We start from the raw sequence: 68,850 nt of genomic DNA on the forward strand, positions 1-68,850 counted from the left end.
GTTAGTAGGGGCATACTACTAGATCCCACAATTACTGCAGTGGGATCTAGTAAAACTGAAACTGATCCAGCCCAACCACATAAGAGGAGTCACTGGACACCTCCGATTCAGACACTGCAGTAATTGTGGGGTCTAAATTACCATTTAGACCCCACAATTACTGCAGTGTCTGAATTGGAGGTGTCCAGCAACTCCTCTTATGTGGTTAGGCTGGATCAGTTTCAATTTTTAAGTTTTAGAATGTGAGCCTTTGGGGACAGGGAGCCATCTTATTTATTTATTCTCTGTGTAAACCGCCCTGAGCCATTTTTGGAAGGGCGGTATAGAAATCGAAATAAATTAATAATAATAATAATAATAATAATAATAATTATTATTATTATTATTATTATTATTATTATTTGTGACTTGTGAAGATGAAGATGTAAAAATATTATGGGACTTCCGACTACAAACAGACAAACATCTGCCACACAATACACCAGATATAACTGTAGTCAAGAAGAAAGAAAAACAAGTCAAAATAATCGACATAGCAATACCAGGGGATAGCAGAATAGAAGAAAAAGAAATAGAAAAAATAAAAAAATACAAAAATCTACAAATTGAAATTGAAAGGCTGTGGCAGAAAAAGACCCAAATAATCCCAGTGGTAATTGGCGCCCTGGGTGCAGTTCCAAAAGACCTTGAAGAGCACCTCAACACCATAGGGGCCACAGAAATCATCTTCAGCCAATTACAAAAAGCAGCTTTACTGGGAACAGCCTATATACTGCGACGATATCTATAACAACAACAACAACATTGACAATAAAATTCAGCCATCCTAGGTCCTTGGGAAGGACTTGATGTCTGGATAAAACAAACCAGTCAATAACACCTGTCTGACTGTGTAAACAAGAGAATAATAATTTGTGACTTGTGAGAATGTGGATAAGCTGATTGGAGCGATGTGGCCTACCATCTGTTCTCTTGACCCTTGCCCAACGTGGCTAATACTATCTGGCAGGAAGGTTGTTGTAGAAAGCCTAGTAGAGATCACAAATGCTTCTCTGAGGGAGGGCAGGATGCCTCCTTGTCTTAAGGAGGCAATTATTAGATCACTTCTGAAGAAGCCTGCATTAGATTCCTCAGAGTTGAGCAAATATAGGCCTGTCTCCAACCTCCCCTCGCTGGGGAAGGTAATTGAGAGGGTGGTGGCCTCCCAACTCCAGGCAGTCTTGGATCAAACAGATTATCTAGACCCATTTCAGACTGGCTTTGGGGTGGGCTATGGGGTGGAGACTGCCTTGGTCAGCCTGATGGATGATTTCCAATTGGGAATTGATAGAGGAAGTGTGACTCCGTTGGTCCTTTTGGATCTCTCAGCAGCTTTCGATACTAGCGACCATAGTATCCTTCTTGAGTGTCTGAGGGGGTTTGGGGTGGGAGGCAGTGCTTTGCAGTGGTTCCACTCTTACCTCTTGGTCAGATTTCGGATGGTGTCTCTCGGGGACTGTTGTTCTTGAAAAACTGAACTTCGGTATGGTGGCCCTCAGGGCTACATATAGTCTCCGATATTGTTTAAACATCTACATGAAACCGTTGGGAGAGATCATCAGGAGATTTGGTGCAGGGTGTTATCAGTATGCTGATGACACCCAAATCTATTTCTCCATGTCAACATCATCAGGAGAAGGCATAACTTCCCTAAATGCCTGCCTGGAGGCAGTGTTGGGCTGGATGAGAGGTAACAAGCTGAGACTGGATCCAGATAAGACGGAGGTACTTATTGTGCGGGGTCGGAACTCAGGAGATGATTTTGATCTGCCTGTTCTGGATGGGGTCACACTTCTCCAGAAGGAACAGGTATGCTGTCTGGGGGTGCTTTTGGACACAAAATTCTCCCTGGTGTCCCAGGTTGAGGCAGTGGCCAGAGGTGCCTTTTGTCAGCTTTGGTTGATATGCCAGCTTCATCCATTTCTTGAAATAAATGACCTCAGAACAGTAGTACTTCTGCTAGTCACCTTCAGACCTGACTACTGCAATGCGCTTTATGTGGGGCTGCCTTTGTATGTAATCCGGAAACTGCAGTTAGTCCAGAATACAGCAGCCAGGTTGGTCTCTGGGTCATTTCGGAGAGACCATATCACTCCTATCTTAAAAGATCTACACTGGCTGCCAATATGTTTCTGGGCAAAGTACAAGGTTTTGGTTATAACCTATAAAGCCCTAAACTGCTTGGGCCCTGGCTATTTAAGAGAACGTCTTCTTTGCTATGAACCACACCACCCATTGAGATCTGGAGAGGTCCGTCTGCAGTTGCCACTGGCTCATCTGGTGGCTACTCAGGGATGGGCCTTCTCCATTGCTGCCCTGAGGCTTGGGAACACACTTTCTGCTGAAATAAGAGCTTCCCCATCTCTTACAACTTTTAAAAGGGCAGTCAGGACGCATTTGTTCACCCAGGCTTTTAATTAGATACTGTTTTAATTGTGTTTTAATTGTGTTTTAATAGTTTTAACTTTTACATTGTTGAAATGTTTTAATCTTTTCATTGGTTGTTTTTGTTCTCTTGTTCTCCCAGAGAACTTCCCTTTTTGGGTGGTATAAAAATATGTAAAATAAAATAAATAATTTATAAAAATTCACATTATATATTTTCCTTTATATCTTATTATGGTTGATAATTTTCTTACCTTAAATGAAAAACACTGCTAATGAATAAGAGATAAATGATGAAAAATCTAACCCTATTGCTGGGCTTTTAGCTGTGACCTGATTCACATCTATTAGCAGGTGATGATCAGGGGCACCTCTCTGACCCCCATCACCCACCCTCCACTGCTTCCAACCACCATCTGTTGCCCCCATCACCTGCCCTTCATCACCCGCCTCCGCTGCCTCCAGCTGCCAAAAACGGTGAAAATGGGAGGGTGGGTGGGTGATGGAGAGCACCCACCCTTCTCCTTGCTACCACTTCCTCCACCTGCCACTTTCGTAGTGAGCTACAATGATATCATTTAAGCTTGCCATGAAAGCGGCAGGTGGAGGAGGTGGTGTTCCCCATCACTCACCCACCCTCCTTGCCACCAGCTCCACACCTGCTGCTTTTGCGGTGAGTTATAATGATAGGGTTGCCAACATTCCATTGCCTGAATACGGGACACAAGTGTGGAGGGTGTCTTGGGGGCAGGGTCATCTGTGGGTGGGGTCATCCTAGAAGCCTGAGTAGCAATACATTTATAAAATCAACAACAAAACAAGCCCCATGATTTCACAAAGCTACTTGTTCACACAGACCATCTCATGAAGACATAGAGGAAGTGCCAGGTGAAAAATTAAAAGAATCCCCCAGGTTTACACACACACACACACACACACACACACACACACACACACACACACACACACTACATCCCCCACACCTTTCCTACTGAAAGCCTCACTGAAAGGCATTTTTTATCTGCCAGAAGTGTGAGTTGGTTAGCAGGAGTCTGTAGGTCTATTTACATTTGATAAGTAAACAAACTTGCAAGATGTAAATAAAACAAGGCAATTGCTCCTGCGAGTTTGCAGAGCAACTGGAGCTTCTTTTTGAACTTTGTTGTTTCTTTTACATTATCATATGGACTTCACCCAGACTTCAAAGGGCTCAATGCAAATGCATTGAGGGATGCGAGAGACTCCCAGCTCTGTCAATAATATGGGAAAAACAGCATCCCATTCGGGACAACTGATTTTTGCCTCAAATACAGGACTTCCCATATAATATGGGACTATTGGGAACACTAAATGACATTGTCGCATGATGAGGCATCATTATAGCTCACTGCAAATGCATGGGTGGACTACCAATTTCCCGACTACATACAAATGCAGCCCCACATAGAGCGCATTGAAGTAAGTCTGGAGGTTACCAGCATATGTACCACTGTCTGGAGGTCATTTATCTCAAGAAACAGATGCAACTCCTTTTTGTGACACATACACTTTCCCTTGTTCAGTACATCCTTTGTACTGGAGAGCAGTGAAGTATCCAGGTCCCCAATAGGGGAGCCTCCACTCCATATCCCCATGGGTGGATGTTTGAAAGCTGCAGGTGCAGGCCTGATGTAGTAAGGAGTTTCTTGCGAAGAAGATGGGAAATGATAGTGTACCGGAATCAGCCATCATCTTCATCATCTGCATTCAATTTCACTTGACAATGTGGAGAAGAAGGCTCTCAGTCTGTCACACTTAAAATGCTGTCAGGAATTGGTTCATCTGTCTCATCCTTATCATATAGTGAATCAGTGATGGAGTGGACAGCAGACTTGCAAACCTTAGCAAAATGTCCCCTTTTCACGCACCTGTTGCAATTAACCCTCTGTGCAGGGCAGTGAGCAAAATAGGCTTTGTGGGCAGAGACTCCACATTGGTAGCATTGGTAGCTCCTCTTTTCTTGTAATGCCACTTTCTGGGAAAGTGCCAAGTGAGAAGATTGGGTTTGGAAGGATTTAGATTGATCAGCCTGGATTTCAGAAAGTTGGTTTTGGGGTACCAAAGAGAGCAATTTGGCACAGTCATTTCCCACTCTCCTAGCCATCTCTATAACTTTTTCCAAGGTAGGTTTCTGCTCCAGTAGCAGTTTTTCACATAGTTTGGAACAGTTTGTCTTTCTGATAATTTCATCAATAAAGTTGACCAACTAACAGGTTATACTTAAGGCACACAATACTGTGACATAGTGATTGATTGATTCACCAGGCTGTTGGGATCTAGAATAGAACTTGCAACATTCAGCAATCACATTCAAAGTAGGCTTGAAATGATCATCTAAGGCTTGAACAGCAGCTTCATAAGAATCGGCATCCCCTTCCAAGTTGGTGGGAAAGGGCAAATGGCTATATATTCTTTGGGTTTCAGGGCCCAGGCAATGAAGCAATAGAGCCTTCTGCTTTGCTGGAATAAAATCGGGGGTCTGTATGGTGAGGAGGTAATTGCAGAAATATCACCTCCATAATGGCTTCCATGGAAGAGCAGGTTCTCCTAGGGTGGACAAGAAAAATGGTGGTGGTGGGATCTGAGCCATGCTGTAATGGGCATCCAGTAAACAACAGAGTCCCAAGACTGAGAAGGAAAAAGTATGTTTAGGGGCTGTGCAGGTCAGGAGGTTGGAGGAACAATCAGCAGCATCAATAGTAGAGAGCAGTTCAGGAATGTAGGCCCAGTAATGCAAGGAAATGAGGTGGCAGAAACATTCACAAGCTTTGCAGGCTCACACTCTTAGCTGGGTCAAAATCTCATTGCCAAATGTTTTATAGCTGCTTCCCTCGTACAAACAAAGAAAACTTAAGTAGATTTAATGAATTCAGCAACAACTCCATTTTCTCCTTCTCCTTCTCCCAAAACATTTTTCCTTCTCCCAGAACTTTTGGCTCCATCAAAAATGCAAGGAATTCAGGATGTGCACCAGCTCAGTTTGCATGATGCAGCTGTTTGATCCAAATGGAGGCTGCTTCCTTCTTGGCACCAAATGCTTGTATTTATGTGGGTTCACTCAGGCTTGCTCAGGTCAGAAGCCAACATTTCCAAGATGCATGGGAGGCTTTGTCTAGTGACAGTCTCCTTTCCTCTCCTTTCTTCTGGTTTTCGGATATGCTTTGTTTTTACTACCTTGAGCTTTCAGAACACATTTGCACCCATAATCTCCATTGCATTATAGGGGGCTGCCAGTACTAGTTGTAGATGTTCTTGTCCCTACCTCCAAGGGTATTAGGGTATTTCCAGACAAAAAAACTTTTCCATGTAAGTTTCTGTGGGCTTGCCCAAAGAACTGCATGAGGAGTCATAGCTGAGTCTGTCTGTCTCTCTCCTTGTGCTAATTTATCCCACTATTTTCAGTGTGCGGAAGCATTTCCCTTGACCAAAGACTGGAAGTGGTTGCCTTGAGCTCATTTGTATGGTCACAGAGATCTCCTGAGAGCAGATACATGATGAATGGGGAAGTATTTCTTCAGATTATACAAACTTTGAAATTGAATAGAATTCCAGGATTAGATGGCTTTCAGGTTTGATGACAATTTTCTGACTTGCTATCAATCCATTAATATATCTATTTCATCAATTCCTTCCTTCCTTTGAATTGCTAGATAACCTGGAATTGCCTGCATTTCTTTAATACATACAGTATATAAAAAGGAAAGGCTCCAGCACTGACATCATCATTGCATCCAATATTTATGGAATCAAGACTACCAAAAACTCTTTCTAGCCCTACTTGTGGTGATGTTAAATATATTCATTGAAAAAATATATTTACCTTGATTAGGGCCAGAAAATTCATAACAAGATCTAAAGCAATTCACTTCAGGTGTGGGTGTTTGTGTTGGGCACTTTTGAAACACTTTGGTGCTTCACTTTAGGTGTTTTAGGCTGGCACTGAATTAGGAACAGGAACCTAGGAAGCTGCCTTATACTGAATAAGACCATTGGTCCATCTAGCTCTGTATTGTCTACACCAGGGTTTCTCAACATGTGGGTCCCCAGATGTTATTGGACTTCAACTCCCATAATCCCCAGCCCCAGTGGTCTTTGGTTGGGAATTATGGGAGCTGAAGTCCAATTACAGGTACATCTGGGGACCCACACGTTGAGAAACCCTGGTCTACACAGACTGGCAGTGGCTTAAACATAAACATGTAAGAAAAGCCCTGCTGAATCAGGCCTAAGGGCTATCTAGTCCAGCACCCTGTTTCACACAGTGGCCCACCAGATATCTCTGGGAAAGGCCTGCTTAAAGATAAACTTTTATTGAAATATTGTGATGACATCAGGAGAGGTATTCACTGTACAGGTGGAGATACCAGAATGGCAAGGACTTTACTTTGTCAAATCTAATTAAGTGACTCCAGGGTTGCTTCAATTGCAATTATGGGTTTGGTTATGAGGTCTGCTGCAATGTTCCTTTGTCTCAAGACCTGTTGCTCCAAAATGGAAATTTAGCTTAGTTAAGTATTCAAGGACCTAAGATGTGTGATCTGCCTTCTCAGGCATGTCTAAGCTCTTGTGGTCCAAACAGGGGCTTGTCTCCGTCTTGGCACCAAGTGATTGTCTCTGCAACAATTTTGCTGAAAGCTAAGGCTAATTTCTAAAATGGATGGGAGGTTGTCTGATCAAAAATCCCCCAATGGGTGTTGGGGTATTTTTTTTCAGTGTGAAGGACTCGTCACATTTTTTTCTGTAGCTGCAAATACCAATGTTCCTCCAGTGCGTGGAGTCTTCCAACTAGCTACTTTGTCTAGCCCACCAGTGCAGTCAACCCAAGTACCAATCACACTTGAAAATCAAGGAGCACCACTAGGGATTGGAGCATAATACTCAAAACACTATTGGTGGTGAGACTTCACCCAAGTAGCATGTCCAACCAGCATAGTCCCCCGCTCACATTATAGTGGCTGAAATCTAGGTTATTTTCTGGTTGCTATGCTGAACTGTGAGAGTGATGCTTTTCACCCATGGACCTTAAAGAGTTCTTGTCACAGAGAAGGGTGAGACAGAAGCCATTTCAGAACAGGAAGACAGAAACTGAGAGACAGAAACTGGTACAGGGAAGGGAATGCCTTTGGTCTAGACAGGAATACAGAATTGGAAATCACAACCAACAATAACAGCTACATTGCAAAAGCATTGGTTAATTGGCATTGGTTGAAAAGCATTGATTAATTGGCATTGGTTGAATTGTCTTTCGTTTAACTACCCCCCCCATGAATAGTTTGTACATGCACACAACCTTTCCCTATATACAATACAGTTGAACTAATGTCTCTGAGGGAAGGTAGGATGCCTCCTTGTCTTATGGAGGCAATTATTAGACCGCTTCTGAAGAAGCCTACCTTGGATCCCTTGGAATTGAGAAACTACAGGCCTGTTTCCAACCTTCCGTGGCTGAGCAAGGTAATTGAGAGGGTGGTGGCCTCCCAGCTCCAGACAGTCTTGGAGGAAACTGATTATCTTGACCCATTTCAAACTGGCTTTCGAGCTGGCTATGGGGTGGAGACTGCCTTGGTCAGCCTGATGGATGATCTCCAACTGGGAATGGACAGAGGAAGTGTGAGTCTGTTGGTCCTTTTGGACCTCTCAGCAGCTTTCGATACTAGCGACCATAGTATCTTTCTGGAGCGTCTGAGGGAGTTGGAGGCACTGCTTTGTGGTGGTTCAGCTCCTACCTCTTGGGAAGGTTCCAGATGGTGTCCCTTGGAGACTGCTGTTCTTCAAAATCTGAACTCTTGTATGGTGTGCCTCAGGGCTTCATATTGTCTCCAATGTTATTTGGCATCTACATGAAACTGCTGGGAGAGATCATCAGGAGATTTGGTGCAGGGTGCTATCAGTATGCTGATGACACCCAAATCTATTTCTCCATGTCAATATCATTGGGAGAAGGCATAACCTCCCTAAATGCCTGCCTTGAGTCAGTGATGGGCTGGATGAAGGATAACAAACTGAGAATGAATCCAGATAAGATGGAGGTACTCATTGTGCGGGGTCGGAACTCGAGAGACAATTTTGATCTGCCTGTTCTAGATGGGGTCACACTACCCCAGAAGGAACAGGTATGCAGGCTAGGGGTGCTCCTGGATCCGAGCCTCTCCCTGGTCTCCCAGGTTGAGGCGGTGGCCAGAAGTGCCTTCTATCAGCTTCGGCTGATACACCAACTGCGTCCGTTTCTTGAGGTGAACGGCCTCAAAACAATGGTATATCTGCTGGTAACTTCCAGACTGGATTACTGCAATGCACTCTGCGTGGGGCTGCCCTTGTATGTAGTCCGGAAACTACAGTTAGTCTGGAATGCGGCAGCCAGGTTGGTCTCTGGGTCATCTCGGAGAGACCATATAACTCTCGTATTGAAGGAGCTACACTGGCTGCTGATATGTTTCCAGGCAAAATACAAGGTGTTCGTTATAACCTATAAAGCCCTAAACAGCTTGAGCCCTAGGTATTTAAGAGAATGCCTTCTTCGTTATGACCCCACTGCGATCAGCTGGAGAGGTCCGTCTGCAGTTGCCAACGGTCTGGTGGCCACTCAGGGACAGGCCTTCTCTGCTGCTGCCCTGAGACTTTGGAATGAGCTCCCTGTTGAGATAAGAGCCTCCCCATCTCTGACAGCCTTTTAAAAGTCTTTAAAGACACATCTCTTCACCCAAGCTTTTAATTAATATTGTTTTAATGGTTTTAATGCTGCTTTAAAATATTCTTTTAAAAATTTTAAATTGTTGTAATGTTTTAAACTTTTCATTTTTGTTTTAACTGATGTTTTGCTTTCTGTTTTTATTTTGTTGTAAACTGCCTAGAGACATAGGTTTTGGGCAGTATAAAAATATGTTAATAATAATGTTAATAATAGTTAATAATAATAGTAAATGAGCAATATGACTTTCCCCCACACATTTTGGAGACAGTCTTGTGACTTTTGACGTCAACCACAAAACCCAAACATTGGTATTGAATCCCTCTTCCCGGGGCTTGTTGTATGGGTTGCAGGTGGGGTGGTAACTGAATTTGAGGGAGCAGTGGCTCACTCCCTTGGTCAGGCGCCACAACAGTAAACTTAGGATAATAACAAAAATCTGTGGCTGAATCCATTTTCTGTCCCAACCACCACCCTTTAAGATTGTTCAGCAGTATGGAGATCCATCCAGGAAGCACCAGTCTAGCAGGGAGATATGGCCTGCTCCCTCGGTAAGCTCGGTAAGCCCAGGCGGTGCTCTGAAGTTCAGCCCACCAAGCTGACTGAGGGAGCAGGCCACGTCTCCCTGCTGCCTGGATGGATCTCCATGCTGATGAACACTCTTCAAGAGTGGTGGCTGTTGGAGCAGAATGTTGGTAGCTGGTGAGGTGGGCAGCGGCAGCCAGCGTGAGCTCTACTTCCATGGAGCTGTTTCCCTGCTGGCTTACAAGCTTCTGCTGCTGTTGAGCTGCTCCAGCCATGGGCAATCAGCTGTTTGGTGGGTGGGAGGAGCTTGCACAGGTGCCTGCATGGGACTGTTTATTCTCCCTGTTTTTGAGAAGAAGGTATTGTGGTCTGGGCTGGTGGGGTTGGGGAGGAAAGAAAAAGGCAAAAGGAGGAAGCAGGTGGCGGGGGGGGGGGCTGGCTTGGGGACACTTTGCTGTTCTCTGGAGGCAGGACAGCTCTTTCTTTACTTTTCCCATGCTCTGGGCTGCATAAGCCTGGCAGATTTTATTAACACTGTCTGTAATTACCAGATGTTTACAATATTGCATGCAGACAGCACAGAGGTCAAAGATTCTCAGCAAAAGTTAATTTTGCTTTCCTACATGCAGTCTGGAATAAGAAACCAAAAGTTTCACTTCTCAGTTGTCTGACAGGTAAATGGAATAGACCTCTAGCTGCAGCTGTAGATTATATCACATTTGCAAATCAAGATGCTGATAACAGGAAAAAAGCAAGAGGTTTGTTTTGCTCAAGAAAGGTAGCAGCTGCACCTAGATGTCTATTCCAAACCTTAAAAGACACGCGAGTGAGTCAGAGTGTATGGAATTTCTTTGTATGTGTGCTAAAAATGATGAGATGGGAGAGACAAAAGAGCTAGTATTTTATAATAATATTTTATTTAGCATGTGTGGCAGAAACAGGTAGAGAATGTGTGTGTAGAGCTGTGTAAAGAATACCAACGGTATTCCAATGGAACACCAATGGGCAAAGCTTTCTGCAATTATTTGTCTTTGCTCTAGATGTCCACAATGAGCCATAATGTCCCATCAGCCATTCTCTCCCCCATCCACTTCTTTCCTTTTCATATATGGTTTATGTTATTGTTTACTTGCATTTACCTTGCTGTGGTGTGGCATCAACCCCATTCTGCAGTTTGGTTGTTTTTTAAAAAAACCTTTTGTGTGTGACTGTGTAGTTCCTCCATCCCTAGGAATTTTGCAGACTGGATGAATGTTTCTTTGTTTTAATTTCAGAGAGAAAATAGTGTATGTATAGAGGGAATTTATTCTAAAATAGCTTTAAATAGTTTTGTTGGTGAAATATTTTTTGGGGTGTATGAAGACCACTTCATACATGTGTTTTATCATAGTTGTTGGTGTTTATGTCTGAATGTGAGGTTCTGGTTTTGTTTGAGGTTTTTTCCCCTGTTTGTTAAGAGCCTTCTTCCTTCCAGCCTTCAATAACATGAAGGAAATTATTCAGATTTGTCTCATTGAAATCAAAAGACACGATAGGCATTGGGACTACTTTGAATGACTTTTCTCGTGTCAGCCAGTGTCTGCACTCTGCAAATGTGAGAAAATAATACAGGGCTGTTTAGAATGGAATATAAAAGCAGAAGCAGTTCAGATTATTTTTTAGGTTGCGGTTAAAATGTTCAGTTTAAATAGGTCACAGGCATTTCATTATTTGTTATTACCCAAATGTATATATTGCCTTTTACAAACATTTCCAAAGAGCTCCATAATCTCTTCTTAAAATGTTAGCATGTTTGTGTGTCTGCCAAGAGCATCGCAGACAGTTTTGACTTGCAACCGAACCTAAATGCTGTTGTTGGCCAAAAGCAAAGATTCCTTAGGAGAAGTTGGTTGTTTTAATGAGTGGCTTTAAGTGTTGAAAATTATGTATTATTTGGTAAAATTAACAATAATTGTATAATGGATGGAACCTAATATATTATCCACCTTTTAAATTGGTTTGTGGGTGGTTTTCTGAGCACTGCTATACCCACAGAAAACTGAAGCAGAGCTGATGAAATCAAAGCTCCATGATCAGCCTTGTTAGTCTGTAACTTGGCTTCTGACTACCCTTTTAATAGTTCCATTGCTTGAACCCAGTGATAAACTCTAGCCCAAAGTGAGAGGTAGCTATCCCTCTGTACAGACAGTTGTGGGCTTCTTCTTAAGTGCAGGACAGGTGATGTGTTTTACTCCTTGTGCTGATCTGCAGATAACTGGAATTATCTTTATCATGTTCCTTTCAGATATTTGTACCCCTAGAGGCCTTCCCTTAGAGGCCAACATGGTCAGCAGACACATTTTGCTTTTGATACGCCTGCCTTCTGGATCTTAGGAAGTGTGAGCAATGCTAGTTGCTTTTGTTTTGCCTTGTATGTTTTTTTTAAAAAATTGGGGGTAGTGGTGGTGGTGGTTTGAGTTAAGGAGACTGTAAACCCCTGCTTTAGAGCTGTGGAAGAACTTCTGTGTTCTGTGAACGTGGCTCACTAGGTATGGTGGACTTGGAATCAAGGTTCCTGTGTTCTTTTCTGGTGGCAGTGTAGATAGAACAAAAACTACTCTTAAATCAGGATTTTTGGCTTGTTTTATTCTCCCTCTACCATATGTATCTTCAGCCAAGTTACTTAATACCAATGTACCTTGTTTACCGATCACAATGAATGAATGCTATATCCCCATTAAGTTCAGTATCAACTGCCCTACTGCAAGTGCATTATTATTATTATTATTATTATTATTATTATTGGTAATTAGCAAACTTCTATCTGATCCAGGTGTATTTAAACACAGTAGAGTAGGTGGCTGTATACTCTTCACTGAGTGAGAAGCTAAAACATCAGAACTGTTACACACTAAAAGATTAGCACACATTTTAAATATTAATTTTTAAATGTATGCTTAAGGGTTAAGAGCCTTGATATTTCTGATCTGTGGAGGAGCTGTTATATTCAACAGACCAGTGTTAGTTGATCTGGCAGTCAGTACAAAGTCAGAAATTGGTGGTATGTTCCTGCCCTGCTCAGCTTTCTGAATACTGACTTTTAGAAATGGTGGTGTTTCTGCTTTGCATGCAGAAGGTCTCGGGTTCAATCCGTGGCATCTCTAGATAGAGCTGGGAAAGATCCCTGTCTGAAATTTTGGAGAAGCTGCTGCCAGTCAGTGTAGGCAATATTGAGCTAGATGGACCAATGGTCTGACTTTGTATAAGGCAGCTTCCTGTGTTCCTAATTAACTGCTGGGAAGACTGTTTTCTATTGTGGGGGGAAACATACTGATGTAACGTCCTTTATCCTACAACATGTCTGATTCAAATGAAGAGTTGTTTTTAAATCCCACACAGTTTCATAACTTTAGCCATGACAATATTACAACTTGGCATTTATATAGCACTTTGGCAATGTTTGAAGTGCTTATTGGCATATACTATCAAAGTAATTCATATCCTCCTAAGGGTAATATTAATTATCCCTATTTCAAAGATGGGGGCTGCTGTGAGAAATTAGCTTTCCAGTAGGCACCCAATGAGTTCATGACTGAGGTGAAATTTGAACCAGGGACCAGTGTTCTCTCTAATTTTTTTCATCTGTGTGTGGAATGAGTTTTGAGGTAGGAGTATCAAGGCAGTGTGTGCACACATGGATTCAAAATGGGACCTTCCTGATTCAACCTGAGCAGGATCTAAAATTAATTGAGCGGACATCAAAAAAGTATGAGTGCGCGCACATTCGCACACCTTAGAGGGAACACTGCCAGGGACTTCTTGGCACATAAGAACAGTTCTGCTGGATGAGGCCTAAGGCCCATCCAGTCCTGCAACTGGTATTCGGAGGCATTTTGCCGCTGAGGATGGCTTATAGCCACCACATTAGTGGGCATTGATATACCATGAATTTGTCTAAGCCCCTTTTAAAGCCATTCAATGCCTTGCAGCTCCACTCCAATGTAGACGCCACCCTCTCTGGTTCCGACATGTCCTGTGCACTTTGGCTCTACCCACCCCTGCCCTGCCTGGCACCTACCCAGTCCCAGGAGTCACCAGCCACCACTGCCTAGACGTACATGACTATGTTTGAAACAACTTGAAATCCTAGGAGGACAACTTGGTACTGTAAACTGGAATAAGCTGGGGATAGTCCACTGTGATTAGAAATAATCACAATATATTCTAGGTAGAATTGTGAGGGGCATTAACCAACTGACACCTGTCTCTCAAGGCTACTGCACTGCACTCTCTGAAAAGTTGGCGTGAATCATATTTTCAAGTTCCATGGGGACCTATTCTGCAAAAGCTTAATCATCTCCATGACTGCATTTTGGGTAGTCTGCACTCAGTCTGTACTCAAGCCCGCATACTTGTGATAGCCAGTGAAATGCTGTTTTAGGTATTTCTCCTATACTTACATCTTTATTAACACAATTTAGGTAAATAATATAGAGTTAGGAATGATAAATGCTGGAAATATACTCAACCAAAATCTGCTTTTGTCCATGTGTTGGCATTGTCCTGAGATGAAGGGCGGTGGGGGTGGGGGTTAGTCTGGAGAAGGATTGTGTATACCAGTGGTTCCCAACCTGGGTTCCTCCAGATGTTGCTGAACTACAACTCACATCATCCCCAGCCAATTGTAGCAATTGATACTGAGGTTTCCCAAAGAATCCATAGTTATTTTATACCAGTGGAAAGGAAGAGACAGCTTGCCAAGTTCAGTCTACTGAGTTCATACATGTGGTCTGACCTCAACAGGAATCGCATCCAAAATCTTAATCCATGGATATTACTCTGGTTTGTATCTTCAGCCATAATCCCTTCCCAAAGGGCTTGGTAGCATTAGTCATGATTACTCTTGAGGTATTTTGTCAAGTTATTCAGATTCCAATCACTCTCTGAATCTTGCTTAATTCTTGTCTTCCAGATATAATGTGGTTATGAGTTCCACATACTGATTACATTGTAGCTTTCCTCTGAGCATTCATTCCATCAGGCTCTAGTGCTGAAAATAGCTGCTGTTCTCTTTTACAAGTATGTCTTTCCTGATTGCTAACTGTTTGATTTTGTGTGGTTTAAAAAGTAGTCTTTAGTAACCAAATGTATTCTTCACCCAGCCACACTTAGTACCAGAATGGTCTGCCAACCTTTTTTTAACCGAATCTGCTCCTGTGCATAGCAGCTTGACATGCAGAAATTAAGCAAGTGAAACTTTTCCCTGTCTCTTTATTTTCATGGGAAAGGACTATAGGAAATAACCATTAGGAAACAATAAATTTCTGTATAGAGGACTATTAAAGACAGAAAGAGATAAATGCTGCATTTGTACATAACGTGGAGCTGAGGGACGTGGAGCCAGTTCCACTCCCCCATCCACTAACCTGTCTGCATTTGGACATAACCGCCAGGACCTGAACTGCAGTCAGGGAGGCTGCAGAGAGGAGGGGGAACTGGCTGCTGGGCTTCCTCCTTTGCATGAAGGACAGCCACGGCAGCCATTCAGAACGGAGAGAGGGAGGAGCTTCCTTCCCTCAACTCCAGTCTCAGGTAAGGCTGCTCCAGTTCAGCATACAGATGTAATGACCCTGAACTCAAACCTCAGGTAGGGGCAGCGAAACTCACAACAATCTGAGGGCTCAAATTGGAGTTTGGAGGGGGGGGGGAAGCCTTGGGTCATTTTTTGAATGGAACAGAGTTTCCATGCATTCAGACATACAAGAAATCCAACCTCTACCCCATTTTACTGTGGTTTCCCGTTACATGTGAATGTGGTGAAAGAGTATGTTCTTTTCATAAGCTAGAAACAGCCAGTATATCCTGGGCCCCATTGCAACTTGGCTGTGGGTGGGTTTATGCAGCTTTCCTTTCCCATCATGCAATGATGTATCTGGTTGGAGCAGAAGGGAGTCAATGGGGAAACTACAATTCTCAAATTATTTCTGGGTTTATTACTGTATTATTTACTCTCTTGCTTTTAGAAGAGGAGATCTGAATATTTTGCAATTGCTGTGTCTCTTCAGAGATCATATATGTAGATACATTATATACAAAATATGTTTAAAAAAATATGTGATCCACTCAAGCCTCTGAGCTGTGCTGAAAGAGGCCTCTTGGCTATAATTTTCTGTTTGGAGAGCTTCAAAACATCCATGCTGTAGTTTTGCTGTAAGCATTTGTGTTTTTATTCTATTGGATGAGTCCTGAAGTGCGTCTTCATTGTTTTCCTCCTGATCTGTCAGCTCCCTGAACAGGTCCTGTCACTATAGTGAAAGGTCTTGAGCTGCAGGCTGTCTTGTCTTGGATGAAGGGAGGAGCAAGACACAGGCTGACAACTCAGAGTATCAGGTCATATCCTCTGTATCAGATATTATCAGGAATCTCAGGGTGATGCTGGGTCTGGAGGCAATTTCTTACTGAGGACTTGTATGCTGCAGTGGTCAATGCTATACGGTAGGTGGTTTCTTCCCAGGTTGTTGTTTGCAAATGAGGAGTAGCAATTCTAGACTGTATCTGGAGTTTTCTTAGGGCCTCTGGGAATATTCAAAAGCACTCTAGCAATTAGGGGGACCAGATATGAAACTGGAAAGCAGAGCATCTGTTCCTGTATTAGTTGGGCAGAAGAGGGAATTTTGGTAAGGAGGGTGCGAAGCTGCACTTGCTGAAGTCCTTGCTTCTACACCACCGTAGAAGCCCTGCTGTCTCCTTTCATACCTAACTCTGATCTGAGTTGAATGCTGCCTTGTGGCCACATCAACTATCAAAGCTGAGCATCAGTTGATTAAATTTAGTAGAAAATCCAGCCCAATAACTACCTTCAAAACATCTGCCACAAGCAACATAAAACTGAAAGGGGTTTGTAGCTGGAGGCAGGAAAAATAAACTGAAAATAAAATGTGAGAGAAATCCCATAATTCTTTATTGTACTTGAACCTTGTGATTGTTGGTGGATTTTCTCCCATCCTCCTTTTTATCTTTTTCTTTGAAATCAATTTCTAGTCCTGACTGCAAAACAGAAAACATGTAATTTGAATTCTTAAAGGCAGAGAACCTCCCACTTGTTATGTTTTCAGAAATCCCTTATTTGTTTAAATCAGTTGCATGTATTTGGAGACTGCTGTATGAATGCACTCATCAGTAACAAGGCAGATCTAGAAGTGGGCGGATGAGTTCAAAGAACCCGAGCCACCCAGCTTCTGAGAGCTGCCTGGCTCTCTTCTCCCTGTTTTCTTTGTTCTCTCCTTCATTCCAAGGGGCTGCCTGAGGGGCTGCCAGGGAGAGGGGTGAACATGAGCCCCCTCTCCTCTAGCTACATGCCTGATCAGTAAATATGCACAATGGGCACAATCAGCTGGCAAGTTCTTCTGGTGGAAACCCCACTGAAATAAGCAGGTGTTCTTGTGCAGCTCCCATGCATTTTAATGGGGGGTTGCAAAGAACTTCCCTGTGGATTGTGCCCAAAGTGATGACATGCTGAGGCATTTAGAGAGAAGGACATAACCTTTGCCTTGTTAATTCAGACAAAAGGTTCATCTAGTTCGCCATCCTGTCTCCAAAAATGGACAATGCAACAAGTTTACAAAATAAAATGTGGCTGGCGTGAAAAATACAATTCATTTTAGGAAAATTATGATGGTATATTTTGGGGAAGTCAACACCATAAACATAACAAAACAGGGAACAAACCTGATCCAAAAAGGTAAACCAAAGCAATGCAAAAGATCAGAAAAAACTATCTGTTCCTAAATTAGTAATATATATACAAGAAAAGAATATCTATCTATCTATAATACTTATTTATCTAAGATGGGCCATGCGTGGATGAATGGTGATGTGTCACAGAAATCTCGTGAGAGCATTGGGCGGGTGCGTGACAGAAGGCGGTTGTCTGGCAGCAGAGAGGCAGGGGAGAAGCACGCACCGGTTGGTGGTTGGCCGGCCACGGAGAGCCCAGGGGAGACCCTTGGCCGCCCAGCCAATCCGGAGGAGAGATAGGGAGAGACTCGGAGAGCAGGCGCACCTGCAGGAGCCGCTGGGCCGCAACAGGGACTGAGGAGGGTGCCGCTGTCAACCATGGAGGGCAGAAAGGAGTTTGGGCATGGCTGCGTGACAGAAGACGGTTAGTTGGAAGAGAGGAGAGGAGAGGGGAGAGAAGGAGACACTTTCCCTCCTGGCCGAAGCTGCAGATGCCCAGAGAGAGAGAGAGAGAGTTGTATGAGGAGAGAGAGACAGAGAGTTGTTTCTGAAAAGAAACATAAGAGAGACAACAGCAACAGTCACTGGAGGTACTGTGCTGGGGGTGGATAGGGCCAGGTACTCTCCCCCAGCTCAACAAAGAGAATCACCATGTTAACCTTTGCCAAGTTAGCAGAGGACAGTGAGTGAGACAGTTGTGGGGGGAGAGAGTGAATGAGAGAGTGGTGGGGGAGAGAGTGAGTGGTGGTGGGGAGAGAGTGGTAGGGAGAGCGAGAGAGTGGTGGTGGGGATAGAGAGAAGAGAGTGAGCGAGGTGGGGAGTGAGCGAGTTGTGGGGGGAGGGAGGGAGGGAGGGAGAGAGTTGTGGGAGGAGAGAGAGGGGGTGCTGTGGGAGGAGAGAGAGACAGAGTTGTGGGGGGAGAGAGAGAGAAAGAACAAGTTGTGGGGAGAGAGAGAGAGAGAGAGAGAGAGAGAGAGTGAGTTGTGGAAGGAGGGGAGGGAATGCCACTGGCTAAGTGCACTACCACACAGATGCCCTGTGTGGGGTCAGCTAGTAAATGAATTATTAAATATTTTAATAATAAAGATTAATAATGCTTCATAAGAATGCATCTATATATTTAATTCTCGTAGACGTGGTGGAAAAAATGCGTGGCGGAACTCTCACGAGAGTTCCAGACACGGAGGCAGCCAGCAGTTTGGGCAGGTGGTGGAGCTGCACGCGTGGTAGAAGGCGATTGGCTGAGGAAACGTGGCTGTTGCTGGGCCAGCTGGCGAGCCGAGGAGATGCGGCCATCGGGGGGGCCGAGGAGAAGCAGCTGGCGGTGGGTCGAGGAAACATGGCTGCTGCTGGGCCAGCTGGCAAGCCGAGGAGATGTGGCCACCGGCAGATGGCGAGCCGAGGAGATGTGGCCACCGGCAGGCCGAGGAAATACGGCTGTTGCTGGCCTGGCCGGCGGGCTGAGAACTAGCAGCCGCCGGGTGCGTTCAGCAGCAGCCATACTTCCTTGGCCCGTGCCAAGGAAGCGTGGCTGCTGCTGAACAGGCTGACGGGCCAAGGAGAAGTGGCCGTTGCCTGGGCCAGGCTGCTGCTTGGGTGAGGAGGCAGTGGCGGCAGGCCCGGCCGGCCAGCAGAGTGAGGAGGGGGTGGCGGGCCCGACCCAGCCCAGCCACTGGGATGAGGAGGCAGCAGGAGGAGGGGACGGGCCAGCTTGAAAGACAGCCAGAAACCGTGTGGGTGGGGGTGGGAAGAAGCAGGCTGGGTGGGCCATCAGAGGCGCAGGTGCTCTGTGCTTGGGCCCACTAGTAATATATTAAAAGTCCTCAGACATATGCTGGTTGGATAATTAGTTCTTGTATCATAAAAGTCCTCAGACATATGCTGTCTAAATCGTGTAAGCTTGTTGGTGAGTTTGAGTCCTTATGAAGTCATACGGGTTTCGACCCTTTGGTCTTCCTCAATGATTTTCCATGTATTGTTCTCATGAGGACAGTCAGACTCATAGCCCAACTCTGTAAAGATTACTTCCATCCCCTACTGTGCCCTATATACATCACCTTATAAAATTAAATTAAATGGAGAACAAGCTTACCTTTCTAATCCAAATGAATTTTCACAATCTTTTCAAAGTCTCTTCCTCAGTCAATTGCACATCTGTCTTATGTATGGTGCTATGCCCTTATAGAAGTTGAAAACTTGGTTCACTTCATTGCTTTGCAAATCCTGCATGAGATGTTTGAATTTTAAGCCACTATATATATGGGGAAATGGCTTAAGGTTTTTAACTTAAGGTTTTAAGCTGGTGAGTGCTAGTGCTGTGGTGTGATGCTATGGTAGTATGGCATACTGGGTTATGTGAAGATGGTAGAGCAACATCACATGCTGTGACATTATACTGTGGAGCAGTCAGCGTACCTTATCCTGTATGTTCCCATATAACCATAGCTAAGAACAGTAGAACTGATCCTAAATGAATGCATGCTTTAACTGTAGAGTACTGGTATCTTACAATCACAGTGCAGTTTGATAGGTTTAAAACTGCATTTTAAGCCTATTTAAAAATATTTGAAGATCAATCATTGAAGCACATCTTAGTATTCAAATATGCAAATCGTATTGAAGCATTTATTTACTTGGCCTGTCTCTCATGCTCCAGCTCCAATAAATTAATTTAGTTTAAAATCTGATTAAAATCAAAGCAGAAAGCTATGTTTACTGCTGTGGTGCATGGCATGCTAAGCAGGATAAATAGCCCCAGTTTTTTCAGATGTTTGGGTGTAAGGAGGAGTTTGCATTAGGAATTCAGATTACAAAGTCATGTGTAAAGGAGCTGCGCATTACTACAAAGTCATGAATAAAGGACTGCAAATTTACAAGCCATAAAATGCTGAGTGGGTTTAAATATCGATTTGCTACTGTGAATTCAGTACTATTAATTCAGTTTTGGTTTGGTATGTTACAAAATGTTATTTCCTTCACCTTCAACTCCGGCCAGAGCCTCAAGCGGCTTCTAGGCATTGTGTTATTTCATTTCTCAATTTAGTGACCAAAAAAGCTCTTTTCCAGGAAACATTTCTATAGTCTCTTGAGAGATGGCGTGGGCAGGTGTGTAGCTGCCTAGGGATTATGGTTGCTTAATGAAGATGATTACTTGTCTCCAGGAAGCTTTGTAACCCTTTGGATAGGAAGAAATTGTTTGACAGGTCAGAGAAGGAAGTCTGCTGCTCTTATTACAGCTTAATGAAAACCACGTATTCGGGTGCTATATTCCAACCCCAAGGTGTCATAGTCTTTGGCAACATGAATACCAGCACTCTCCTTTGTGCAGGTTTCATGGTGTGCTGTATCCTGGCCATGACTGTAGACTGGCAGAAGCAGAAATATATTTTCGTCGCTTGGGTGCCCACATGTTTCAATGGGCTGGTTCACATGCATGCACTAGCATAGCAAGATTGGAGCTGTCTGGCCCTGGGACTTCCAAGCTTGAAAATGCCACCGCCACCCCCCACCCCCACCAAATCTCTCTGATGGGAGTTGTCACCCCTGCTGATAGCTCTCTCTCTAATGCAGCATGTAGGTGTGCCAGCACAAGGGGCGTGGTGGCTAGTATCGGGCAGTCTCTCCTAGCCAGCAAGCGCTTTGTTCACCACCAGCTGGGTGCTTCTTTTATCTTTCTCACTTAGAACGAGGAACAGAAGTGCCTAGCCAGCAAATAAAGCACTCACTGGCTAGCAGAGATGATGAGCTGTGCCTATGCCCCTTGAAATAGCACCAGAAGCACGCTGACACACTGGCATTAGGGGCATTGCTGGCATTAGGGCATAGATGCACTGCCCAAAAGCCTCTCCCAGACAGCGAGTGTTTCATTCATTGGCTGGTTGGTTGGGAGATGAGGGCCCCCCTCCCGCCAGACATCTGTGTCCCCCTACCACCACTCCATCATGGCTACACCCCTGCATACATGAATATCACTTCATGATTGGATCCTCAGGTGGTGACTTGCATGTATGAATAAAACAATACAGATCAACCACAGGCAGAATTTTCATAACCCTCAAATGCAATCCTCTTAAATGAAGCCATTTTGCAAATTCAGCTGCCCGTCATCAGATGCTGAGTAATCCAGTTATCTACATGTAAATATAAACCAGTCCAATGTTGTTAGATGGGGATAAGCCTGCCCTGGTATCCAATTTTTTTTGCCCATTTTTCAAGAGTTGTGACATCACCAGGCCCTGCCCCAGACATCTCAGGTCTTTATTTATTTATTTAATCATATTTTTACACCGCCCAAAACTTACGTCTCTGGGCGGTTTACAAGAAGATTAAAAGTAAAACATTAATTAAAAACAAAAAATTTAAAAGCAAGAAATTTAAAATAAAATTTTAAATTTTAAAACAATATTCTAAAAACAACATTAAAACAATCAAAACAATATCAGTTAAAAGTCTGGGTGAAGAAATGCATTTTTAGAGACTTTTAAAAAGATGTCAGGGATGAGGAGGCTCTTCTTTCACTAGGGAGCGCATTCCAAAGCCTTGGGGCAGCAACGGAGAAGGCCCGTCGCTGAGTAGCCACCAGATGAGTTGGTGGCAAATGCAGACAGACCTCACCTGATGATCTCAATGGGCGGTGGGGTTCATAATGAAGAAGACGTTCTCTTAAAAACCCAGGACCCAAGCTGTTTAGGGCTTTATAGGTTATGACCAACACGTTGTATTTTGCCCGGAAACATATTGGCAGCCAGTGTAACTCCTTTTGAATGTGACCAGCCCTAATAGCAATACTGGCATATCTTACAAAATGATTGTGATGATAAATGCGAATTAGGTCTGCAGCAGTCAATGAACTGCATAACTTTTGATCAATTAAAATGTGCCAATGAGTTAATAGGCTTTCATTTTTTTAAAATGGCTAACAAAAACTGTTGGTGACACCAGGTGGCCACCATCTCAGAAGCGGAATTCCCTTTTCTCTCTCGTCCAGGAGGGATTGCCTCTTCTAAGATGGTTCCTGATTTAACACATACGTGGCTCATCTGAAAACAAAGACAGCATACTTTTTTCCTCCAAAACAATTGTTTTATTAAGGTGAAGATTTAATCAATTCAGTTAAAAGCATATGATGAATCAACAATCATTTTAAATTGTGTAACAGCCCTGACGGGAAGCAATCTCTGAATGTTTCAGAATATTGTATGAATATTCTGATGATGATCAACCTAGGTGACAGCTCAATTTGCCAAGATTTGTGATAACTGCTTCAGCCTCTGATTCAGCCTATGAAATATAAATGAAACAGAAGCTGATGGGAGTTCAGGGTGGTTAATCCAGGCTTTTTATACAGCCCTTCTCTTAAGAAAATGAGTACATTTTCAGGGAAGGTGTTGCCTCTGAAATGATTGTTCCTTATTCAATAATATTGCTGCTGAAAAGATATTATACTGTCACTGACTTAAGAGCCAGGGACCATAGCTTCCAACATCCCATATCTGGGCAAATTTAATAGGATGGCCAGGATAGTCTCCACTTGGGGGTAGAAGATACATTTCTTATTCCATCACAACCAGACTCAAAGTAGGGTTGAGTAGATTTTACCCATTCTGTTCCTTTATTATTCTTTGAGCAAATTCTGCCCAGAGTTCAATTTCTCTGGAAATTTTAGTTTAACTAGGATAATTTCTGAAATTAATTAATAACTGGAGTATTCAGTTTGCTGCATTTCTGAATTCCTTCAGCTTTTTTGTATCTTTACATTATCAGTGCATATGTGTACATATAAAACACTACAAAAAGTCAAGCCAATCAATCTGATTATATATACCACAGCACCAAATTTTAAAAAATGTTTTATTCATATCTCGATACAACTGACTAAAAACCACATTGACGCTCTTCTCACGATCAATGAGAAGAGCTTCTGGCAGGTCCGTGGGGAGAGCAGGCTTAGCCCGCTCTCCCCACAGACGATCAGGCCTGCAGCCCTAGGCGGCTGGATCAGTCACCCACATGAGTACCGGCTCCATTACGGAACCAGTGGGGGTTGCAGGGATCTGGGGCCGCGTGGCTGCCAGAAGTTCCAGGATGCCCCGTGTGAGTACATGGGGCATTCTGGAGGGAGCCCCAAGGCTGGGAGGCTGGCTGCAGCCTTGCAGTCGGGGTTCTACTTGTGTGTCGCCGTACATCGTGGCACATGAGCAAAAAAATGAGGTTATAACAGAGTGATTGCTTTAAGGGGAGGGGGAAATAGGTGGGCTAGCCACCTTGGAACCACTGGGCTCCTCCACGAGCCCTGTAGTTCCCACGATCAGTAGAAAGCAGGCTAGGCTTCCTTAGCCCGCTTTCTACTGACTGTGGGAATAGCTTCAATGACTGCTCTTTTAATGGTATTTATCAATAAACACAATTACATAAGCATATCAGTAAAAGTCTGTACAAAAATAATCTTGAGGCAATTATATGGATAATTTCATCTAGATTTTTTTAATAGTGTTTTATTAATGTGTGTGTAAAAATCATTAATTTTGGAGGGGGTGGTCAATTGAACTGGAGGAACTGAAAGTGGAGTATGCTCATACAGTGCTCTGTGCAAAATCAGGAAATTAAAAAATAAAATAAAAGTGGAGTATTCCTAATATATCAGTTCCACCTCAGAAACTCCAAAATTGGATGGGGAGAATGCTGGGACTTGCTTTAACTTAGAGTTCTCTCCCTGGATTGTTTTGCCTTCTTAAAAGCCTTTTTGATTCATTCTCTTTGCTCATGTTTAGTTTGGGCAAGTCCAGATGAACCCTCTCCCTTTGACTCCATGTCTCTTCCCCGGTCCTCACTGGGCACATTTAGTTGCTCTTTTAAAAGCACTTTGGAGGCAGGTGAACTAGCAAAGTCTTTGATCTTTTTGAGAAGCTATCAAAGTTAGGAGCATTTGTAATTATGCTGCAAAAGAGACTTGAGCTCTCAAGGTAATTACTATATTTGGGAGGCTGCAGTTATCTTTTCAGGTGACAGCTTAAGTCTGAGAAGAAACAGGTTCTTGAATGGGTCAATGTTGTGCCAAGAGCAACTGAGGACACAGGGGAAAAGGTTATCCTGGATGCACAGAATTTATGGCAGTATTTCCCAGGCTCTGGATAGCTGAGGCACATGACTTTTGGGGAACACTTCACTGTGACACCCCCTCAAAAGTTCAATCTGAGGCATGTAAGAGTAAGAATAACTCTCTCCTCTCTTTTGGAAGAGCCTACTTCTTGTGTTTCTGCTTGAGTCACTGATCTGGGAGTGCCTCCTAATTAGAAAAAGGCAAGTCTAGAGCAGCAATGAATGCTTTGAGCTGTCTCCTCTGAGGGTGGATAATTTTTCTAAAACTTTGCATGAGGAGTGATTGAATGATCCCATTATGTCTGATGCAGAGCTATGGTAGAATTCCCTTGTTTCCAGAAGAAACAGAACACAGAGATTAGAAAGGAGCAAGGCCAGAGCAGTAGATTATGTAGAGGCCATCCATTAGGGATGTGCAGAACATTCTGCAGTTGGAATGTTACATCCCAAAATGGACCGTTTCGAGTGTTCCAAACTCAGAACAGAACGCCCTTCAAATGAAGGGTCTTTTCTGAGCCCGGAATGGAACAACCCTATCCTGAGTCAGAACGTTCTGACTGCTCTGAATGCCATTTTGGAATCCAAAATGGTGCTCAGAACTACTTGACCGGTTATTCTGATAGAATGTCCTGCAGATTTTGTGTTCCATTCTGAGCTCAGAATGGACCGCAAAATCCATTTCATGCACACTTCTACCATGCATATAGCCTCCTCTGTGGGTAGGGACTTTGAATGCTCAGGAAACTTGAATTATTTAATTGGAGGGTTTTGTGGCAAACTAGCTGTTCTCATGTGGCATACTAATGTACAGACAGGTATACAGTTATGTATACCAAACATACTCTCTCCCGAATGAGGGTTCTGCTCTGAATCCAGGTTCTGCTCTGTCCATTTGTTTCTTCTTTTTGTTGCTGTGCTCCTGACACATTCACAAACTAGAGAAGAAAAGACCAAGGTGTCCCAGCTACAGTGTGCTGGCACTTCATGTTTTCTATTTGGGTTGTGAACAGTGCCAGGCAAATTCCCTATAGAAATGCAGGGGTAGAGTGTCTCTCTCAGTTTACATCATGGTTCTGCATATAGTTGGTTCTCACATGCCTTGATTTCTCAACTCTTGAATACTCAAACTTGATCCAGTTATATGTGTGAATTGAGTCCTTTGAAAATCATTATGAGACTCAATCAGAGGTGATATTTATTTATTTTATATGAAAGTCCTTCCTATGTTGTTGGGTCTATGATGATGCATTTAAGTGAGGAACTATCACTTGATCTGTGATCAAATGATGAATTTAAATGTACAAGCTGACCCTACAGTGTCTGTATTTCTCCTGGGAGTGCCTCCACACCGTGGTAATGTTCAAGTGAGCAGTTAAGCTGATGGTATTATATTTCCCTATTACAGTATTGTTATGGTATTCTTCACCATTAGTGTATCACATAATGGTGAAGAATCAGGAAGTCCCTGTATCAAATCTTGCATCTTCCAAGAACTCAGTAGCTGGCTTTAGCAAGTTATTCTGTCTCAGCTGCAGCCCTCCATCTCATAGCCCTCCTATGAGACAGAGCTAAATGCCATACACATACTTTAGCATGCAAGACCTCATGCAATGGTTTCATGAAGATGTTAGAGCATAGGAGAGAAGATGGGATCATGCAGAACTCTAGAACTCTGTTGTGAGCCGCCCAGAGAACAATTTGTTATGGAGTGTCTAACAAATAAAGTTATTGATGGTGGTGATGATGATGATTAGCCAAAGGGCATGGGACAGAGCAGCAGTCCCAAAGTAACATCTTTAGGAATCAACCTTCCAAGAATTATCAGAGCCAATGAAGCACAATTATGCCCAGCCCCATTCCTGCTAAGCAACTCAGAAGGATACCATCACTGATAGTATCAAATGCTACTGCAGGAGAATGAAAAGGGTTGCACTCTGTCATCCATCTCCTGGTGCAGGTCTTCTACTGGGGTGACCAAGGCAGGTTCAATAGGTCTGAAGCAAGACTCAAATGGACCTAAACAATCAGTTTCATTCAGGAAAACCTGGAGTTGGACCACCATGACACACATTAACACCTTACCTCAGTATGAAACATTTGACACTATTGCTCAGATCTTTTAGTAATGCCTTCCTTAAGGGTGTTCTCACCACATCCTCTTTTAATGATGTGGGAATCTTACATTCCCTCAGGGAGGTCCCTCTATGACCAGGGACGTTGCATGGTTGGAAATGGTCCTGGTGCAAGACTTAAGGATGGGTGGCCCCACCTGTTAGAAGTGAGAATCTATATATTTAATTCTCTTGTGACCATGCGTGCCAAGGATATGGCGGCGGAACTCTCGCGACATGTTGCGAGAGTTCCAGCCTTGGGGGCGAGAGTTAAGGAAGGGCAAAATGGCGGTGGTGAAGGAGAGCCACAAAACGGCCAGAGGAGAGCCGCCTCAGCTGGCCGGCAGCTGCTGGGAGGTGGAGGCAGCGGGACGGCCAGGCAAGGCCGTCCCAGGTAGACGCAAAGGCCCATCCTGGTGGGAGGCGGAGGCGGCCGCAGCCGAACCTGGCAAGAGACGGAGGCAGCGGGATGGCCTGGCCATCCCAGGAATAGAAGCAGTGGCGGCGGGTGGCGGCGGATAGGTAACATAACGGGCTGCAGGGCACAGCCCCAGCTCCCGTCGGAGGCCAGGGTGGGAGAGGAATGGGTGGCCGAGAGGAGGAATGGCCAAGAGGAGGAATGGCGGTGGTGGGGCCTTCTTCGGCCTTTTTGGGTGAGGGGGGCAAGAGAGAGTGGGGCAGGAGGGGGGGAATAGCAGGCCCTCAAAGAGCGCACAGATGCTCTGTGCGGGTTGGCTAGTTCTAAAGTATTGCTCTTAGCATTGCAGCAACCTCTTCTGGCCACTAGAGGCATGAGGAGTTATGTTAATAGGTCTCTCTTGGTCAGTTAAGAGTCAGAATTGTTCAGTTGTTGAAGGCTAGTGGTGTTTGGGTTTGTTCTATATCTCTCTCAGTATGTGATGTTTAGTTAATAAATCTGTATTTGTTTTTTGAACTTAACCTATGGTTTCTAGATAATCTCTTGGCCTAAACTGTACAATTACTTATAGAGGAGAAGTAATTTATCTGCAACATTGGGTTATGGGTTCAATTGAGAAGCATTAAGTTGTGAGATAAAGAGTTTGTAGGAAAGAAAGCTGGACAGGATGACTATTTTTGCATCTATGGGGATGCACCCCACTGTTCAACTGCTCAATGAAACGAACTACAGAAAATGGTCCTTCAGAGTGAAGATGTTGCTGAATATTCTTGAACCAGTTGCAGGGGAGTAATGGCAGGAGAGGGAACGCCCGCAACTCCTGTTTGTGGCTTCCAGCGGCATCTGGTGGGCCACTGTGCGAAACAGGATGCTGGACTAGATGGGCCTTGGGCCTGACCCAGCAGGGCTGTTCTTGTGTTCTTAACTATCTTATGTTCTGGAGGAACAAAGAGCAACAGAGAATGAAGAGAAACAGTGAGAATGGGATTCTGCAAACAAGCAAGCCATGGGATATATCTCTCTGACTGTAAGTGATCAGTTAATCTATCATACAGAAGACAAAAATACAGCAAGAGAGATGTGGGAAAGATTGAAGGAGGTCTTTCAACAAAGAACCATGAATAGTCAAGTTTTTCTTATGCTGCAGTTGTGTAGTAAAAGATTCAGAAAGGAAGAGACTTTGCAAAGGCATCTATTCTCATTTTGGGGAATACTGAAAGAGTTGGAGCTGCAGGAGATAAATATGCCTGAACCAGCAAAGACACAGATAAATGGCTGCAGGCAGCAAAAGAAGAAATTGCATCACTTTATAAAAAGAAAACATGGAATCTTGTAGAGTCCATAGAAAAACCATAGTATGCAAATAGGTTTTTACAACCAAATGTGATGCAGAAGGGGATATCCAGCTATATAAAGCAAGGTTGGTTGCCAATGCTTATGCACTTAAATATGGAGAAGATTATGAAGAAACATTTGCACCTGTGGTCAAATATATATCCATTAGACTGTTACTTACTATTGCTGCATCAAGGAAAATGGAAGTACATCACTTGGAAGTTAAGACAGCATTTCCATACAGTGGCATTAAAGAGGACATATATGTGACACAACCACTGGATTTTGCGGAGCCAAAAAGAAGAAGCACTGGTCTGTAAGCTTCAGAAAAGCATATATGGACTGAAAGAAGCTGCAAGAGCTTGGAACAAAAAATCAAACCAACTGCTTCCAAGGGAAGGATTCAAGCAAGGAAAAGCTGATCCCTACTTGTATACAAGGCTCAGAGATGGAAGGTGGACAAACATTTATATATAAATGAATGACCTGATAGTGTGCCATCAAGATAAGACAGATCATGATGAGTTAGTGAAAGGTTTAAGTGAAGAAACTGGAAATTAAAAATCTGGGAGAAATATCCTATTATCTTGGAATTCAAGTAAAAAGGTGAGAAGATGGGAGTTTTACTTAAATCAAAATCAAAAGATTGTGGATTTAATAGAATGTCTTGGCTTGACAGAAGCAAATAAAGTAAACATCCCAAGGGAAGTGGGTTTTCTAAAGGAAAAGGAACACAGTGAACCTTTGGAAAATAGTTGGTACAGAATGGGAACATGAAAGTCTCTCTCTCTCTCTCAAATGTTTCACAATCAGACATTGCAGAAGCAGTCGGGATATTGTGCAGAAGAGTGAACTCACCAACCAAGCAAGACTGGACTGCAGTTAAAATGATTGGACAATATCTAAAAGGCACATCAGATGTGGAGTTGCTACTGCCTGCCAGTAAAGAACCTAGACTGATAGGTTATATGGACGCCAACTGGACTGAGGATAAGGAGGACAGAATATCAGCCCGTGGGAATATATTCTTTTACGGAGGAGGAGTGATTTCATGGATGAGTAAGAAACAGTCAATTTTTGCCTCTCTTCAGCTGAGGCAGCATATGTACTGAAGCACAGGGTTGTCAAGAAGTTGTGTGGTTGTATAGACTTCTACTGGACTTTGAGATAACTGAGGCAACATCAGTTACCATGTGTGAGGATAACCAGAGCTGCATTCTCCTTTCACAAAGTGACAAAACTACACAAAGGAGCAAACATATTGACACTATGTACCACCTTGGACTTGAAGGACAAAGATTTGATCCAGCTAAAGTACTGTCCCTCAGAGGAGATGGTGGCGGATGTTCTCACAAAGCCTTTGGCTAGAGGACAGTTTCAAAATTTGCGAGAGGCACTGGGACTAATGAATTAAAGAATGAAACAATGAGAAGGGGAATGTTGGGATTTTGCCATGGACATTGTCTCAGTTCTTTGTGTGGGGCATCCTTGTTTATGTTTGAATGTATCTATGTACTGGCTTGTGGGTGGAATCGCCGTTTGTCTGCTGTTCACTTGCTATCCTGAATTCAGACTGAGAGGTTCTCCCTCTCTCTGTATAAGAGACTATTAGTCTGTTTGTTGTTTTCTTAGCCTATGTTTCAGTTAGTAATAAATACCAAAATCTTGTTTCTCAGTTAAAGTTGCTTCCTCTACAATTATTTATAGAGGATAAGTAATTTCTTTGCAACAAACCAAACAGCCTTTGGCACCACTGCACCCGTGCACTAGCATTGCATGATGACATCACAGGCGGTGACATCATCAGGCTTCACTGGTGCATGGGCTCAGCTGTAGCAAAGTTGGCTGGGCAGGCAGTAGAGTGCCCAGCACAGATGTGCGTGTGCAGGGGAGGCAGCTGGTACTCTCCCTTGTCCTTATGCCCCTATCTATGACCCAGTCAGTTAGACTCACTCTAGTCTATCTAGTAAGCCAGGAAGGGCAAGGGTCAAGTTTATACACGGTAGACTTCAGACCCTGCCCAAATTGTTGGGTTTCACAAACAGAAAAGTATCCATCAAAACTTGATATGTGGGAGCAATGGATACTTCCGTAGATGTACTGTTCCTGTAGAGTCTTAGATGGAGTGATGTGAGCAACTTTATTTGTAAAATGTTCCTAAACTGGTCACAGTAGGCCACCGAGGGCTCCTCCAGTTCTCCTTGAGGGCAAACCTGTAGGTTTGCTGTCAGACCCCTCTCTGTATTTAAAAAAAAGCACCACTAAACAGTAATAGTAATAGTAAGCAGATTCATCAGCGGTAGAAAAGTATGATTTCTTCACCATCATAAAATATGTTGTGTTTGGTTGGCTTTGGACTGAGTTTTATTTTACCATCACTGTAGCTTTCATCCCCACAGTTAATTTCTCCCAGCAAAGAACCTAGATGCCAAATGGGCTCTACTTAGTGGGCAGAGGCAGTTGTTGCCCAACCCCCCTCTGGTGCCTGAGGTGGGGGAACAATATTCTGCCTCTTCCCATTGTTCAGAGTCTCCCCCACCCAATATTTTTTATACCCACATAGTACACAGGCCACACATTTGTCACCACCCTGAGTGTCCTTTCTTGGCCGGAACCAGCAAGACTTTTTGTGTGTGTGTGTGTGTTTTAATGTACTAATATGGCAGCTAGATAATCCAGGCAGGAAGAAGGTCCAGAAGGGCAGACAGTCCAAAAATTGTCTGAACTCTCTTCCCATCTGCCAACACATTCTTCCTCCTCCCCAACACTTTACAGATCATGTGAGCCCTCTTACTCCCCTGACTCCTAGACACATCTCAGGCTGTGCTGTAATCTATCAGAGTGGATATATGAATTTTAAATGTTATTTATTTTGAAATTAATATCCCACTTTTCAGCCCTCTAGAGGTTTAAGCCTTTAAAAGCTTTAGAATGTGAAGTAGAATATTTTATCTCACAACAGAGATCAATGTACTTCCTGTTACTCAAATACAATGTTTACTATGGTATCTGAAAAGGCTGCAGTGGGAAGAAAGGAGTGAAAAAGAAGTTATTGCACATGTGTACATGTGATTTTTTTTCTTCAAAAGGAGGCACCTCCAAAATCTCACACAGAAACAAAATCATAGCAAAATGGGCACCATGATTTACCAGTCATGTAACAGTAATGAGAAACTTTCCATAGTAAATAAACACATTTGAAATGTATAGTATGGAGAACTTGGAACACAAGGCCCTGCTTGTTAACATCTCTGCATCCTGCATTTATTCCCTTTTAACTTTTCCACTGGCATCACTAACTGTTTCTATGCAGGTTGGCCACCTGTTCCACACTGAACCCTCCCTGTCAAACACTCAAGGGAATATTCAGGCATGCAACATGGACCCTTAGGCAAATTCCCCCAAATCCAAGAGCCTTTATGTAGCATGTTTACCAAAGTGGGGCACAAGTGAATGTGGTATACAATCCAATAAATAAAGTTAAAATTTGAGTTAATTACAGTAAAATACAGAATCATAGTTTACCGGCAAATTAAAATTGGGATAACATTAGGGGAAAGTACAAAAAACTAGGGCTGTGCAGTTGTGTCGATCCAACAGGGTCTTGTACCTGATATGCCCTCTGTCAGGCATTATTGGAATGAATTCCACTACAACAGGAGGAACTCCAGACAATCAAAACTCCAACTAAAATCTCTCCTGTTGTGAAAGAACTTTGTCACAGTTCTGACATGCCTGTTGGACCCAACCACATGAAAGAGAGGCCACTTCTCAGCTGAGCAGTGGGATTTAAAAGTTAAAAGGGATTTCTAACTTAAGTATCCCATCCCTGACTTATAGGGGAAACATGAAAGAGAAGGGGGTTTTTTCATATTGGAAATCTGGTTTGTCTGTCTGTCTGTCTGTCTGTCTGTCAGTTCAGAGGCACAGGAAAATCCTAGCTAACACAATCAGTGACTGTGTGAAGTACTCAGAGTCTGGTGAGATGGCTTCAGCCATTTCTACAGTGCTATGGCAACAGCGAAAGGGAAGATAAACGCTTCTCCATTTGTATCCATGATTCTTAAAGGTCATTCACACAACCAGAAACTGTGTTCTACCTGGGTTTGGGAGCTCTGTGTGCTCCCAATTTTTGGTTGTGTGGAAGCAAGATAAGAGGAAAACCTGGGTAGAAGTGACTGTGTGGAAGCAAGGTAGGAGGAAAAGATACCCAGCTTTTTGATTCTGTGAATGACCTCTTAATGAGGCTTTACACACGATCAAGGTGTAGAGCCTCAAGGGGTCTGGTGGGGAGAGCGGGCTTAGCCCAGACGAATGGGCTTAGCCCAAACTTAGCCTGATTGGCTGCCCAGACGAGCAGCGGCTTCTGTTGGGCACCCCCGCTGGGGAGCTCCAGGGGCCGGGGGGAGGGGAGTGCTGCCGTGAGGCGTCCCAGCCCCCAGGGAACCAGGAAGGCACAGTGCAAGTTCCTGGGGTCCCCCCTCCTCTCTCCCTCCCCACCCTGAGTGTGTCAGCCGCAGCTGCAAGCAGCTGCGGCTGACACATTATCAAAATATAGAGATTAACGGAGCGCTCACTCCATTAACCTCATTTAGCGGGAGGGTTACTTAGGTGGGCTAGCCACCACGGAACCACTGGGCTCACACACAAGCCTGGTGGTTCCGACGATCACTGGAAACTGTGCTAGGCTCCATTAGCCCAGTTTCTAGTGATCGTGGGAATAGCTTCAATGTATTTCAAAATGACAATCTTTATCCCAAAGGGCCAGACGTGAAAAGTACAAGAAGTGTTTACATGACTAGGAGGCTTTCAGAAAATGGAGTCTTTTAAGCCATAGAAACCAAATGGGCTATAGGTTTAAAGGGAAGTCTTCTTTGACATATGATAAAAGTGATAATTTATCTTGATTAAATATAATGGATAAATAATCCATTGACTGGAAAATCATCTTACCTGAATTACGAGTTGTGTATTTACAGTTTACCAGAAGTCATTGGTGCCGAGTAAGTTTCCCCAGTGCGCTTTTAAAGTACGATTGAAAATCCACACTATCCATTTCTGGCTATTTCATCGGTGGGGGATTAACTGATTTCAGTGGCATTTCCTACAAGATCTTATTTTCAGCTCTCTTCTCAGAATGGCTAGGTACGGGACAAGAGCACTTCTGGAGCCATGGAAGATTGCCTTGATTGTCCTAGCAGTGGTGGTGATCCTGGCCATAGTCATTGGGTTGCTCGTTTATTTTTTGGCATATGGTGAGTGCATCAGTTATTTTCAGTCTATCTGACATGAACTGCTCTTCATTAGCAAATCCTGCAGCATGTAAATTTTGTCAATCAGACTCTGTGGTCAAGACATCCTTTACCCTAGGCAGAGGCGTATCTAGGGAAAATAGCACCTAGGGCAAGCACTGAAATTGCGCCCCCTGTCCAAACATCTGACACCCATCTTTTAGATAACTTTACTATAATATCAGCTGAAATATATAAGCCAAGCTCGTTAATCTTTTAAAATTTCAAAAACTATTTAGCAGTGGATGTAGCCAGACCAAAAAATGCTGGGAAACTACAAATTTCAGTATGCTGGGGCTCATGAAATACCCAAATACTATGTGGAGGTGTACTTGGAAAACTAAACAGAAGTGCCTATCTAATTCTCTACTATGCATTGTAGCATCACTATTGCATAAGTTTTAAAAATAAATGGAGAATTTGGCTTTTCCCAGATACTCTGAAAATAATGAAAGGATATGCAGAGTAAACTGTGTCACTGCTTGGAATATATTCTGGTATTTCAGAAAGACAGTTAAAATGAGAGAAAGAGAGCAAGAAACTCCCAGTGGGCCTTCATACTAAGGATTTCACACTGATTCAAAGACAAACTCACCATTAATAGCCATATTATTAAGACACCACATTTAACTCACTTATCATAAGAAGCAAAGTAAGAGCAAATGAATACAATCCTAGCTCATAAACTTCAGCTTAGTATTCACAAGCCCTGATTCTCTGTACATAGTGCCAAACTGAATATGTGCACAGTGACATATTAAATTAAAATTTTTTAACCTGTAGCCCCTTCGGGGCGCTTCCTATAGGCCGTGGGAGGGGGGCATCTGCAAAGGTTACCCCTCCCATCACTGGCCTCTAGGGCCTCGCAGAGACCATTTGGGCATGTGCTGTGGCCATTTTTAAAAATAATTGTTGTTGTTTTTTAAATGGCTGCTGGAAACAAAATGGCCACTGTGCATGCTCAAATGGCCTCTGCGAGACCTGGCATGGCCTAGGGCCTCACAGAGGCCATTTGAGCATGTGCAGTGGCCATTTTGTTTTTGGTGGCCATTTTTTAAAAAATTAATTTTAAGAATTTGCACCCCCCTTCAAGTGGTGCCCGGGGCACGTGCCCTGCCTGCCCTACCCTAGATACGCCCCTGACCCTAGGGCATATACCACACTAAGATTAAGGAAGGCATCAAATTGAGATGATGTCCTTTCTTCAATGGTCCACATTCTCCTGCTGATCCACCTTCTGTGTATGGCACTCCACTTCCCATCTGGATGGCCTCAAGCAGGGCTGGACATATATTAACCTGAAACAATTATTTCAAGTGGTGGATTTCATGCAGTCCCTATTTTCCTGCCTCCAGTATCCCATGATTGTGCAACACCCAAAACATGGGCATGGCATTTTGGCTTTTCAAAGGTTGTCTGAGGATGGTCAGGATCTGAAGTAGTCATGCCCACAGTAAAAGGTGCTATTTATGGAGGGCAGCAGGACAGCTTGTTTCCCATTTTCAGACCACTGTAACTTTAGTTCTTACAGATGGAAAGTAACCACGGCAAATATTTTTGAAAGATACTGCTCTTTTATGATTTAATTTTGAATATATCCAAGGACATGCCTTTGAATTTCCTAGGAATCCTGATCCATTTGACTGAAGTCTGAAATGGCACTCTTGCATGCAGCCAATGCCTTTCATGGACATTTTGAGCATTATCCCTCCCATGTATAGGCTATTGGAATTGATCTGGCTTCAGGATTTTGTGGATGTTGGGCAAGAAACCACAGCAGTAGACCACCTTAATCAGTGAGGGGTGGAAGGAGTGGGGAACACGGGAGCCCTCTATTCCTAGCAGCAGACAGTGCTGGCTGGAGACAAGATTGGGTGGATTCCTTACAGCAAGCTAATGCAAACGTTCCTGCTGCATGGAGCACATTAGGTCTCTTGAAGCTCAATCCCTGAGAAGCAGGGGGTGGAGCCTAAGTAAAAGGCTGGTGGCCTAATTTGTGCACTAGGGATGTGCACAAACCAGTTTGGTGCTCCCTTTGTGGAGTTCCAATCCAGTTCGGAAGTCTGGTGTTTGAGCCGGTTCGGAGGTGGCGGGGGGCGGGCTGGGAGGGCATTGGCCACTTCCTTTATGCCGCTGTACAGGGCCCGCAAGGACGTATGCTGCAGCCCCACGGCAATGGTTTTGGGGAGAGTGCCGGTGGGGGAGGTAAGGGCACCCTCCCAGCCCCTTAAAGGACACCCCCACCACCTCCCAGGAGTGCATGAACCTGTTCATGTACATCCCTAGCTGGCACATTGTGTGAGCCCAACTGGCATTGATGGGTACAGTAGATGGCACCTCATGAGTTAAGGGCCCAGCTGTGCCTAGTACCTTGCTGCTGCTGCCTCATGAAAATTGATGGGCGTGTGTGTGGGAGCAAATGGCAAAGCCCTTCCAACCAATCAGAACATAAGTTCCCCCTAGATATTAGCCCTACTTGCTCTCATTTTAGTTCTTCTCCTGGAGACTCTCAGCCAGTTCAGATGATATTTTTAAATGTACATTTAGTATATCTGTGGTGGTTTTTTAATACCCACTTGGAAAACAGATTCAGATGAACAGACCAACATGGGTAGAGTAAATTCCTCCAGTCATGTGTTTAGAATCCTACTGTACCTTCCTCTCACAGCTGCAGGCCTATCACTCCTCTCTCTCTCGAGGGGTGTAGCTATAATTAAGTTGATGGGTTCAAAGAACCTGAATCCCCCCCACTCCCATATTTTCTCCCAGCTTCCATATTTTCTTCATTATCTCCCTCACTCCTAGGGGCTGTTGGGGAGAGGGGTGAACACAGGCCCTCTTTTCCCTAGCCACACCCCTGATATGATTCCCAGGCTTCCTTTGTTGTATTTCCTGCTTCAGACACAGCACTTTCCCATAGATATAAGTAAATAAAATGATAGTCATGCAGAGTGATCAGCTATTGAGATGTAATTATTTTCCATGGCAGAACAGAGCTGTGGATCCTTTGTCTTCTGTGGAGACATGCTGACCTTCCCACTAGCTTGAATTACACAGATTAAATGGGCATGTTTGGTGATCTCAGTGCACCTTAGGGGTGTGTGTGTGTGTGTGTGTGTGTGTGTGTGTGTGCTTTGCAGTTTGCAAGCATTCTTCTAGGGATGTGCAAGAAAAACAATTCAGCATCCGAATCGCAGCACATCCCTTTAATATGGAGGAGAGCAGGTCCATACCGGCTCCTCCACCACTTGTCACCACTTCCATAACCGTGACATTCGCCCCATCTATCGGTGTGAGCCAGCGGTGCTCTCCCCCAGCTGCCTCTGCACAATGCGGACCATACATGGCCTCTGCACATGTGCGGAGGCCATTTGCATGGTCAGCAACCACTCTGACCATGCTATGTGTGTGCCAGCGTCATGTGGGGGCAGCTGTGGGAGAGTGTTGCTGGTGCACGCTGATACCTAGGGGCTTTCACATGTGAGGAGTGTTTGAATCATCCCTAAGTCAGATATCCCTGCCATCCCCAGGCAACTAGTAGCTCTAGGGCTCAGAAACTCTACTTATCTGAGCTTATTTCAGCCTGTGTCAGTGGCCATGTCCTAGTCAGTGTGGGTCAGCCCCACCTTTTCCTCCTCTGACTCCCCTCACCTTGGCAGATAGATGTGTAAGCATCTTACTTCAGATAGCTTGTTTGCTCTCCTTACTAAGTTTTCTTGCCCCGACTCTGGATTCTTCAGAACCATCATGTATGCTAGGTACTTCTGTCAACTGCTACGGTGTAAAATTTTTGTTGATTATATAATTACATTATCCATATTCAAAGGAGAACATAAACATCACTAACTCCTTCCTTTTCTCTCCCTGTGCAGATCAGAAGTTGTACTATTATAATGCTAGCTTTAGAACCAATGAAGTATACCTTCCTAGCTTGGAAAAACATACCTCAAGTGACTTTAGAGATCTGAGTAGAAGTATTGAGTCTGTGGTAAGTGGGAACAGTTGTGTGTGTGTGAACCTTCCTCTCTTAGAATCATGACATAAGAGACTTAAGTTTGGGGCAGAATACAAATATGTTAAATAAACAAATAACTGAAAATGTCAAGAGCAACTGCTAGAAGCCAAGATGAAGGAATATATAGGAAACTGTCTGATACCAAGTCAGACCCTTGATCTAGCTCAGCTCTGTCCACATTGATTGGTTGAGATTCTCCAGGATTTCAAATGGGAATCTTTTCTAGCCCAACCTGGAATTGCCACACATTGAACCTGGGACCTTCTGCATGCAAAAGAGTTCTTCCACTGAGCTACAGTCCTTCCTTAAGGAAGAGGCACAATGGACAAAGAATTGGATTAAGGATATAGAGAGCTAGACTCTGATATTGAATCATTACGAGCCAGTGTTCAAGGGTTTACACTCAGTGTTAGGATCAAGGTTGCACAAGCTTTGTTTCCATTCAGACCCTCAGTAAGGGACACACTATCACAAATGCTGTGCACTTGGAAGCTTCTATTAGGTTTGTCACAGATGGCCCGCTAATGAGTTTGACAATGAGGTCAAATGAGGTCTGCCAATTTCAGATGGTAAATTGGTGGAAGCAATAGATTGCTTGCTGGCTGCCTTCACTGGCCAGCCACCTCAGTGGGCCCACTGCCTTCCCCAAACCTTATCTAGCAGTGATGTGTGCTATGCATGTAGAAGCCACCACTGCTGCCACTACTGTCCTCCTCTCGCCCACTTGTCCCATCTCGCCTTTTCAAAAGGCAGAGGACAGCATGGAGCATCAGGAAGTAACTTTGAACCACTTACTGCTGTTCCATTACCTGTCTTCTGCCTTTTGAAAAGTCAGGGCAAGATGAGCAGGAAGGGAAGGAACAGCACCAGGTGAGAGGAAGATTGGGAGTGAAGATAGGATGGTGGGGGGGGGATTGCAGAGTGAAGATTGGGTGGTGAGGGGTGAGATCAGGGGTAAGGAAATGGGTGCATGGTATATTCTGAGAACTACTGGGGTGGGAAAGGCAGGGGGAGATTGGGTGGGGTGGAGGGAAATTGGCATCTGCTGCACACTGTGGGGTTAGGGAGATCAGATAGGGTCGGGGAAATCTGAGGGAGGTAGACAGCAGTTCAGCTCACCACCTCAGGGGCCTGGGCAGGCCTTGGGATTTTCAGCAGATTTGGGGGAGAACTATAGCTCAGTAGTAGAGCACATGCTTTGCATGCAGAAGACCTCAGGTTCAGTCTATGGCATCTCTGCTAACTAGGCACAGAGGCACTTTTAAAAGTGGTAGCTCTCCTCTATTTAGCTAGCAGAAGGAGAGCAACTGCCCTGATTTAGCCCAGCACCTCTCTCCCAGTGGCTGTTGTTAGCATCTACCTTGTGTTTCTTTTTAGACTTTGAGCCTTTTTGTGTCAGGAAACCATTTGCTCATTCCTTTTGCTGTGTAAACTGCTTTGGAAATTTTTTTTAAACCAGTGTATACATATTTTAACAACAACAACATGGGATAGTCATTATCTCTCTTGTTTGCATAGTCAAACAGGTGTTATTGACTGGTTTGTTTTATCCAGACATCGAGTCCTTATCAAGGACCTGGGATGCCAGAATTTTGTTATCAATATTGTTGTTGTTATAGGTATCGCCACAAAATGTGGACTGTTCACAGTAAAGTTGTTTTTTGTTGTTGGCTGATGGTGATTTCTGTGGCCTCTATGGTGTTGAGGTACTCTTCAAGGTGTTTTGGAATTGCACCTAGGGCACCAATTACTACTGGGATTATTTTGGTCTTCTCCTGCCAATTCTGGCATCCCAGATCCTTGGGAAGGATTCGATGTCTGGATAAAACAAACCAGTCAATTCCCAAGGGCAGGACTCGATGTCTGGATAAAACAAACCAGTCAATAACACCTGTCTGACTGTGTAAACAAGAAATAATAATTAAAAAATATAGTGGTTTACTTGTAGTACTGTATACTTGCAGTCCAGTTTGTCATTCTGAAACAGCAGCTTTTCCCCATCCCTCCACCCTCTGAACATGCTGCAAAGCAAATTAAGGTAAGTGAGAAAGAAAGACCACTCTCTGACTGAAACCCTGGAGAGCTGCTGCCAATCGTTGTTGAGAATACTGATCTAAATGGACCAATGGTTTGGCTCAGTAAAATACAGTTTCATTTTCTCATATATGCAGATATGTCATCCTCTATCATAGCATGGCCAAATCATCTAGTTTTACAATTTCTGTGAGTGGAAGAGCTTTTAAGGCACCTTCCATACAAAGTATTTTTTTGAATGCATGTGCAATAAATGCACTGTTTTAATTCATTCCTTTATGGAAGGAATTCTGTTGCGGAAATATTACTCTTTCTCAGTGTTCAAACTAAGAGCATAAGAATGGCCCATTTGGATCAGATCAAGGTCTATCTAGTCCAGCATCTTGCTTTCAATAAGGACCAGTCAGATATTTTAGGCTATTCACAAGCAGGATCAGAAGACAATTGACCTTTCCCTCATGAGGCTCAAGGACTGCCATTTATTCAGTGTCAATGGAGAAGATGCTCTTGAAGGTTTATGGCAAAATAGCAGCTGTTCTCAAAGTAACTTACTTCAGATGAAAAACTATACTGGTTTGAGACAATGGGCTTAGGCTTTTATCACAGAGGAACAGAATGGAGGCACTGACTATACAAGAGTTGGTTTACATGTAGTACTGTATACCTGCAGTCCAGTTTGTTATTCTGAAACAGCAGCTTCTTCCCACCCCTCCACCCACTGACCATGCTGCAAAGCAAATGTTAATATATTATTAAAATATGTACATATTTTAAGTAAGAGGAGTTTCAAAAGCAGTTTATGATAGATGAGGGAGAGTCAGCTATAAAGGGAAAATCCACTGGTCTAGCACATTCACTTTTGTGGACCTATGCATCTTCTTGGGTAATAGCCAGATTGTTTTAGTCAGTGTTATCATATTTGTTTGTTTCAGAACTTTTACAAAAGTATTTAACATCCATACTTTCTCTTACTTTCAACAGATTAATGAGGCGTTTGCATTTAGTCCTTTAAAGAAAAGAATGATCAAATCACAGGTCGTAAACTTCAGGTATATAAAGCAAAAAAATTGCCCAGGGAACCATGATGAACTGATTGCCAAGATTAGGGCTGGGAAGACATTTTCTGTTAAATCAAATTGGCTGAGATTATTTTAGACCGCTTTGGCCTTTCCTTCTAAAATATGTCATGGTGGTGGGTAGCTTACAGAAGTTATTGAGTTCCTTGAGCAGTTATAGGACCTTCCAGCTGGGTCATTGTGGGTCATTTGCTGTTTTACAGGGTTTTTTTTAAATATGCAACTAGACACAAAATGTGCAGTTCAAAAAAAAAAGTGTAGTTCAAAAAGAACACTTGTAAAGTTCAAAAATTCAAGCCATGCAAAAGTTGTATTATAATTAGATGATGTAAAAAGTGATTGATAACAATGAGAAAAGTTAAGTGAGCAGTCCAGGCTCCTCTCGAACCCAAACCCTGATCTAGTGTACCCATTTCTCTTCCCCTGGCCAGAGAAGTTTCTTGTAGAAATGTGGGGACCCACGTAGTGCTGCTACCCACAGAGTCTTCACCAATCAGAGTCTTCACCAAACAATATTACATTCTTCTGCAATGGTGCTATCAAATTCCCATTTCTTAGGATTTTCTTGCACTTTGGGCAACACAGCATGTGTGCACAGACAAGGAAAATGCACAGGTGTGTGTTGCAGCAGTGCATGCTATGCATGCGAATCACACTCACCTAGCATTATGCAGTACTGAATTTTCCTTTAAAATTGCTATTGTGAGTCTTCTACTGCAGCATCCCAGATTTCTTTATGTATTACCCTTATACCTTGTTCTTCCTCTAAATAGCTCAAAGCAGCATACGTATCGTTCATAGGCAGCTTATGGGTTCCTAGTATGGTTCCTAGTCTGCTTATTATTATTATTTTAAATGTATTAATTAATTCATTCATCCAGGCAGATCATCAGGATCTGTGATGTGGGCCTGTTAGGCCTTATTCTTTCCTCTAAAGTACCTGGGACTGGTTGCTGGAAACAGGCCAATTAACTTGAGTGCCCTCTGGTGCGATGGGATGCTTGCTGGTTTTTAAATTCTTGCCTTGGGCTTTGCTCAGCAGAATATATTTGAATACGAATACCACCCATCTCTTGGTGATAAACCCAGCTGATTTCAAGAGTGGGTGGGATAATTTTAAATCATTAATCACCCCATATCCAGATAACCTTTAGATGTTAATAAAGATAATTGAACTGACTCTCACTCTGGTGGGAACGGATGCCTGGGAAAATCAGTAACACATTCCCATTTTTTTTACCCTAAATGTACATCAGTGCACAGGGGAAATAACCATGATGGTATTAGATGTTAGGCCAGTGCCTGGGCCCAGAGTCCTTTAAGAGGCTCACTGCACAGTCTGTGCTGCCAGAGTTCATGCTGAGCTCTGATATGATGAGGAAAATTACTCCAAGTAGTTCCATTGAAATTAAAAGGACAAGTTTGGCATTGCTTAACTCATCCTTTTAATTCTAATGGCACTACTTGGAATAATTTTTCCCATAATGACAGCTGTTTCTGTGTAACATGAATACAGGCCATAAGACAGAACAACTGGAAGCACATTCTGTGAATGATGCTAGTTGATGGTGAGTAATTCCCTTAAATTCCCTCTTCCCTATCTAGCAGGCTTTTGCATATGCATCACAATACTCAGCTGGGTCTTACTGCAGCAACTGGAAGCATCTTTTGATTTAATTTAATGTTTGCCTATCAGGATGAATATAGGATGGACAAGGCAAGGTGAGGGGACTGCCTCATGTGCCTTCAGGGTGTCATTAAGGGCAGTAAATGGGAGACAGATAGTGTCACAACACACTGGGAAATGCTCCTGTGCAAGTCCCACTGAAATAAATCGAACTAGCTTAATCCGTGCAGATCAGCTGCGTGCTAGTACTTGATTGCTCCCCCACCCTCTGCCACATCCCCCCTCACCTCAGAGATCTCTCCATCCTCACACCTGAGCCGTACTCCTGCTCCTCCATTCCGTTGTTTCCATCCCCCTCACCCCTCTTTACTCCATCCCCCTCACCCCACTTGGTCACGGCTGCAGCGTTGCTGGCACCTGTTGGCCAAGCTGCAGCCCCCTATCCCCAGAGAACTACCCACCCTCATCCGAGCCCCGCTTCTGCTCCTCCCCACAGGAGTAGCAGCAGCAGCAGCGGTTGACCGGGCCCTTCCTTGCTTCTGCCACCGCCATAGCTGCTCAATCCCCTCAGGCCACTAACAGGCCCAGGCCCAACCCTTGCCTGCCTCCCTCCACCAATGGCCTCGGTAGCCCCAAACAACAGCAGTGGTTGACTGGGCCCTTCCTTGCTGCCGCCGCCACCATGACTGTTCATTCCCCTCAGGCCGTTGACAGGCTCAGGCCTGTCCCTCACCCTTCCTTCTTTCTCTCTTTCCCTCCCTACTTATTCTCTTTTTCTCACTCTTCCACTTGCTCTTCCCCTCTGTCTCCCCGCCCCCATATTCTCTCTCTCTCTCTCTCTCTCTCTCTCTCTCTCTCTCTCTCTCTCTCCCTCTCTCTTTCTCTCTGAATTAACAGATCTTGTTCATCTTGTTTCCTCATCTAATTTACACAACGGCAGCCCCCCTTCTCCTGAAGGGGCTCTTTCCTCCCTCACGACTCCTCTCTTCGCAGACCCCTGTCCACTATCCTTTTTATATAGAGATTCCTCTCCTCTACAATCAAGAACATCATCCAACCAGTAACAGTCAGTAACAACTGGCCTTAACCATCACAGGCTCCTCCTCTCTGTCTGCATATGGAATACACTGCCCAATCATCATGGTGCTTCCACCCTCACAGGCTCCTCCTCTCTATCTGCATATGGAATCCCCTCTGCCCAATCAGGTGCTTCTGCTCATGAACTCTTGCGAGAGCTGCCACACATGGGATTAGCCATGGGTACACCTTAGAGAATTCTATATAGATATATTTATTTACATAAAATATGTATACCCTACTCTTCCAGTTCATTACCGCTCACAGCTGCTCACAAAAACACTAGAATGTGCACAAGAGCACTGTAGTATCCTCATGCATTAAAACATTTGTTTTAATGAGGCTTGTGCAGATGAGCTCCCTGATGGACTGTGCTCCATGCTACATAGTAGAAGTTGAGGTGTTGTCTGGATCCTTAGATGTCAAAATGTCTTTGGTCAGCATCAGCCAGGGGTGCAGATCCCTCCCTAAGCATTTAAGGAGTTCCCCTTCTCATTTTACTGAACTCCCACACCCCCACACAACTAATAAACCATATCTTAAATCTCCAAAACATATTTTTCTCCCCACCAAAAGGGTCTTTCCTCTTCTTCTCCCCACCCCCTCCAACTACAATTTGACTAGTTACTCCTCAAGCGTTTCCTCTGTCTGCATCCCTGGGTCAGCCCAGCCTGTGGAGAAGATCCTTTAGAAGGTGTGGTAGAAAAACAGTCAGTTAGAGAGAGGTGTAGTAGAAAATACCCCAGCTGGCTTGGGCTAAGGCGTTACTCTTTTGCAGCAATGACAATGGCAGAGTGTGGGTAGACGTGGTGCTGGTGTTTAAATTCAACGTCTTGGACAAAAGAGAAGTGCTCTGGAATACTGTTTACAATATTTTGCTGAAGAGATTGGAGTTATCAACGTGGCCTTTGAATATTGATGTTTCATCTTATAAACTCTCAGGCAAGTATTACAGGTGGATTACTTTTTAGTGCTTTCTTTTTCTGCATTTAACCTCAAAGTGTATGGAAACATTCATTCATTACCTGCAACTTGTTCAAGGAAGGGCCTTCTACCTCTGAACAAGTGACTGGTTATGTAAGTCTGGATGGTATGATTCCCAGTCCAGTGAGGGAAACAAAATGCAGGATGCACCTGAAACTATCCATCTAGCCCTTATTTGCACATGTAGCTTTGAATCCAAGCGAGAACATGCACAGTGAAGCCAGTCATCACTCTAGCTAGAGTGGAACACGCATCTTCAACTGCAGTTCATTCAACACAATGTTTTGAAAGTAGCTCAGAGTGATGGAATGAGATTACTGCTTTTTCTTTCTTTTCCAGAGATTAATGCGAAAAACGGTGAAAATCTTCTCAACAGCTGTAAGTACTAAACTTCTTGTTGTGTTCTGAAAGAGAGTTGCTAGAAATAACATTGCTTTAGTACAGCAATTCTTATATCCTGTTGCATTATGGGTGACTCTTATGGTTTGTTCTTCATGGACTACTCTTTCTTTCTTGCCACCATATGGGGACTACTTGAAAGGCTTTCTCATTAAAGCTTTTTTCTTCTGTCTACAGCCTGATACAGTTGTACTGAATGTGCGAGTAAGAAAAATGGGCAGCATTGTGAGGTTACTGAGTGCTGCATTTTTGTCAGTCTGGGTACATAGCAGGGCCATAGCTAGCTTTCCTTGCTAGATGAGGCAGCTGCATTCTAAGTGGGACTTCAAATAAATGAATGGGAAATCAGTGATTTCCATAGCTTCTGTTAATTGGATTTGAATTGAGATAACATTAATGCGTTCTTCTCAGCCAAGGCCCTCAGTTACTCCTTGAATAAAAATTGTAGGAATGCCAATGACAAACTGATTTCAGTGCTTGTCATTTTTAGTTGTTGCCAGCTCCAGTTCTACTATTCGATATCTCTGTTTCATAATGGTGTGGAAGAATGGCAGGTTCTAGCCTTTAGTCATCATCATGAGAATGATGTGCACTGGGTGTAGCCAGTATTATATTGCCTGATGACTCAAGCAGAATATCGATTTGCATGATTCAATGTACACAAAAGTTGCAATTGTCTATGTTAAGAAAGATGAGGTACATTCAAAGTTCTTCAAAGGGACTGGACAGACTTGTTTATTCTCCATTGCCTTTTTGAAACAACCTTGCTTTAATAACACCAGAATTACTGGCACTTAAGCCTGGCTACTGGAAATCTTATTGAGCAATGCCTCTGATCTTTGAAATCACCCGTTATTGCCCACAAACTTTCAAGTATATCTTCACAATCATGAGATAGAAAATTGCTTTAAAAAATGAAATTCTCAGTCAAACTCTGCATCCAATACCGTTATTAGTGCTTATTTCTGTGCTTTTATGAAATCACAGGATAAATACAACACTGATAGATTATTTTTCGCTAATATTAGGTGTATCACTATAAGGTGCATATATGGTATTTCATAACTACATGTCAGCTGACTGGAATTTAAGTACTTATAATACAAAATATTTCTAATTGTTTGGATTTCAAAAGGCTGCTGACAAATGTGCTTAAAATAATCTATCATCATTTAGTCTGAAAATTATGTTAATTAGAACATCTCCTATCAATAAGTAATTTGGCAAAAATAATCTATCTGGATGGGTGTATAATCCTGGCACATTTTTGGAAAATACACTGAAAATGATTGAGTTACAACACTCAAGTTATGTGACAGAATGGCTGGGCAAACACAAACATCAAAATATTGTTTTGGTGTCAAAAACAATATCACAGATGGGACCAGGTGAGCTCCCTTGGGGAGGGAATTCCACATTAGGGATGCCACAGCCTAACCATTTCCCCCTCTTACCACTCACCTATAGTGTTGAGAAAATCTTTGCGAACGTCCTAGGATGATCTGTATTAGTTAGCACAATTCTTATTCAAAACATGGTTAGATCCTAAGCTAAACGCTGTTAAGAGAGAAAGGCAATCCCATTGAATAACTAATTCAGGCAAAAAGGATCTACAGGTATCTATCTATCTATCTAATTCTCTAAGGTGTACCCGTGGCTAATCCCATGTGTGGCAGCTTGCAAGCAGTTGCTGGGAGAGGAAGAGGAATGCTAGAAAGCAGGGGCTGGCTGGCTGAGAGAAAGCGGTGGTGGCAGCGGGCAAGGGAAATAAGGCAAGGGTGGGCAGGTGGGGGGAGAGAAACTAGTGGCTACTGCTGCCGAGTCCCCAGACAGTGCCCAGCTGCCACTCCTGCCAAGTGCTGCTGCTGAGTACGGCCCAACCACGGCCGTCCTCGTCATGAGGAAACCGGCCAAGTAAGAGGCAGAGAGGGCGGTACAACCTCCCTCTCTGGGACCACCTCCGGCCAAATGGCAGGTCAGGCCACACTGGGGCCAAATCAGGTCTCTCCGTGCCTGTGCAGAAAGGCCTGATTCAGCCCTAGTGCAGCCCAACCTGCCATTTAGCCAGCAGGTGGGCCTGGAAAAGGAGGCTTTGCCATCTTCTCTGCTGCCTGCATGGTCATGGGGAGGGGGAGAATATAGGAAAAATGGAGTGTGCGGGGTGGGGGGGAGGTGCTGAGCAAAAGATGCATGGAAGGCCAAGAATGGTTAGGAAACTGGAGTGCAAAGGGAGTACGTGGCAAATGTGGCAGACAGGAATAACAGCAATAAAGTACTAGCACGCAGATGCTCTGTGCGGGTTCAGCTAGTTTTGAATATTCACCCAGCAGAAGTGGTCACCAGTGTAAGTGGTGATCAGCTTGGAGGAATCTTGGCCCATTCTTCCATACAAAACTGTTGCAGCTCTGTGACATTTGAGGGTTTCCTTGTATAAACAGTTTGCTTCAGGTCTTGCCTTGTAACATGCATAAGAGCGCTGCTGCCCTTTTGAAATTTCACCAGGGGAGGACAATTTATTCCAGCCTCAATTAAGTTATTTGTGGCTAAGTCTTTGGCCCAGATTCTGTATGGAGCCCAATTAGGTCTATCCTCTAATATTGCTACTTTAGAGAGAATACAGTCAAAATTCCTGAGGACTATTTTCCAGGTCCCATGCTGTGTTTCTAATGCAATCCTGTGCACGCTTAGTAGGGAGTCAGTCTCCCTGAAACTAAAGGTTATTTATTCTGAGTGAATGTTCATACAGTCAGACTAGTTTTCATACTTCTAGAGAGCCAGTCTGTTAAAACTGAAAAAACCTTAATGAGCCCTTTCTCATGATTCGTGAGAAAGGGCTTAAAGGGGCTGGGGAAGAAGCCTCAAAAAGCTTACTTCCCCCACAGATGATCCCCTCTGTTGGTCTGTGTGTGGAGATCACACACCCAGACACGCAGCTTGCCTTCTCTGGCAGCACGGAAGGTCGGGGTGCTGCCTGGGAAGGTTTGCCCCACCACCCCAGAACTCCCATAATGCACTGTGCAAGATGATCAGAAAAACTGGGTTACGTGAGTGCTCGCTCTCTTAACCCTGTTTAAGAGGGTGACTGGCTTGCCACTGGAGCACCATCGTGATTGGCTGTGATCCTGCTGGTTCTCATGCATGAGAAATGGGCTTTGCTAGCCCATTTTGCCTGCACAAGAGAACAGCCTCAATATTTCTCAGAATTTGAGATCCCCTAAGTCCAGTCTATCTTTGTGATGTGGTTTTCTGAAAAATAATTGTGCTAAGAAGATATTGGTCTTTTGCAGGTTGTGGAATACGACCCGTAGCTGTGGAGCGAATCTCTGGTGGAAACACTGTAGGGGAAGGGGAATGGCCATGGCAAGCTAGTCTTCAGCTGAATGGCATCCACCGCTGTGGAGCAACACTGATCAGTAACAGATGGCTGGTAACTGCAGCTCACTGCTTTAGAAGGTGAGAGGAGGTTTCCAAGTCTAGCTGCACTATTTACACTTTAGATATAACACTTACAATCCCCAATTACACATTGCTATATGTTCAAAGTTACAAAAGAGCAAAAAATATTTGGATCCCTGATAAGGAAGATTGCGGAGTATATCAATTGGCTGATAATCTGATTTTTAAAAACAATCGTATAAAGATTACAACTCTTGGTAAATGTGGAGAACAAAGGGACTGTGTGGGAGGCATTTTAAAAGTTAGTCTAAACTAGTGACACACAAACGTCACTAGTTTGGAACGTTGGGGATAATTATGGGCCAAGTCCAAACTAAGAATGCTCACAAACAAAATTCTCCTCTGTAGAATTACTGCCCAGATTCTTGGCATCCAGAACATTAAAAATGCTTATTGGAGTGAAATTGTCTCCCCTAATTTTTAAGGATGAATATCCTTCTGATTAGATGCACCTAATTACTGAAAAGCTAAAATCATTTGGGTTGTCAATGGAATGTCTTAGCACTAAGGTGATCCTTAAGCAGTGTATTATTGATACAGAACACCAGACAGACTTCAACCAGCAGGCACCAAGCTTTGCAATACTTGGAGCTATCTAGCCCTTGCAAAAACCAGCTAAATACCTGTATGATCTGATATATTCAGCACACAGAAAAGTCCTGACATTGGCTCGGTTGGAATTGCTGCCTTCTGCAGTACTAGAGGGTAGGTTTAGGAGAATTCCCTATTGGGAGACTCTGTCCTTGTAGAAATGGAGATATTGAGATAGTTTGATTTGAGACAAGTGTTTCTGTATTGTTCCTTCTATTGTGAGCTGCATTCCAAATATATTGCTCCTCTCATTCTTAGATACCCTGATAATTCAGATGAATTTTATATAAACTTATTTCTTTCTGATAAATACACCAATATCTCACACACGGTAGCCAAATTTTGTACAGTTGTGATTAAGATCCGCATATGGTGTATCAGAAACAGTCAATTTTAATTGTGTCCCCCCCCTTTCCCCATCTTCTTTGTAATTCTTTTTTATCCTATAGTATTTTATCTCAATTTTTATGTAATAGATTCCACTTGTGTATTGATATTTACCTTTAAGCTTCCTTTCATTTGATCTAGATTGTATATTTGATCAAATATTGCAATAAAATTGAACTGAACTGAATAATATCAAAATCCAGTGCTTCCCAACACAGGAACATAGGAAGCTGCCATATACTGAGTCAGACCATTGGTCTATCTAGCTCAGTATTGTCTTCACAGACTGGCAGCGGCTTCTCCAAGGTTGCAGGCAGGAATCTCTCTCAGCCCTATCTTGGAGAAGCCAGGGAGGGAACTTGAAACCTTCCGCTCTTCCTAGAGCGGCTTCATCCCCTGAGGGGAATATCTTGCAGTGCTCACACATCAAGTCTCCCATTCAGATGCAACCAGGGCAGACCCTGCTTAGCTATGGGGACAAGTCATGCTTGCTACCACAAGACCAGCTCTCCACATTGCTGGATAGTTGCTTAATAAATAAAACAAAGGACTCTGGCTGTTTCTGAGATGTTCCTTTCCTCTCTGCTTCGAAGCCACTCAGTGCAATTTAACGCAATAAATCTTATGGAGGAGTAAGTGCCACCTTCCTTGCTGGAGGGAGAGGAAGGGAAATAAATGCAGCCAGTCAGCAAGCGCTGAGTGGAAATGAGTTCTGGAGAGCTTGCTCAGGCTCTCCGGAGCCCGGGCCATGCCCCCTTTGTGTGTGATATCAGGTGCACATGCACGTGGCCCAGGCTCCGGAGAGCCCATGCAAGCTCTCCAGAGCTCATTTCCAGCCAGCGCTTGCTGGCTGGGTGCCAGGGCCAGATTAAGCTAGTGTGGGGCCTGTAGCATCCTCTATAATAAAATGCTAAAGTGTGATCCTGTGCCTCTGCACCTGTGTCTTTCTCAGCTGTTCTGGGCATGCGCAGAGCGCATGCCCAGAACGTCCGAGAAAGATACGGCCGCAGAGACACGGCGGCCATGTTGCCTCTCCGCGGAAAGGCCAGAGGCGGCCACAGGGAGGGCAGAGGCAGGGGCGGTGGTTACAGCCCGGCCGCAGGGGTAGGAGAGCTGGCAGCACCGAAAAGAACAGGGGCGGTGGCGGGTCCGGACGGCCCGCAGGAAGGCCAGAGGCGGGGGCAGCGGGTCCAGCCCGGACGCGGGGATAAGAGAGGCGGCGGGGGGTCTGGCCCGCCCGCCGAAAAGAACAGGGGCAGCGGCGGCGGTGGGTCCGGACCAGCTGCAAGGAGAGCAGAGGCGGCAGCGACGGGTCCTGACCGGCCGCAGAGAAGGGAAAGACGGCGGGGGCGGGCAGCACTCTTGGAACTCTCCCCTACTAGCACCCGTTATTTCAATGGGCTTAAAAACGCTAGTATGTTATAAAGTGGCCCTAGATTTGAAAAAATGAACATAAATATTAAAACATAAATTATTTACTTGCATAGTAAAGTAATTCAATTTTTTCATTTGCTATATTTTGGAGCATGGGAGACCAAGCCACAAACTCACACTTACTACAACAACAGTGAACATGTATGTACCGTTTTTCAATCAAAATTCTCAAAGTGGTTTACATAGAAAAATAAAGTGTGGATAGATAATTCTATGTCTCCAAAGGGATCACACTCTAGAAAGAAAAATGTGGTAGGCACCAGCAACAGCCACTGGACAAATGCTGTGTTGGGCCTTCTCTTAAAAGGCACATTTAGCAGAAAAGGGATATTTTCTCTAACATGGACCAAATAAATCAGGTAAAGTTTTAATGTTAATTCCCAGTTGGAAGCTGGGCATGTGGGGCCCTCGAAAACACGGGGCCCGTAGCAAATGCTACATTTGCTACTACATTAATCTGCCATAGCTGAGTGTGTTTATTTCCCTTCCTCTCCCTCCAGTGAGGGAGAGAAAGGGAAATAAATACACCCAGCCAGCAAATGCTGGCTAGAAATGCGATTGGAATCCTGAGGCAGGCCCTCAGGTGACTCCCTTTGCACATGATGTCATGTTTTATTTATTTTTTATTAAAACATTTATACCGCCCTTCCAAAAGGCTCAGGGCAGTTTACATTAAAACACCATTAAAATCAATTAATAATTAAAACAAAAATTATAAAGCATAAAAATAATTAATTAAAAACATTGTAAAACAACAATTAAAGAAGAATTTAAAAACAAGTTTTTAAAAGCTGAGAAAGCCTGGTTGAAGAGATGTGTTCTTTGTGTTGCAGAGAGGTGTTTTTTGAAAAATGCCAGAGATGGGGAGGATTGTATCTCAGCAGGGAGCACATCCACAATCTCGGGGCAGCAGCCGAGAAGGCCCGTCTCTGTGCAGCCACCAAACGAGTTGGTGGCAACTGGAGACGGACCTCCTCAAGTGACCTCAATGGGCGGTGGAGCTCATAGCAGAGAAGATGCTTTCTTAAATACCCAGGGCCTAAGCCATTTAGGGCTTTATAAGTTATAACTATTTTGCCCGGAAAACTATTGGCAGCCAGTGTAACTCCAACAACAACGTTCACGGGAGGTGTGGAATATGGGCTGCTGTTCCCCTAGCTATGCCACTGAGTGAACATACACTGTTTGTCATGTAATCCCAGTGCAAGGACAGGGGCATTTGCAGAAGCACATTGGTGCTTAACCTTTGTCCCTGCACACTTATTCTCCTCCATAGCTCTTCTCCCCCAGACTTTATTTCCTTCAAGCTGGCTTTATTTCTAGTCTCCAAACAGGCTGGAGGGGAGGGACTGAAGAGGAGAATTGATAAGCAAAGCAAGAATTAAGCAGTTCTTAATCCATCATATTATGCTGCCTTCTGCATTACTGTTAACCAGCACATATGCATTTAGGAACCATAGTTGCTGAGTTCTGTTAGCAGAATTAACAAATCAGCCAGTCACAGAGCTCTGAGTTTCTTTAGAGTACTTTACTGCTATAAACAGCAGCAAACAATACTGTGCAATGTGCTGCTGCGGAGTTAAGAGAACCAGGACGACAAGAAGTTATAAAGAGACAGGGAATCACGTGAGCAGAAGCCAAGAACAAGCATAGGAAATAATCCCAGCTAAAATGATGACTTCAACCAAAAAACAGTACAGTACTAGATGCTCCACCTACTGCTTGGAGGAGCTTTTTATGTTCCTGACTCCTATACAGTACAAAGGATTTTAATACTGACATGCCATTGCTTTCCCAATAAATTCCACTCTAAGGAAGGCTGGAATAAAACCAAACACGATATAAGTGCCAAGTAAAATTACTTATTATTGTATTCTCTGACATTTCACATGCGTTTCAGAGCCAGAGATCCCAGACGTTGGACAACTAGCTTTGGGGCCCGCTTAAGGCCTCCAACAATGAAAAGGAATATTTTGCAGATCATCATCCATGAGCATTATTCTAATAATGTCATGCAACATGACTATGACATTGCTGTTGTGGAGATTTCACCCCCTGTGGAGTTTACAGCTGCGGTGCATCCCGTCTGCCTTCCAGAGGCTACACAGACCTTTCCGGAAAACACCACCTGCTACGTTACAGGGTGGGGTGCTCTGAGAGATGATGGTCAGTAATTATTTATTCAGCATGTAGGCTTTTGAAGAGCAGTCACAATAGATTCTTCATCCGTGGCAGGACAGTCACTGGGTAACATGTTCTTCATCGGCCCCTTACCCTCCTGCTTGCCTCCTCATGTGGGGTGGCTCCAAAAGGGGAGGCAAGGGCAGCAAACATCCCCCCCACAAAAAATAGTTGCCCCACCCCTAATTGCCACCTTTTCATCTAGCTTGCTCACATGTGCAGCCCCACCAGTGCAGTGCCCACAGATAACTGGCAGCTCTCCTCCCAATATAGGGAGGGAGAGCTGGTCTTGTGGTAGCAAGCATGACTTGTCCCCTTAGCTAAGCAGAGTCTGCCCTGGTTGCATATGAATGAGAGTCTAGATGTGTGAGCACTATAAGGTATTCCCCTTAGGTGATGGAGCCGCTCTGGTAAGAGCATCTAGGTTCCAAGTCCTTCCCTGGCATCTCCAAGATAGGGCTGAGAGAGATTCCTACCTGCAACCATGGAGAAGCCGCTGCCAGTCTCTGAAGACAATACTGAGCTAGATGGACCTATGGTCAGACTCAGTATATGGCAGCTTCCTATGTTTCTATGTGTGTGTTAGAGGGGGTGGGGGTCGGGGAATCAGCTCCTCCTTCTGTCTGCTCACTCACCCTTTCCCTCTGGACAGTGCAGTGGTTAGGATTAGGTTCAGCAGATCAGATCCCAATATTACCCAGAGGGAAAGTGAGGGTGAGAGAACAGAGATAACTCATCCTTGGAAATGACAGTTGAAATGATTACTTGCTTTGTTTTGGGAACTGCCTGGGCTGGAGCTGAGAGCCTCAAGTCCTGCGGGCAGCCTCCCCTTGTGGTGAGTTGCCAGAACAGCAGCCTGGAGTAAAAGGTTCTCAGGCTCTGGACTGGCTCCGCTCATGCAGACTGGCAACTGGATTCCTTTGAACGGGGGGTGGGGGGGACTATAATGGGCTTCCTCTTTGGGGTGGCCTGAACAACAGGGTCCCATTAGCTCTGGTATGTATGTTTCTGTGACTTGATTCCTCAGTTCTGGCTATGGCTTTGATTCCTGGGCTGACTTCTTGGTCCTGACTCCTGGCTTGACTCCCTGGTTCTAGCTTCAGTCTGCCATTCCTTGGTCCTGACTCCTGGCTTTGATTCCTCAGTCCTGGCTTCTGATTCCTGACTCTCCTACAACTGTTGCCCACAGCCCAACCCTGGCAAGCAGGCAGGTGAGGGTGTTGTGCCTGCCTGCTGTGTGAGTCTGGGTAGCAACGTGAGGAGGAGGTGTTGCTGCTGCCACTGTAGGTGGTAGCATAGCAAAGGGGAGGGGATGGCATGCATCCAAGGAGACTCAAACCTCCCAGGGAGTACTCCATTGGCAACTGTGAATGCTGCTTCACAGCAGCAGTATGTCAATAGTTGCTCAGTGGGCCTCTCCAAGGTCCTGAGGTTCAGCTGCTGTCCCTGATGATTCTAAAGACAACACTGGCCTTGACCAATGGTGTGAGCTCAGCTTCGTAACTTGCATTAAAAACACCTATACCAGCCTTCAGTCTTGCCCAACACCTTGTAAATAAGATAGCTATCTGCCTTTAAAAAAAAAAAAGAAAGAAAATGTGGACACACACACTCATACATTTTTAGCCTACTTTCTGAATGGAAGAAGGCTTATGAGAACACTGTATTTGTGTGTTCTCAACTTTTGCACTTAAGGTCCAATACCAACCAAATTCAAAACACATGGGATGGAGGCCCTGGGGACCCCAATGAGAGCCCCCCATCCACCATGTTGATGCTGGCTACTCAAAGTATAGGCAATTTACTTGTAACCAAGCTAGCTTGGATGGGTTTTAGGGGATGTAAAACAAACCCATGGAGAACAAGTATAGCAATGGTTACTAGACTTGATGGCTATCTCCAGGTTCAGAGGCAGCATGCCTCTGAATACCAGTTGTAGGGGAACAATGATGGAAGAGGGGCATGTCTTCGCCTCCTGCTTATGAACTTCCCAGAGGCACCTGGTGGACCACTGTGGGAAACTGGATATGGTACTAGATAGGCCTTGGGCCTGATTCAGCAGGGCTCTTCTATTTTCTAACTATGTACTAACAGTCAGATGCAAACCAAATTCACAGCATTTGGAAGAGGGTCCTAGGTAAGAGTCTCCATGTTAAAAGAAGCGGAAACTAGGCTTTATTAGTTCAACTTAGAATTAGGTTTTATTTTAAATTTGCAAAACTAATGTGGATAATGAGAGAGGTATGTTGGTGGTGATACAGGCACTAGCCAATAATGGCCCTTCAGTTAGTTTTTTTCTCCATTCAAGCTGAGCCATTTCCAAAAACCAGGTTTTCCAGAGCTTGCCTCAGGGGAAAAAGATGCTGTTCCTTTATAGAGAAATATCCTTTATTTCTGTATCTATTGCTTTACAGTGAAGATGCTATCAAATTGTTTCCTCCACTTTAAAATGTTACATCCATCTTCATCCTCAGGAATACAAGGCCTTTTCACATCTTTTTTGTGCATATGAATCTCCTAGCTCACAGTAAGGGTTAATTATTATTTATTTGTTTAGTTATTAGATTTTTATACTGCCTCACCCAGATGGCTCTATGCGGTTCACAAATATAAAAACAGATAAACAAATTAAAATTAGTTTAAAATCATTTCAGTAATCACTAAAGGCCTGGGTGCTTTCCAGATTAGCCGTTCAACAGCAGCAAAATGCTTCTGTTTGGGCAAATCACTTTCAAAACGTAAACAGCAGGGGGAGCAGTCTCATGAAAACTAACAACCAAAAAAACCAGCAACTTTTTTACCCTGGATTTATTTATTTATTTATTTAGTGCATTTTTATACCACCCTAACCCAAGGTCTCAGGGCAGTTATATGACATCATAGCACTATATCACAGCTATTAAATTTGAAACAAGGCATTGGAAATATGAACAGCACCTTGCTGTCTGTGTAGGGACTGTGGTATAAAAACACATGAAGTGTGGAAGCACACTTCTGTCAGGAAGTTGCTCATCCGACATCTGGGTCACGGTCTCTGTCAGGGCTGCTGGAAGTTCAGGAGTCCTCTCCAGTCTGCAAAGAAACACAAGGGAGCAATTTGCTACCAGTATCAAGTTCAAACTGCCTCTCCCAGAACCTGGGTTACTCACCAGCTTCCATGTGTCCAGAGCCCCAAAAGGTGCAAGGTGTCCCCAAGGGAAGTAATGTGGCTGGGCATGGCTGTCTGGTCTCGGTCAGGAAACAGGGTTCAATCAGGAAAACCTGGGTCTCCAGCAGCCAACACAAAGCTGGAATTCCATGGAGTCTAAGGCTTGGGCTGATGCACACTCAAAACAACATCTTCCAGCAGCATTTTGCTAGCTTGCTGGGTGATTTATAGGGCTTGGCTAATGGATCTCCTCCCCCAGCCAGCTGTCAGAGATTCAGTGTTTTTTCTGGCTTGTTAAGGAGGCATTTGCTCTTTCTGAGCATCTGCAGCTGCTGCAGGCACCTAGCTTGTCTTTTTTCTTGGGGGGTGATTGACTGTGCCCCTTCCAGCTCGGGGTCTGTTTCACATCCCCTCTCTTATGCTTCCGACAGCCCCTCTGGAGCTAAAGCTTCATCTTGGCCTGTCTCAGCTGCCTCCTGCAGCCCGACAGTTGAACTCTCCCCTGCGGATGCCTCTGCCCCTGATGGAGGGTTGCCAACATCCTGTTCGTCCTTGCTATCCGAGGACGAGGGCATGATAACTTCAGAGATACGCTGTGACCCCATTGCAGGGTGTAATCTGGAAAGCGCCCAGGCTAAAAAGATATGTTTTTAGGGCTCTTTTTAAAAAGGTCTCTAATTATCTGGTTAGCTGGAAGTTTCCCCAAAGCAAGTGGCAAGTTCATCATTACTCAGAAATATGCATTGAGATTGAAGACTTCTCATAAATAAGCATCTTTGGACACTGATGACAAAATAACCAAGGGGACAATTCAGTGGGAGTCATCTTGTATAAACCCATTAAAAGGATTATACAAGCTGCCTGACACCTTCCACTCGACCCCTGCTTGTGGGGCAGATGCTCATCTTGGCACTCATCTTGGGAAGCTGTAGCCCTTCCCACAATTGGATCCAACCTAGTGTTCATCATAAGAAACTTGACAGCTTACTTCCAAGCAGCTTTGTTTGTGGGGAAGCCACTTAGTCTCTACTGATCATCAAGGAGGTGAAGGAGTTTCCATAGGAATACATTTGCATTCAGGATGGTGCCCAGCTTGGTGTTTATGCCTGCAGTTTGGGCATCTTTGTCAGAGCCCGACCAGAGGTGCTGATATCCAAATCTAGGCCTGCAGTGACTGTTGTCCAACTAGGAACTCTGAGTCTTTTGCAGGGAAGTAGAAACATGAACTGGACATGGGGTGGGGGCTTGAAATGGAGCCTGAAATTCAGCAGGCTGAAGTTCTGCTTAACTGCTCTGTTGACTAGACAAAGAAGGTCTGGTTCCTACTATTATACTAAGCCTGGCCAATCCAGAGACTTCATACTGACTGCCAGTTGCTCACCTGAGTGTCTGCAGAGGACTCTGAGATCTGAGCTCTCTGAGGTTTCTAGCCCAGTTTTACAAACCCAATGCCTCATTGGAGGAAAGATGTTGTGCAAGCATTAGTGACCTGAGTAGTGTGCTTTTGTGAATGAATGGGTGTTGTGTATGTGTGGTATTGTGAGGAGTATGTGATGTGTTTGTGTGTATTGCACTATAGCATTTCCTTGGAATTTCACAGGCTTTGCTTGTTTTATAATACTATTATTATTATTAATTATTATTATTATTATTATATTTTAAAATCAGGTCCTAGTGTCAGTGAACTGCGTGAAACAAAAGTGAAAATTATAGGCAACGCGATCTGCAATAGAAGGGAAGTGTACAATGGAGTCATCACATCCGGGATGTTGTGTGCTGGATACCTGGAAGGAGGAAGTGATGCTTGCCAAGTAGGTCTAATAACAGAAAACAGGGCAGAATGAGCACCAAACATGAGGGGACTAATGATGTCTCTCCAGGTTTTGGCAGCATTATCTCTGAGGCAATTGCCAGCCTGACACACCAGCCTGCCAACCTGACACCCTTGTTGTTCTGAAATAGGCAGAAATTACTCTTAACTACTCTCTAGAACAGTGGTCCTTAGCATGGGGTCTCCCAGATGTTGATGAAGTACAACTCCCAGCATGCCCAGTCACAATGCTGGGAGCTGTAGTTCAGCAACATCTGGTGGGCCACTGCTCTAGAGCAGGGGTTCTCAACCTTGGGTCACCAGGTGTTGGTGGACTTCAACTCCCATAATCCCCAGCCATAACCAAAGGCTTGATTACCTTGAGCCGCCACACTTCACACAGACTTCTGGAGCCCTTGACGATAAGCCAAGGATAGTATTCCTAGGGATGTGCACGTGCACAATCCGCATTCCGTGCACTGGTTCGAATATGAACCAGTTCGTGGTTTGGTGAACAGGTTTGTTCCAATTCGGCCAACCCATGAACTGGTTCAGCGGTTCAAGTGTGGCACTAGGGGTGTGTGTGGGGGGGCACCTTTAAAAGTGAGTAGTACAGGTCCTTACCTGTGTGCCCACCACTCCATGCAGCTTCCTGCTGCTGAGACGCTCTACCTAGCGACCCACATGTGCCTCTGGCACGCACATGGGCTCCATGACATGATGCTGACCATGCAAATTCTCAGAGGCCATCCTTGCCACATCCCCCACCAGTGCTGCACTCAAACCGCTGAACCAGTTTGTGGGTCAGCCGAACCAGAATGGTGAACCACAGATCGGTTCATATTCAAACCAGTGCGTGAACCGCAGTTCGTGCACATCCCTAGTATGTCTGCCTCCCTTTCCCAAAGTTGTGAGAGCATGGGAAGGCAATATAGAAATGAGTGAGTGAGTGAGAGAGATCCCCTCTTTTCTTTTTAAAGAGCAAAATAGGACTGTGAAACCAGATCAATCAACAGAGGAATTCAGTTACAGCTGTAGGATATAGAAAATTCATTTTCTGAATTTCTGTACTATATTCATTAGAAGTGAATTGATAGGAAAATGTTGCTGATCCCTTAGTTTATTTTGCCTTTTATTTTCCTGTCCATATTACATGCTGCAGTTCTGTGCAAACAAAGGATATGAATGGACATAGCATTCACTTTCCAGTGAATTTCAGCTTTCATTTTCTTAAAAAACACACACCAAACAACAACTTTCTAGTCTTTACATTTGCTAAAATATGCCTAGAAATATTGGTAATCTCTGATGAAATCCCATAACTCAGATGATTTAACCATGACATTGGGTGGGCAACACACAAGCTTTTCTAGGCGTTTTCCAGGTTACCTGCTGAACAGTGGTAGTTTACTTCAGCTTGGCAACATTGTTTTGAAATCGTAAACGGAGTTTGTTGCACACAACCAACAGCAGGGGGAGCAGTCTTTTCTAGCTTGATTGAAGCTTTTGCATCGGGAAAATACAGCTATCAACAGTGTTGTAGCACAGTATAGCAAAAATAAAACCCGAAAGAAGGCATCAGAAATGTGAACGGCACCTTGCTGACAGCACAGGGACTGCGATGTAGAAACACAGGTAGTGCGGAGGGACACTTAATGGATACGTAGTGCCATTGTTTTAGTGTCCATTCTGGAAAGTGCCCTGGCATCACTGTTCAATCCACCTCCAGAGAGTGAGCTGAGAAGATTGTCAGTGGTTTCCATAGCTCCTTGTGCTTACCTCTAGCAAAAATAGTGTAAATTATCTGAAATAACAGATTTTGAAAATTTGCTTAATTTTTATAATTGAAACCAGCTGCAGGTTAGCTTTGATAGAACAGCCTGGCCTACCATGTTGTGTTTCTGTAGATTTAAAATGCCTTTCCCTTCTCCTAGGGTGACTCTGGCGGCCCACTGGTTGCTTCCATTGGGAAACAAATATGGTACCTCATTGGCATAGTGAGCTGGGGAGACGAATGTGCTAAGCCAAACAAGCCGGGAGTCTACACACGAGTGACCTTCTATCGAGACTGGATTTATGCCCATACTGGGGTCTGAAAATACAGGAAGGATTAACTTCTCAGGCGATATAGGAGCCTGGAACTCCCAAGACATTTGGACTATAGAGATTTTTAAATATATGTATAGTTCTGTACCTTTGATCAGTAGTGGTTCCAGAGCTGGCGTTGGTGTGTCTGCTGGAGACATCGACACAATCCTTGCCAAGCTATGCCACATCCATCAGCCTTGTTTTGTTTGCAGTACAAGAAGAATAGACTGAGGCCCTTCAATTGCAATCAAGCAGCAACACATTTTTGATTCTAGTTCTTGAAGACTCCAGCCCTTAAAACAATTGCACTAATGGGGACCTGGATGATTACAGTAGATCTCCTGCTTTCATAACAGTTTTGAGAATCTGGCAGACAGTATTTTATAGTGTAAGCAAAGTATTTCATTCAAAGGAAATTACTGCACATTGCCTGCCATGGACTGGGAGCATTCTTAACTTATTACCACCATCTTTCAAGACCAAATACAGTCATCATTATCCCTGCCATGATCTTGGGGTGGTGGGTGGATGGGCCAAAAGCCATCAGTGGTCACCCTTAACTGGTGAACGGTGGAGAAGGTCAAGACATGCAGCAGACTGTGAACACACTTTTGTGATGGTGTGTTACTTGGCAGAGGCACAGTTATTTTACTTTCCTTCTGATCCTCTGGCCTTGCACCTGAAACGTCCTCCATAAGTCACAAAACATTTTGGGAGTCTGTCTTTCACGTGGTGTGGTATGGCTGTGAAAATCAAAGGTATCAGGGTGCATTTGCTGACCTTGCTGCATAACTTAAGAATGTCTAGGCTTGGTGGGACTATAGAGTCAGACTATAGAGTCTGAGCCCTGAAAGTTAATGTCATCAACTGTTGGTGCCAGCCTTATGCAAGAATGGGTTTGATGGGACAGGCTGTGCTTATTAACACCTAAGCGCATTTACACATATGGGGCTTAAATCAGTAATTGCTTCCATCAAGTTTGTGGGTGAATGTAAAAGTTACATAGGTCTAAATGTTCATTTCCATTACAAATGCCTCTCTTCTACTTTCTAATCTGCAACAACAATAGGTTATGAATACAAAAGATATGACAAATATTTATATGCTGCTTTTCAACAAAAGTTCCCAAAGCGGTTTATTTAGCAATCAATCAATCAATCAATCAATCAATAATCTTTAAAAACATACAGTCTTTAAAAACAACACATAAGATAGACACCAGCATCAGTCACTGGAGGGATGCTGTGCTGGAGGTGGATAAGGCCAGTTGCTCTCCTCCTGATAAACAAAGGGAATCACCACTTTAACAAGGTGCCTCTTTGCTCAGTTAGCAGGTTAAGCTTTGCATTACATTCTAACGGCTTAATTTGTGATCAAATTAAAGTTGAACAGCCAAGCAACTCCTCTGTTGTGTTTTTCACAATATGTGCCTCTGAGTCTGCTTGAAACCATGCTATATATTTGGAGAATGTAATAAATGTTATTGAATAGGATATGTAAAAATAGTAGCCTCCAGTTAAAGCATAGGAAGTAATCAAGAGGGATGAAATTGCATCAATGTTGGTGGAAGCATGTGGCTCCAAATTAACCAAACTTCAGGAACTCAGTCTCATTTTGTTCAAGTCTAGACTGGAGTTTACAACTCATTTAACCTCCTTGTAGTCTCATCAGCCAACAATTCATCATTCTTCATGGTCTGAATTACTCAAACCTGCCTGGATGGCCTCCAGTTCAACATTTTGCTCATTATGTGTTCTGGGGATGCTCCATGCACAATGACACAAACAAAACTGCTAAACTAAAACTGGTGCTTCAGTGACAGAAAAATGAACTTCAAAGAAGAATTTACCAAAGAAAAACGATCTAGGAGACAAAAATCAGCATCAGGTACCTCTGGATCTTTGTACAGTATACGTGTTTACTGTTTACAGCTTGCTTCTAATAAATCATAGGTGTGTCATCCATCCACAATTCTTCTCCCGCTGCAGACTTAGATGAAGGATCAGCTGTTGCACTGCATTTCAAGTTTAAAATTTAGCAATAAGACACTGATACTTCAATGCTTTCTGTGGGTGACATGTTCACTTGGTGCTAAGCTATAGTGCATGATAATCAGCATACTGTTTCAATGAAAACTGTCTATTTTGCATTGACTACAGTGAGGTACTGCTAGGCCAGCAAGAGGCACATCTCTACCATTGTAAGCCATAGTTCTAACAGGGCAGAAAGAGAGAGAACATTTTGAAATACACATTGAGGCTCTCCACATGAGCAGTGTGGAGAGCTGGATGGGGAGTTAGGCGGGGAGAGTGGGTCAAGCCCGCTCTCCCCGCACATGAGTGGCTAGCCCACCTTGGGAGGCTCGATAGGCTGCCCACACAATTACTGGTTTCATCATGGAGCTGGTAGGGGAGGTGGGGATCGGGCCCCATGCAAGTGCACGGGGCATTCTGAGGAGACCCCCGAGGCTGGGAGGCTTGTAGCCTCCCAGTCGGGGGTCTACTCATAAGTCATTGTGCTGTGGCGACTTGCAATCAGGGGAATGGGGTTAGCGGAGCACTCGCTCCACTAACCTCATTTAATGGTGTGTGTGTGTGTTATTTAGCAAGCTTTACTGTTGGGAGCTGTGTGACTCCCATTACAGCACACGACCACTGGAAATTGGGCTGGGCTTCCTTAACTTGCTTTCCAGTGGACGTGAGAATAGCCTCAGTGACTGACATTTTGTGCAGTGTTAGAATTGTCTAACGGGAGCTGTGTCAGTGGAAGACCCCATATTGTGCCTTCACCCAGCATGTTGCCAAACAGGGAAATGCATGCAAAAGGGAGGGGAAAACAATATTCTCCTTTTGGAGGAAGGAGAAAGACTTTTTGACCTCAGGAATATGTCATTGAGGGATGTACAGCCCTCAAGGACCTATTCCTGAAGTCAAAAAGTCCTTTTGGAGGGAGAAAAGTGCAGAGAAAATCCCTCCGTCCGCACACATTTCCCTGTTTGACAACGTGCTGGGTGGTGCTGTGATGCAGAGTCTTCCACCAACTGTTAAGCCATTTTAACACTGTGCAGAATATCGGCTACTACTGTACCCTTTAAAATGAGGAATCCAAAGTTTGAGTCACTAAAAATGTGAAGCCTCCAGAAGGGCTTTGCCGCTACAACAGATTTGCATCAAGTCTTTTCAAATGCATTGTCTCAATTTAAGAAGCTCCTGACTCCTCTTAGTCTGAGTTGATTCCATGACAAGCAAAAGCAAACGGAAATGCATTGCAGTGGTGAGGATATACATGTTTCATCTGGGCATGACTTCTTACCAGCACAATGTCCATTATTACCTAGCAGTTACCCTGCAGCCACATATGCAAATTAACCCAGTAAAAGACCTTAATTCAACCTGAGTTTAGTCCCAGAACCTGTTTTGAAAGTCCTAGTTCATGTAAACCAATAATAAAGAAGAGGGTGTCCCCAAAACGTGTGGACATTTCTACTGCACTGAGAGAGAGCAACTCTTGGAAGCAAGGTAAAAGGAAAGGCTACCCAGGTTTTCCTCCTACCTTGCTTCTAACACAACTGAAAATTGGGAGTGCACACAGCTCCCAAACCTGGGTAGAACACAGTTTTTGATTGTGTGAATGACCTCAGTGTATTAAAAGCTAGTCTAGCAATATGAGATTATTTATGATAAAGTTGTTAAAGGATGTTTACTTTTCTGTGTGGCAGCTTCACAGTATGGATTGCAAAGACCTGATACATTACCAAAAGTTGTTCTGAATGTTTAATATCAATTCTCAGATTTTTCAGGGAACTCTAGGCATTCAGTTGTGATAGCTTGTTATGCCCGAAATGTACCAAGACACATATATGTACATACTCTCTCATTTAGATACACACCAGTCTAGAGATAACCTGTAATGTTCATTAAAGCTGTGTTTGTGGTCATTGAGTCTTCCATTTTGTTCTCTGTTCAACAACTCTTACCAAATTAAAAATCTCGTGCATTCATTCAAATATATTACAGTTTGCAATTCTTGAGATAGGTTGTCAGTAAGGCTCCTCCAAAACATCAGAGCTTTTCAGATTCATGGAGCAAGTATATAACGTGCTCCATCTGACATTATATAGTATAATCACTGGTTGTACCAAATAAATGAAAATAAGAAATTCTGTTCTTACCTATGAATTTCTGTTCTTCTTGAGGGAAGGAGAATACAGTACCTACCTTTGGAAAACCACCCCCTCCTAGGGGGTGAAAGAAAGACTTCATTTTAATATCCAGAGAGGAGGGACTTCTCCTTTTGTCCTCAGATGTAACAACCTGAAACAAGTATGTTCCAAAAACGCTAATGGGGAGAAAGGGTATTACAGAGAGAGCAGACAAACAAACAAGGTACAAACATGGTGAATGCTGCACTAGAATTCACAAATCTGAAGAAACTGATAATCACCAGGGAGTTATTTGCACATGCTGTGGGGTAAATGTTGAGCAAAGCCACTTCAAATTACACTTGCAGCACTGAAGGAAGCAGCGCAGTCCCTCCCTTCTGCTCTCAGTTTTTGTTTTTGCAAGTTCACATGGCATGCCTCTGTGTTTTCATTCTAGTCAATGGTTGGGGGGTGGAGGATTACTAAAGAGCTATATCTGCATTTCTAAAGAGAGTATCCCTCTTATCATGCTAATGATTCTACATCAGTGCCTCTCCCTATTTGCTCTAGTGTTGTCAGGAAAAGTAGCTTAAAACCAGCATTTTAAAAACCCGGAAATACACCGAGATAAGCTAGAATTCACAAGACAAAGCCTGATTTGTGTGTGGAGTGGGTCTAAGGATCTCAAAGGGACTTCAGGGTAAGGTTGGCTGGTGTGTGAATGCATACACTCTCTCCCGAAGGAGATTCAGGGTAGAAGTCCTGTCTGTAAAGCCTCCAGATCAGTGAGAGTATGAGGTGGGCCTCCTAGAAACCTCAGATACTGTACTCTCCTTGGAGGGCACAAAACAGCAGGAGCATTTTCAGACTGCAGGCTTCATTGCGAGTTTACTTCGAGGCTTTACTGTGAGTTTGAAGTTGGCCAAAAAACCAATGCAAAAAGTGAATTTTTTTTTTTTTAACCCTGGATACAACTCAGGCTACACTCTAACGCACAATGAAAAACCTGAATTGTGTGTGAGGTGCTCCCCGATAGTTCACAGGGACTTTGGGGTAAATCTGGCCGATATATGTATGCACACCCTCCATTCTGGAGGAGATCCGAACTAAAAGCCCTGTGTGAAAAATCTCCAGGAGCCAGAGAGTGGAGTCGGCATCATGCAGGATGAACCTAGTTGTCCTCCTTCCCTTGAGGGTAACAGAAATTTACAGGTAAAGACAGACTTTCTGTTTCTCTCCTTGAGAGGAGGACAGCTAACTTCTCCAAGAATAGTATATCTCAAGGTGGGAAACCCCAAAAGTAAGAAACCTTCCATAATGTGGAATTATCCTAAACTGAACAACCCTTTGGAGGACACATTTTCCAAAGGCTGCCTCTAAGGGTGGGGGGAAGTAACAGTGCTGTTTTAATAGTGCTAGTTTAAGGTAAATGTACCAGGAACAAGTAGTTATTTGACAAACATTCTTTCCTAGAGCCCTCTCCTTAAAAATTGCTATAGTGGACACTTTTCTAATGAAATAGTCCTGGATATCTTCTGGAACCTGACAATCTAATACATCTCCTTAACCATCTGGGCAGGAAGGCTGAGGAAAGCCTTCTTGTCCAGCACAAACATTTGGAAGGAGGTGAAGAGGGAGCTTTGTTGCTGCATAGGCTTTGTCGTGGCTACATAGAACTTCAAGATTTTGCACACCTCCAGTGTATGCCATTTTCTCTTGAAGAAATTACTTTCCAGTTCTTTCCAACTAGAAGTATAAGCAATTGCTTGATTTCCTTCTAGCTTCTCCTTTATTATAGCCTACATTATAGTCTGGAGGAAGTGTGTTTCCATCTCCAAAAGCAAGATGGAGGCAAACTAGATCTGGATGCAACAAGGGACCCTAAGACAGATGTTCAGGAAACTGGGAGCATTCATGTAGCTTAGACCTCCAGACCACTAAAAGAAAAAAAAGGGGGGAAATCAAATAAAAGCAATCATACTCTTATGGCCACTGAGGAGACATCTGGTCTCTTCAACCTAGTTTTGCAAAATTTAGAAGCATCATAAGACTGGAAGGCATATAGGACACTTTGAAATTATATTCTTAGTGGTTCTCTCTCTTTTTAAAAAAGGTTTTAGTTAATGAGTGTAAAAAGGGAAAAATACAAAAAAGAGAAAAAGAGAAATAAGAAAAAAGAGTTAACAAATGCAGTACATAACATCTCATGTCTTATACATCAACCCAGGACTCAGCTTTCTGTCACATCAGCATCTATCTATACCACCACATTTAATTAACACCATCATTTAAATGTATCTGAGTAAAACCTCCAGTTAAGTAAATCACTATCATGATTAAACCATGCTAATATTAAAAAATACCACTTCGTTGATTCATTAGCAAAGAAAACACAAATCTTGGGTGAGGAATCTGCCCCTGTAACACACTGTAATGTATAAAAGGTTCAAAGTAACATGGAATTTATCCTCCAATTTGTTTTTTTATGTATGAAGTAATCCTAGCTATTAAGATAAAAAAACAGATCCTGATAATGTATCCAAAACCAACAAAAAGCACTAAGTATGTGAGTATAAATTATATTGAAAACTAGTGACTGTTAAGCCTGTTACATTAATGGGCGCTAGAAGAACCATTGCTGCGTCCCCTCTCACCCCCCCAGGGGGAGACAGAGGCCTTGACGCCCCCAGCAGCCCGGTCTCATCGGGAGCAAGCCCCGCGCAGCGGCAATGGGGCTCCTCGCCCCCACCATGAAGAGAAGGAAGAGCGAGCCAAGCCTGGCCGCCCGTGCCCCCGCCTCATCTCCTCCGGGCCTCCTCCAGCAATAGGCAGCGGCGGTAGCGGTGCCGGGTGGTCCCCGCCGCGGGCCAGCTCAGCCGCCTGCAGCTCTGGGCTGGCCGTTGCCTCCAGCGGGGCCAGAAGGAGGAGGAGGCCGCCGCTGCCAAGCTCGGGCTCCTTCAGGCGTGTGATGTCGGCCGCCAGCCCACGGAGCCCGATGTCGGCCGCCAGCCCGCCGCCTCCTCCGGCTTCCCCTGGGACCGCGCCTTCTCCGGCCTCCCCCGCCGCCTCCTCCCGGCGGGGCCCGCCGCCTCCTTCGGCCGAGCCCACGGCTCCGGCCGGGCTTGCCACCACCCGGGCCCGCCGCCACCTCGCCCGGCTTCCCCCGCCGCCTCCTCGCCTTGCCCGGCCAGGCCCACCGCCTCGGCTCCTTGGCCTGTCCCCGTCGCTGCCAGGCCAGGCCCACCAGCGGCCATGGCTGCCACCGCCACTGTTCTCCATCCGTACGCACCAGCCAATCAGGCTGCAAGCGCAGCCACGCATGCGCAGAACACCTCCCAGAGACACGGACGCAGATACCCTAGGGTTTTATTATATAGGATAGATCAATAATTTATATATAGTGATCTGGATATATGCACACAATAATACAATAATATTGAAAACTATGAGACCACGACAGCTTCCCAATATTATATGCTGTTTCAATATATCTTTTTCAAGTGTCAAGTGTTTTAAGTTCAATTAATCTTCCATGTCTATCAGCAGTGTTTTCTGTAGATTTCACAGAAAGTACATAACACACAATTTAGATTTTATTTATTTATTTATTTATTTATTTGATTTCTATACCAAAATGGCTCAGGGAGGTTTACATAGAGAAATAATAAATAAATAAGATGGAACCCTGTCCCCAAAGGGCTCACAATCTAAAAAGCAACATCAGATAGACACCAGCAACAGTCACTGGAGGTACTGTGCTGGGGGTGGATAGGGCCAGTTATTCTCCCCCCCCCCGCTAAATAAAAGAGAATCACCACGTTAAAAGGTGCCTCCTTGCCAAGTTAGCAGGGGATACTGCAAAAGCTGTCAGAAGACATAGCCTCTGAACATACAGAGGGCATTTATCTATCAGACCCTATGGAGGACAAACAAAATGCAAAGGGGCTACCACTTACTAGGGTTGGTAGACAGTGTTAAAAAGACACAAAGTATTATATTGCAAAAGCTATCAAGAGGGCACAGTTTCTCAGCATACAAAGTGTACATCCCCTTCTTTAAGCCACAGGCTCCAAGTTAATGGTTACTATGGGCTGGTTCACAAGATCAATCTAATGTTAGTTTGATGGGAATCAGATATCCCTGCCACATAGTGCTCCCACATGTAAACTCAGGATCTTTTGCCTGACTCAACATGGACTAGACATGGTGCATTGCCAACTGCAGATTAGTTAAATAGTTCCCAATTCCCATGACAAACTCCTCAGAGTGTATATGGTGGGGCTCTCTGATTCCCATCAAACACTAGATTCATCATGTGAGCCAGCCCTATCTTTTACTGTCTGTACTGTCTCTAGAGCAGAAACCAAAAGGATGTTAGCATTAAGGGGGGGAAAACTTTCACCCCCGTGGGATGCTGTAGATAGTATTAGAATAATATGAGGACTGTATGTATGCTGAATGAAGGAATGGTGGGTTTATTATTTTCTCCCATTTTAAAAAGCATTTTTCCATTATCCGTTACTACAAGAGCCTGTTTGGGGGCTCCCTGGAGCACCCCTATACCTAATTTGGGGTTACAGGCCAATAGTTCCCACGTTTGCTGTTCAGATCCCATGGGACTGTGAGATCTCCTTTTTTGATTCGCATGAGCTAACCCATAGGGCATGTCACTTGGCTTGCAGCCTGGGATGATAGCTCTCGGGCCAAGTTTAACTTCGGGACTGAAGGAGAATCTTCTTGAGCTCAGATCCTTGATT

General features: G+C 44.0%; 1 protein-coding gene across 1 annotated transcript; it reads left to right on the forward strand.

Moving 5' to 3' along the window:
• The first annotated feature begins 26,838 nt into the window (after positions 1–26,838).
• Positions 26,839–60,653, forward strand: LOC128331338 (transmembrane protease serine 11C-like). Its single transcript, XM_053264680.1, has 9 exons — positions 26,839–26,995; positions 37,518–37,633; positions 40,676–40,743; positions 44,253–44,416; positions 44,798–44,836; positions 48,145–48,310; positions 52,626–52,891; positions 57,723–57,865; positions 59,799–60,653. The coding sequence occupies exons 1-9, from the start codon at positions 26,839–26,841 to the stop codon at positions 59,958–59,960; spliced, it is 1,281 nt and encodes a 426-aa protein (XP_053120655.1). The 3' UTR covers positions 59,961–60,653.
• Positions 60,654–68,850: the final 8,197 nt, after the last annotated feature.

Source organism: Hemicordylus capensis, chromosome 6 (assembly GCF_027244095.1).
Source record: "Hemicordylus capensis ecotype Gifberg chromosome 6, rHemCap1.1.pri, whole genome shotgun sequence".
Classification (NCBI taxonomy): domain Eukaryota; kingdom Metazoa; phylum Chordata; class Lepidosauria; order Squamata; family Cordylidae; genus Hemicordylus; species Hemicordylus capensis.

Excerpts from the sequence above, each read along its gene's own strand:
- LOC128331338 (XM_053264680.1), top strand. The coding sequence starts at position 26,839 with ATGTTGCGAGAGTTCCAGCCTTGGGGGCGAGAGTTAAGGAAGGGCAAA. Across the intron at positions 40,744-44,252 it reads TCACAGGTCGTAAACTTCAG|CAATGACAATGGCAGAGTGT; the intron begins GTATATAAAGCA and ends ACTCTTTTGCAG. Across the intron at positions 48,311-52,625 it reads GCAGCTCACTGCTTTAGAAG|AGCCAGAGATCCCAGACGTT; the intron begins GTGAGAGGAGGT and ends CATGCGTTTCAG.